Source organism: Jaculus jaculus, chromosome 16, assembly GCF_020740685.1.
Source record: "Jaculus jaculus isolate mJacJac1 chromosome 16, mJacJac1.mat.Y.cur, whole genome shotgun sequence".
Classification (NCBI taxonomy): Eukaryota; Metazoa; Chordata; class Mammalia; order Rodentia; family Dipodidae; genus Jaculus; species Jaculus jaculus.
In genome coordinates this window covers 50546362-50618450 of record NC_059117.1, presented here as the reverse complement: position 1 = coordinate 50618450, position 72089 = coordinate 50546362, and the positions used below count along the sequence as shown (strand labels likewise).

Genomic DNA, 72089 nt, shown 5'->3' with positions numbered 1-72089 from the left:
TCAATATTGTGAAAATGGCAATCTTACCAAAAGCAATCTACACATTTGATGAAATCCCCATGAAAATTCCAAAGACAGTCTTCACGGAAATAGAAAAAACAATCCAAAAATTCACTTGGAATCACAAAAAACCTTGAATATCTAAAGTAATACTGAGCCACAATAGTAAGGCTGGTGGTATCACCATACCTGATTTTAACCTATACTACAGAGCCATAGTAACAAAAAAAAAGCGTGGTACTGGCACAAAAGCAGACATGTAGATGAATGGAACCGAATAGAGGACCCAGATGTAAGTCCACGTAGCTATAGCCACCTGATATTCAATAAAAATGCCAAAAATATTTATTGGAGAAATGGCAGTCTCTTCAGCAAATGGTGTTGGGAAAACTGGATATATATCTGCAGAAAGATGAAAACAGATTCTTTTCTCTCTCTCTCCATGCACAAGAATTAAGTCCAAATGGACTAAAGACCTTAACATCAGACCTGAAACTCTGAATCCGATAGAGGAAAAAGTAGGGGAAACCCTTCAACATATTGGTCTTGGCAAAGATTTCTGAATACAACCCCAATTGCTCAGGCAATAAAACCACAGATTAACCACTAGGACCCATGAAATTACAAAGATTTTGCACTACAAAGGACACTGTGAATAAAGCAAAGAGGCAACCTACAGAATGGGAAAAAATCTTTGCCAGCTATATATCTGATAGAGGATTAACATCTAGGATATAAAGAACTCAAAAAGTTAAATAATAAAAAAATCAAACAAGCCAAACAAAAAATGGGCTATGGAGCTAAATAGAGAGTTCTCAAAGGAAGAAATATGAATGGCATATAAGCCTCTAAAAAAATGTTCTACATCACTAGTCATCAGGGAAATGCTGATTAAAATTACATTGAGATTCCATCTCACTCCTGTCAGATTGGCCACCATCATGAAAACAAATGATCATAAATTTTGGTGGGGTTGTGGAAAAAGAGGAACCCTTCTACACTGCTGGTGGGAATGCGATCTGGTCTAGCCATTGTGGAAATCAGTGTGGAGGTTACTAAAACAGTTAAAAATTGATCTACCATATGACCCATTTATAGCACTCCTAGGCATATATCCTAAGGATTCATCTCATTTCCTTAGAAGTACGTGCTCAACCATGTTTATTGCTGCTCAATTTATAATAGCTGGGAAATGGAACAGCCCTCAACTGATGAGTTGGCACATTTACACAATGGAGTTCTACTCAGCGGTAAAGAAAAATCAAGTTATGAAATTTGCAGAAAAATGGATGGATCTTGAAAGGATTATACTAAGTGAGGTAACCCAGGCCCAGAAAGCTAAGTGCCACATGTTCTCCCTCATATGTGGATCCTAGCTATAGATGATTGGGCTTCTGCATGTGAAGGAAAAACTCGTTAGCAGAGGCCAATAAATTAAAAAGGAGATATAAAGGGAAGAGAAAGGGAGTTAGGAGGGTACTTAATAGGTTGTATTGTATATATGTAAGTAGAATTATTGAGATGGGGAGGGGATATGATGGAGAATGGAATTTCAAAGTGGAAAGTGGGGTGGGGGAGGGTATTACCGTGGGATATTTTTATAATCATGGAAAATGTTAATAAAATTTGGGAAAAAATACAAATAAATAAATAAAAAGAATTTAAAAACAAAACAAAAAATTAATTTGGAGGAGATTAAAAGTATTTCTTTCTGGTTTAACAATTAAAGGTTCTTGTTTGCAAAGCCAGATACAGATATTGGGGCATATATTTGGAAATTGTTTGCAAAGACAAGTGGCCCTGGCATGCCCATTTCCTCTCTTTTCTATAAGACTTGTCTCCTTTTTCATTAGATCATAGCAATTTAGATCAGTTCCTCTAATCTTTTGGTATATTAAATATAGCTTAATTAACTTCAGAAACTGACTTATAGATTGATTTCAAAGTGCTTAATCTCCATATACATATAATATAAAGGCATCCTAGTTCTGATGTGCCTTAAATATATGAACTCTACTTTTTGTCAATATAAGACTTTTTCAGATATCATAATATTGTAATCTGGTTTATACAAATCCATGATGTTTGGCTATTGTGATGGTTACATTTGTGTCAACTTGCTCTGTTTAGTAATCCACAGATGTTCCTCAGAAGTGGGTCTCTGAGAAGAAAACTCAGTAGCTGAGGCCAGTAAGCTAGAAAGGAGATATAAAGGGAGTAGAAAGGGAGGGGGGGTGCTTAATAGGATGGCATTGTATGTTGTAAGTAGAAGTACATAATAATGGGGGGTGCAGACTAAGTGAGGTCAGAGGAAGAGATTGAGTAAAGGAAAGGGAGGGAGAGCTAATCAAAATCTAAGAGGATATAAATAAGTCATATGGAAACCTACTTTTTTGGGCAATGGAACACTAGGGTGCCATAGATTGTTACTAGAAAATTTTCAGTGCCAGGGATGGGATACCTTCCAGTGAGTTGTTGGCCAGGGAGGTCTCTGATACCCCCAAAACACTACAGGCCATTGCCAAAGCCCTTGGTTTCCTACTAGGAATAGATGGTAAGACTCTATTGCTCAACACTCCACATACTTGAGCTGCAAGGTAACTGAGAAATCCTGCTGGAGCTAAGCTGAAAACCTCCTCCTTGTAGACCAGCTGACAGAAGGCTGGAAAAAGCCACACTGTGTGCAGTTACATAGGAGAGAGAGAAATCACCAGTGAAGATACTCAACAGTAGACACTGCAAGCTTTATATTTGGCCAGCAAGGCCAAATGAGCCAACAGATACAATAGTGACATGTGTGTAATGGGGGAAACCAACTGCCCTCTAATTTGATTGTGTAAGACCCTCAAGGCGAGGACCCCACACTCTACTCAGGTACGGCGACACCCCAAATCACTCACGAGAAATGGTCTTGATGCAAACAGCAAGAGGATTTTATTCCAAGCGTGCTGGGGCCCACAATCGTACACCGCACAGGGGTAGAGGACTGCAGAGCCCCGAATGCAGGAATGGGACAGCTTTTATATGGTTTTTAGCAAAGCCTGTTCATTAAAACCAATCATTTCTTAGCATCAGGAGCCCACGCAATGCGGGCCTGTCGGTTAGTGCCACTCCATAGTTTCTAGACCAATCATTTTAAATTACCCAAGCCCGCACTCCGTGGACCAATCAGTTTCCTATAACCTCAGCAGTGAGCATTTCCGTGGGCTCCTGAATGGGGGTGACAAAGTGTAGTTAAGACAGGTTACTAGGGCTTTTCTTTTATGGTGCAAGCAGTTTACAGAAGCCAGATAAGCGGTTTAATCAGTTACTATTTCTCATCCTCAAGGGCCCATTTTACGCCCTTTCACCTAGTTTTATACCGAGAGCAGGCTCTGAAACAATAAGAAGGGTGACCTTTTATTTATTTCCTGGCAGAGTAGGGCCTCGAATTTGAGGTATGCAGGGCCCCTTAGGAGGCTGGAGCTAAAGCTCCTTTTGGAGTGTGATAGTATTTCTAGACTCCTGACTTCTTGGGCCTTTCAATTGGAGACGTGCTCCATGGGAGGGAGCACATCCCTGATACTAAAAACCTACAATAGGAGTAGTCATGAGCCCTAGGGGTGTAATGACTGTTGGTTTCTGACTAAATGTATATACTATGCTCCCCCAGCTGCCCAGTAAGCACTTCTCTTAATTTTCATATCCATATATTAATGCTACTCTCACTTGTGGTTAGAGAACCTTCTCTTTTCAGATAGCGATGACCTTGGGATGACTCAGAAGGCACCATGGTGCTGAGAAGAAATGACAGAGGAGTGCTCAGCACTGAAATATCTCTATCACACCTTCCAAGGCTCAGGGACCATTGTGGAAGAGGTGGTGGAAAGAATGTAAGAGCCAAAGGAAGGGTAGGACTCCTTACAACATGCTCCTCCAGACACAAAATGGCCTGGATATCCATGACCTCAGAGTGCCTGACACTACCTACATAAGACCATCATCATACGAGGAAAAGATGCTGACATCAAAATAAAAGGGCGGCTGATTGAGAGAAGGAGGAAATATGATGGAGAGTGGAGTTTCAAAGGAGAAAGTGGATGGAGGGAGGGAATTACCATGGGATATTGTTTACAATTATGGATATTGTCATTAAAAATTAATTTAAGAAAACTGGAAGCAAACTGTGCATAAGCAAGAAAGTAGAAGAAAGCATTGTATATTCATTAAGTGAAATACTATTCAATAACAATGAACACTTTCTAGAGGGTAAAAAATAAATACAACTAAAAAAATAAGTGGATCTCTGAAGTTGCTTCCAGGAAGGATTAACTAAAGGAGGAATTCTTCCCCCAGGGTGAGCCCTTCCCCCAGCGTGGGAGGCCCTTCTCAAAGGGGAGGCTTTATCAAAAGAAGTTCTGGGAAGAAAGGTATGGTCTCAAGACAATTTTATGTCATTAATACCAATAAGACATTAAACTAAGGGAAATATTGTTGTTATCTTGAGGCAGGCTGGCCTAGAAGTCAGGTCAGTTGCCTCCTCCTTTTAAGTACATTACAAATTTTTTTTTAATACCTGACAAATTATAGGTTACCATTTTAGAGAAAATTCTGTTGTTTTTAATAATGCTCTATGAAAGTTGAAGATGACCTAGAACATAAATTCAGTAATTATATTTATGATATCATGTAACAAGGTAAACACATTTTATTTTTACATAAAACTTCAGTTCTTTATAGGTGTAGTTAAATGTGACTTTTTTTCTTTCTTTCCACTTCTTGGTGTGCTGTTGCAGCTGGACAGGGCTTGTATACACCTTAGATCAGCCCTGCCTTATTCCTGGCACTCACCAGGGGCCCAGTCTAGTACAAGTAGAGGTAATGGCCAAGAAGACTGCCAGGAGGCCAAGGATTCTGACTCCCTGAAGGGTAAAGGGGGGCCTCCAGGACTGCCAGGAGGCCTCTGAAGAAGGCGGCCCACTGGGAGGCTGCTGAAGGAGGGGGACTGCTCAGGGGCCACTGGGAGAGGAGGTGGAGACATGGCAGCTGCATGGGCAGAGGTGCCATTGTCTGTCTGCCACCTGACTCTGACCCAAGCCCCTTTGGAGTGCTTGCAAAGCTGGCTTGTAGTTTTGCTGCTTAAAGGGAGTGAGGGGAAATTTCCTTTCTAAACTTTTTATTTCCTATCCAGATAAGCTATGTGGACCCACATGGATGCTCAGAAATCCAGAAATGACCTGGAGGACTTCTTCCCAAAAGAAGCCTGCCTCCCTCTGAGAGAGCTAATTCCCTTAACTTTCAGAAGAGCTCTTATTCCATGAATCACATACACACACACACACACACAACACACATACATATACATACATATATTAGTGGGAGGCAATGTTACCCATGACAGAGAAAGATTAGAAATGCCAAGGCCAGAGGGCAACATTCCCAAGGGCTGATTAGCACCTGGGAGATTCCCCAAAGCTCCAGGTGTGAGCCGGTCCTCAAGTTCAAGAGGCCAGCGACCTGCCCTACAGGCTTTTAAGAGGTCGATGTGTTACCTGTTTGTTTTTTTGTGTCAGAGAGAAATAGATAGAGTGTTTTTGCCAACACCCAACAGGCTGTCGGGGTCCAGGCCAAGGACAGCTGGCCTTCAGTCAATACTGAATAGTGGCCTCGGCCAAGAGACATCAATTGCCAGTTCATCATGTCTGGTCCTGTGCGATTGTGCGAACCAAAAATAAAGGAGGAGAAAGAGAAACCTGCCAGCCCTCAAAACATGGAGGCAAGGCCGCATGGGCCGATGTCTCCTAGTCCCTCTTGGAGAGCACTCACCCACCCTGCAAGAATTGAGGCTGAGGCTTTAGCAGTGGGCTTGGTGTCTCTTTTGGGTGTAACTGCCAGCACCTGTAAAGGAGGGGGTGAGAAAGGGAGGAAAGACTTCACCCAGAGGAGAGGCTCTTCTATCAGGTTCCTCCAGGTCACAATATAAGGAATTTCATCAGGGTGTCCACTCCTAGGGCGAAAAACAATTTTTTTCAACCTCAAGTATAGTATTTAGATAAAAGGTCCCCTCTGGTGGCCATCCTATATTGAAGGTAGGCCATTCAGAGGAACAAAATGTAATCCATCCGTCTTTTTTAACATTTACCCCATTGTTATGGGCAACTGCTTTGATGTCCTTCCAGTGCGCAGGCAGAGTCCTAAAGGGGAGGAAGGAATCTGTCCCATGTTATTGAGTCAGGGGAGGAATGTCTGTAGGATTAGGACAATGACAAGACACACAAGTATTACACAGACACACAGGGCCCCTCACCCCCCCCAAAAAAACCCCAGATGTGTGTGTTAGAGTCAGATTCAGATCCATGGTGGCCAGAAGAGTCTGAGTCCTTAGGGGATGGCTCAATAATGCCAAACACGGTATGGATAGGAGCAGGTCTCCCCAGCAGGTTTGCTCTGTCCTCAGGGACAGAGCCCCCACTCAGGGGCAGGACATCTCATGCCTCCTCCAGTTCTGTCCTTATGGCATGTCCACCAGGACTTATGACCTGATCAGAAAACAGATGTGGCTAGCCAACAGAGTGAAAGGAAAAAGAAAGCGCTCAAGTGGAAAACTTACCCGACCAGAAGGAGAAGAAACCTTCGGGGCCTCAGGTTCATTGTGGGGGGGCGTCTCTGGGTACCCCAGACAAGCCCCTAAGATGTTGTGCCAAGACCCCTGGTCACCCAGGAGTCACCCAGAGAACTGTCACAGAAGCTGAGACACTTGTATGTAAAAGCAGCAGGTTTCTTTATTGCAAGCCTAGGCCTGGTCTCCATCCACACAGTCTTGCACAGCAGTAGTGAGGAAGAGAGCCCCGACCCTCAGAGGCTTTGCAAAGGTGCTGGCTGATACCATATAAGCACTTTCCAGGGCAACTGACCAAAGGTCACAGGGTTATGGGCAAAGCCTAAGTCTTATCTAAGTCCAGGTATGCCATGCTTGAAGAGGGAGTGGCCTTACTTCCTGCCAATCTCAGGGTCCGAGATTTTGTCTGGGGGGTCCAGGTGCACTGCAACCCCCAAGAACAGGGGGATGATCCTGGTCCACTGCATCCCCCAAGAATGGGGAGAGGATCTCCATTGCCAGTCTGGTCCCTGAGATATGACAGGCGATTCAGGCTGCTGCATCATCTCCATAGCCTGGGGACTTTGTGTCAGACAGTTTAGGTTTGCTTTAATCCAGGGCCCTGCCTATGTCTGACAACAGTGGATTATTGGAATCTTAATCAGGTGGTGACTCCAATTGCTGCTGCTGTTCTCCAGATGTGGTTTCTTTACTTGAGCAGATTAACAGATCTCCTGGTACCTAGTGTGCAGCTATTGATCTTGCAAATGCCTTCTTCTCCATACCCGTCCATAAGGACCACCAGAAGCAATTTGCTTTCAGCTGGCAAGGTCAGAAGTACACCTTTACTGTTTTACCTCAAGGTTATATTAACTCTCCAGCCCTGTGTCATAGCTTAGTTCGCAGGGATCTTGATCACCTGTCCCACAGAGTGTCACGTTGGTTCATTATATCGATGACATTATGCTGATTGAATCAAACGAGTAGGAGGTGGCAGCCACTCTGGAGTTGCTGGTACAGCATATGCACATCAGGGGATGGGAAATAAATCCATCAAAAATTCAAGGACCTTCCACCTTGGTGAAATTTCTAGTTCAGTGGTGAGGGGCATGCAGGGATATTCCTTGTAAGGTGAAGGATAAATTATTGCATTTAGGACCTCCTACCACTAAGAAAGAAGCACAACATCTAGTGGGCCTATTTGGATTTTGGAATCAGTACATTCCTCACCTGGGTGTGTTACTCCATCCCATATACCAAGTGATGTGGAAAGCTACTGGTTTTCAGTGGGGCTTAGAACAAGAGAAGGCTCTTCAACAGGTCCAGGCTGCTCTGCCACTTGGGCCATATGATCCAGCAGATCTGATGATACTTGAGGTCAGTAGTGGACAGGGATGCCATTTGGAGCCTTTGGCAGGCCCCCATAGGTGAATGACAGCAGAGGCCCTTGGGATTCTGGAGTAAGGCCCTACTGTCATCTGCAGACGATTATTCTCCATTTGAGAGACAGCTCTTGACCTGCTATTGGGCCTCAGTAGAAACTGAATGCTTGAAAATGGGCCATCAAGTTACTATGCAACTCAAGCTGCCGATTATGAACTGGGTGTTATCTGACCCACCAGGCCATAAAGTTGGATATGCACAGCACCAGTCCATCATCAAGTGGAAATGGAATATCCAAGATTGGTCTCAAGCAGGCCTTTAAAGTACAAGTAAGTTACATGAGGAAGTTGCCCAAATGCCTATGGTTGCTACTTCTGTTACAATGCCTTCTGCCCCTAAGCATGCACCTATGGTATTATGGGGTATGCCCTATGATCAATTGACTGAAGAAGAGAAGACTAGGGCATAGTATACACATGGTTCAGCACGTTATGTGGGCACCTCCCAGAAGTGGACAGCTGCAGCATTATAGCCATTTTCTGGGACAACTCTGAAGGACTGCGATGAAGGGAAGTCTTCACAATGGGCAGAACTTCAGGCAGTGCACATGGTTATGCATTTTGCTTGGAAAGAAAAATGGCCAGATGTGCGGTTATACACTGATTCATGGGCTGTGGCCATGTTTGGCTGGATGGTCCAGGTCTTGGAAGGAGCACAGTTGGAAAATTGGTGAGAAGGGCATTTGGGGAAGGGGTATGTGGATAGAGCTATCTGAGTGGGCAAAGGATATAAAGATACTTGTGTCCCATGTTAATGCTCATCAGAAGGTGACCTCATCAGAGGATGACTTTAATAATCAAGTAGATAAGCTGACCCATTCTGTGGATAGTGGTCAACCTCTTTCCTCAGCCACCCCTGTCATTTCCCAATGGGCCCACGAACAAAGTGGCCATGGTGGCAGAGATGCAGGCTATGCATGGGCCCAACAACATGGACTTCCACTAAGGCTGACCTGGCTACAGCTGCTGCTGAGTGCCAAATCTGCCAGCAGCAGTGACCAACTCTGAGCTCCCAATATGATAGCATTCTTTGGGGTGACCAGCCAGCAAGTTGGTGTCAAGTTGACTACATTGGACCTTTTCCATCATGGAAAGGGCAGTGTTTTTTTTCTTACTGGAATAGACATTCTGGGTATGCACTTGTTTTTACTGCACATAGGCTTCTGCCAAAACTACCATCTGTGGGCTTACAGAATGCCTTACCCACTGTCATGGCATTCCACACAGCATATCTTCTGACCAAGAAACTCACTTCACAGCCACAGAAGTATGGTAGTGGGCTCATGATCATGGAATTCACTGGTCTTATCATGTGCCCATCACCTTGGAGCAGCTAGCTTGATAGAAGGGTGGAATGGCCTTTTAAAGAAAGAGCTACAGTGCCAACTAAATGGCTTGGAGAGCTGGGGGAGTATCCTCTAGCAGGCTGTATATGCTCTGAGTCAGTGTCCTATATATAGTGCTGTTTCTCCTATAGCCCAATTCATAGGTCCAGCAATCGAGGGGTGGAAATGGAAATGGTCCCACTTACCATCACCCCAAGTGACCCATTAGCCAAATTTTTGCTTCTGGTTCCCACATCCTTATGCTCTGCTGGCCTACAGGTCTTGGTTCCAGAGCGAGGAGTGCTTTTGCCAGGAGACATGAAGAACATTTCATTGAACTGAAAGCTAAGACTTTTCCCCTGGCCACTTTGGCATCCTGATACTCTTGAGTGCATAGGCTGAGAAAGGAGTTACAGTGTCAGCATGGGTGACTGATGCAGACTACCAGGGGGAAATTGGACTGCTCCTCCACAATGGAGGTAAGGAAGAGTGCCTGCATTTCAGGAGATCCTTCAGGGCATCTCTTGGTGTTATCATGCCCTGTTATCAAAGTTAATGGATGACTTTAACAACCCAACCAAGGCAATGTGATAAATGGCCCAGATCCTTCAGGAATGAAGGTATGGGTCACTCCTTCAGGTAAAGAACCAGGACCTGCTGAGTTGCTTGCTGAAGTTGGAGGAAATACAGAATGGGTAATAGAAGGTAGTTACAAATACAAATCAAACCTGGGTTATTAGGCTTTGCAGGCAAGTGCCATAACTGCTAAACCATCTCTCCAGCATAGATATAAAAGTGCCCCGCCCCCGATTTTGGGACTTGTGGGCATTGCTTTTTTGAGTGCTTGCTTCTTTACAAGTGCTCACATAAATATCTATAGGAGAGAAGAAACGTCTTGTGTCCATCACAAGCAAACCCCACTTTTATAAATCTTCTGTTTCATTTTAGTTAGAGAAGCCTGCAGGGCAGCTAGCAGATTCACAGCAGCAGCTAAAGAAAAACAAAACAATAAAAAGAAAAAAAAAATGCGATGGCGTGAGGTCCTGGTTCAGCAGTAAAAGGTTCTTTCTTGTAAAGTCTTATCAAAGTCTTATCACCTGGGCTTGATTCCCCACTATCCATGTAAAGCCAGATGCACAAAGTAGTGAGTGATTGGAGTTCATTTTCAATAGCAGGGGGCCCTGCCATTCATTATCATTACCTATATATTCATTATCTACCCCCCTGCTCTACCATTTCTCTCTCTTATAAATAAACAAGTAAGTACGCAAACAAATAAATAAAACAAATAAAAAAAGCAACAGGAAGAGTCAAATTAGCAAGGGAAAGTTTTGGTAAGACCAGAAGGGAGTGTGAGGACAGGGCCAGGATGAAAAATCCTACAAGTTATCTATAGTGACTATTCAGAAAGTATCTTTTTTTTTTTTTTGAGGTAGGGTCTCACTATAGCCCAGGCTGACCTGGAATTCACTATGTAGTCTCAGGGTGGCCTCGAAGTCACAGCAATCCTCCTACCTCTGCCTCCACAGTACTGTGATGAAAGGCATGCGTCTCCATGCTTGGTATCAGAAAATATCTTTTTTAAAGGACACATAGTGATCTAGAGATAAGAAAGCTGCACTACTCCTTTAATCCCAGCACTCAGAAGGCTGATGTGGGAGGATCTCCGTGACTTCGAGGCTAGCCTGGAGCTACAGAGTGGTACAGAGTGCTAGTCATGGTGATATTCCTACCTCTGCCTCCCAAGTGCTGCACAAGCGGCTGGAGTGCATGAGAGCCTGTTTTCCCAGCCTTCACCATATCACGTTTCAAACAGCAACCTCTAGATGGCGCCTCAGGACCGGGGAAAGCACCGGGACCACTGCCATCCTTCCTAAATCACATTTGGCTAACATCACTATGATCTGTTTCCCTCACCCCACTCTCGAAACCAAAGTGAAAAAGAAGTCAGGAACTCTCTCTCAACTTGGTCTGCCCACCTGCTGTCTGCTGCAGGTGGTGGTGGGAGTGGGGAACAGCGGGGAGGCAGGTCCTTAGTATCCAGGTCAGAATTCCAGGTCAGCCTAGGCTAGAGTGAAATCCTTCCTTAAAAAAATAACAAGTTGGGCATGGTTGCACACACCTTTAATCCCACCACTTGGGAGGCAGATGTAGGATCACCGAGAGTTCGAGGCCACCCTGTGAATACAGAGTGAATTCCAGGTCCTTAGTATCCGATTTTTTTTTTTTTTGTCCTGCTACTGACACTGTAAGACCCCCAAAACGAGGACCCCACGCTCTGCCCGGATATGGCGACACCCCAAATCACTCACGAGAAGCGGTCTTGATGCAAACTGCAAAAGGATTTTATTCCAAGCGCGCTGGGGCCCACAGTCGTACACTGCACAGGGGTAGAGGACTGCAGAGCCCCGAATGCAGGAACGGGACAGTTTTTATAGGGTTTCTAACAAAGCCTGTGCATTAGACCAATCATTTTTTTTAATATCAGGAGTCCGCAGGGTCAGTTTGTGCCACCCCATAGTTTCTAAGCCAATTAGTTTAATTTGTTCAAGCCCCTCGTGGACCAATCATTCTCTTATGACCTTGGTGGTCAGCATTTGCGCAGGTCCTTGGGTGGGAGTAGCAGAGTGTGGTATCAGTCTCCTATGACCTTGGTGGTCTGAGGCGGGCTGCTACAGCTTATGGTGCAGGCTACTAAGGCTCATAGTGTGGGCTATTAAGGCTTATGGTGCAGGCTATTTACAGAAACCAAATAAGTGGTTCACTTCATTACTCATTTCCCATCCTTGAGGGCTATCTCATGCCCTTTTTACCTAGTTTTATATTAGGAGCGGGCTCTGATATAATGAGAAAAGGGATTCTTTACTTGCTTCCAACAGAGAGTAAAGCCTGGAGTTTGAGGTATGCAGGGGACCGCTTAAGCTCCCTTTGGAGCGTGATAGTATTTCTGGGCTTCTGAATTCTCGGGCCTTTCAACACATGTATTGTCTTCAGCAGTAGGGTCTTACTATTAGTTCTGGTGAGGATCCAAGAGCTTTGGGAACAGCTGTATTATTTTGGGGCCCTCAGGAACCTCTATGACCAACAACTCACTGGGAGGGTATCTCACTCCTAGCAGTGGGGTTTTCCTGTAACAAACTATGGTTTGTATGAGCAATATTATTTACCCTAACGGGAAGTTTCTGCCCTAACCAGGACCCTCCTTTTTTTTTTCTTAATTATAATTTTTTTAATTAATTAACAAAGAGGTGTTTCCCTCTGCTATTTCGTAGCATCTTGTTGTTTTTTCTTTTTTCTCTCTCTCTTTTTGTTTTGTCGAGGTAGGTAGGTAGGGTCTCACTCTAGCCCAGGTTGACCTGGAATTCACTATGTAGTCTCAGGCTGGTCTCAAACTCACAGCGACCCTCCTACTGCTGCCTGCTGAGTGCTGGGATTAAAGGCGTGCACCACCACACCTTCCCCCTTTTGTTTTTCCTCCAAGCACAGAAATGCAAAGAGCGACACACACTGAGAGTTTGTGCATGTTAGGTCCTCCAGCCACTGCAAACAAACTCCAGATGTATGTGCCCCTTGTGCATGTGGCTTTACCTGGGTACTAGGGAATCAAACCTAGGTTGTTAGGCTTTGCAGGCAAGTGCCTTAACCACTGAGCAATCTGTCCATCCAGCCCAGCCTTCCTTTTTATGAGAGAGAGAATTGCAATGCCAGGGCCTCCCGCCCACCATAATTGAACTCCACATGCATGCGTCACCTTGTACCTCTGGTTTACATGGGATCTGGGGAGCACATGGGTCCTTAGGCTTTGCAGGCAAGCACCTTAACTTTTCTAAACCAACTCTCCACCCCCCCATTTTTTGTTTTTTTTTTTTGAGGTAGGGTTTCACTCTAGGCTGACCTGGAATTCATTCTGTATTCACAGGGTGGCCTCGAACTCTCGGTGATCCTACCTCTGCCTCCCAAGTGCTGGGATTAAAGGTGTGTGCAACCACGCCCAACTTGTTATTTTTTTAAGGAAGGATTTCACTCTAGCCTAGGCTGACCTGGAATTCTCTATGTAGTGGCAGGGTGGCCTTGAATTCACAGTAATGCTCCTATCTCAGGTTCCTGAATTCTAGGATTAAAGGCATGTACCACCACACACAGAAACTTAATTTTAAAAAAATTCTTAGACCAGAGTCTATGTAGCCCAGGCTGACCTTGAACTCACAGTCCTCCTCCTTCAGTCTGTGAACGCTGGGATTATAAACATGCAACATCATTCCCAGCCAACACCTTCCTTCTAAAGGCCTTGAATTAAGCTAAGAGCAAATCCTAACTTTGCTTTAATCTTTATAGGAGGTGACAATCTCAGGGACCAAAAGTAACTTCTCTAGAGTTACAAGTATAGTCCCCAATCTTCCTAACTGCAACTTGGAATTTATACCAGTTAATGCATTTTATCTTCTACAGAAATAGTTTAGAGGGGCTGGGGAGATGGCTTAGCCTTAAAAGTACTTGTTTGCAAAGCTAGCAGGCTGGCCCAGGCCCAAACCCTTTGTTTGCTTACTTACTCTCTCTCCGCCCTCACAAACAATAATAAAAAACTAGGCATGGTGGCACACACTTTTAATCCCAGGCAGACTAGGAGGGTCACCATGAGTTCAAGGACAAACTGGGCTAGAATGAGACTCAATCTCAAAAAATGTTACATGTAGATACATATATTTTTGTTTTGTTTTGAGGCAAGCCCAACAGACTGGTCTTTTTTTTTTTTTCTTTTAATGCAAGAGTAAGAGAGAGAATTGGTAAGCCAGGGCCTCTAGCTACTGAAGATGAACTCTATATGCATGCACCACCTTGAACATCTGAGTTCTGGAGAATTGAGCCCGGGTCTTTTGGCTTTGCAGGCAAGCCATCTCTCCAGCTTTTTTTGTTTGTTTGTTTTTTAAAGCAAGATCTCATTTTGGCTTAGGTTGCCTCACAGGAAACCCATTCTTATAGCCTAGTATGGCCTCAAACCCATGGCAATCTTCATACCTTAGCCTCCAGTGTGCTTGGATTAAATACATGTGTTAGCTATGGGCTGGAGAGATGGCTTAGCAGTTAAGCGCTTGCCTGTGAAGCCTAAGGACCCCGGTTCGAGGCTCGGTTCCCCAGGTCCCACGTTAGCCAGATGCACAAGGGGGCGTATGTGTCTGGAGTTCGTTTGCAGAGGCTGGAAGCCCTGTCGCGCCCATTCTCTCTCTCTCTTCCTCTATCTGTCTTTCTCTCTGTGTCTGTCACTCTCAAATAAATAAATAACAAATGAACAAAAAATATTTAAAAAATGTTTTAAAAAATACATGTGTTAGCTATAATGCCCAACTCGATTTATAATTTTATTTTTTTATTTTGGAGACACAATCTCATGTCCCTCAGGCAGGTTGTTCGGACAATGGCTCTCATCAGTTTCCTCATTTAGAAATTATGATTTTCTCTGAAATGTCCATAACAAATACAGCTACTGAGCTTTGGTTAAATTAACCTCACAGATTGATTGCTAGAGCTCTGAGTCTGCTGACCCTTCCGAATGCCTATCAGAAGAAATATCTGTTGAAATTTTGTCATACCACAACTGTGGTTCACAAATTCAAAATGCTCCTAAATTGGACTGCCTCATCAGACTTCAGGCTCAGAACATACAGCAACAACACTCTTTCTGATGGGTAGTTGTGTGCTTCTGTACATGCAGAAATGAGAGCCAGAATGGCTATTGTTAGATTTCAGAACTTGTGGTGGAAAATCTTTCCTTAAGAATGGCATCATTTGTGGACGTGTGGTTTCCCACAGTGTGGTGGTTTGATTCAGGTGTCCCCCATAAACTTAGGTGTTCTGAATGCTAGGTTCCCAGCTGATGGAGATTTGGGAATTAATGCCTCCTGGAGGGAGTGTATTGTTGAAGGCGGGCTTATAGGTGTTATAGCCAGTTTCCCCATGCCAGTGTTTGGCACACTCTCCTGTTGCTACTGTCCACCTTATGTTGGCCAGGGGCTGATGTCCACCCTCTGCTCATGCCATTGCTTTCCCCTGCCATCATGGAGCTTCCCCTCAAGCCTGTAAGCCAAAATAAACCTCTTCCCTAGAAGCTGCTCTTGGTTGGGTGATTTCTACCAGAAATGCGAACCGGACTGCAACAGTAAAGTGGTACCAGGAGGGGGTTGCTGCTAGACATCTGACTGTGTGACTTTGGCCTTTTGGAGCTGATTTTCAAGAGGAATGTGGGAGGATTTGAAACCTTGGCCTAAGAGATGCCTTGCAGTGCTGTAAGTTCAGCTTGATGGACTATTCTGGTCTGAGCTGCAAGACCTGAATGCAGTAAGAACTATGGACTGTGAAGTTTGGCTTATGAGGGTGAAAAGGAGCTTTGCTTGTACTGGGCTAGCAGTTTGTGTGAGAAGCTTGTGCTTATACCCATGTCCTGAGAAGTTGTGCAGGGTTGCTTTGCATAGAAATGAATTGGTGTGAGCAGAGGGATATGGCACAGAAAGAAAAATCTTTGTGTGAACTGTTGCCCATTCAGGTGCAACTAAAACTGATTACAACCCTTGAGACTGGGTCCTGTTCTTCAAAGTCTGCTTTATTCCCCCCACTTGAGTACTGAATTGGCACCCAACCTGGTCTCGTGGAGTATAAGAAATGCTGGAAAGAGGGTCATTGAGTTTGCAACAGTCATGTGTTTTAAGAATGGCCATGGGCAGCATGAAGCAGGTTTTGTTGGTTGCCAGCATGGAGACCCCATGGAGCCATGAGGATGAACCGTGGCTTGCAGTGGAGATGCCGGGACCACGAGATGGCTGCCAAGAACTGCCGGCCCTGATGAAGTTTTCCAAGACTGTGAGTAGCCTACCTGGAAGGGCAGAATTGGAATGCCAGAGACTTATTGCTGGTTAGAATTAACTGACTTGGAGATTTGTCACTGGTTAGAGTTGTTGGACTTGAAGTTAGTTTGATGTTTGCCCTGGTTGTTTTAAATCTTGTATTGGTTGAATGTTTCTTTGCTATGCCTAATGCCATCTTTTGCAGTGTGAACATTTATTCTGTGCCATCATGGGTTTTTTGAAGTTATTTTTTGGTATTATGTTTCAGTTAAAAGATCTTGGACTATGAGGATGTTTGAACATCATTGGGATTGATAAATCTATGGGACTTTTAAAGTTAGACTAAATGCATTGCATTTTACATCATGTATGGGTATCAGTTTATGGGGGCCAGGGGCGTTATGTGGTGGTTTGATTCAGGTGTCCCCCATAAACTTAGGTGTTCTGAATGCTCCAGCTGATGGAGATTTGGGAATTAATGCCTCCCAGAGGGAGTGTATTGTTGGGGGCAGGCTTGTAGGTGTAATAGCCAGTTTCCCCATGTCAGTGTTTGGCATGCTCTCCTGTTGCTATTGTCCACCTTATGTTGGCTAGGGGCTGATGTCCACCCTCTGCTCATGCCATCGCTTTCCCCTGCCATCATGGAGCTTCCCCTCGAGCCCATAAGACAAAATAAACCTCTTTTTCCCAGAAGCTGCTCTTGGTTGGGTGATTTCTACCAGCAATGCAAACTGGACTGCAACACACACATTTCCCTTGAAGTTCTTCTTTTCTAATTTTAGAGACAGAGAGAGGCAGAGACACAGAGAGAATTGGCACATCAGGGCCTCAGCTTCTGCACTCTTAATTCCAGATACTTGAACCACATGATGGGCATGTGCAACCTTGCGCTTGCCTCACCTTTGTGTGTCTGGCTTATGTGGGATCTGGAGAGTTGAACAAGGATCGTTAGGCTTCACAAGCAAGTGCCTTAACCACTATACCATCTATCTAGCCCAAACTCTTTTCTTTTTTTAACTTAGAGAAGAATATCAAAATGCCTTCAAGTTACACTGACAATGGAATAATAGTTGCAACTGCTGAAGACTTCATGCAGAACTTTAAGTCTTGTGGGATATCACAACTCAGTCACAGAAGAAAATCCTCCACTGCTTCATTCTAATGAGAATCTTGAGTCACAGTGAGGTAACTTTTCAGTAGTTTTCATTTTCTTTAAGGCAGGCAGAAGGAGAAATGGTTTTGTTTATTCATTAGTGACACAGAAGCAGTAAGCTCTTATAATTTATTATAATCACTACAAGTTGGCACTTCCAGTAGGTAGGTACTTCTGTCTTTACTGTGGACTATGCCCAGTATGGAGTAGTTATGTTCCCTATGAGGATATGGAAGCTTTACTATTATGTCAGCAGAGGTTTTACTAAGAAAAAAGTAGGAAGCCAGGTACAGGGATTTAATATTTAACTACTAAGTCTCCTCAGATGTAATTATAAAGTACTAGAGATCTAATCTATCATATACTTGAGTCTTCTGTGAGGTGGCCACTGCTTTGGTTCCAGAGTACATTTAAATGAAAGCTGTACTTAACTGTTCATCAAGTTTTCAGTAGAGCTAGCCAGTTTGGTCATCCACGGAAGCTACATGTGAGAGCTTTTATTCTGTATGTCTTGTGAAATATTGAATTACCGTTTAACTTTAGATACTGTTTTCACATTAACCCCTTTGGAGCTGGGTGTTGGGATTTCCCAACATTAAGTGTGAACACATTTCACAAAAGCTTTCAGCATGGATTTCCTGGGCATTCACACTTATTAGGAGTGTTGTGACTAAGTGAACTTGTGGCCGAAGACCAAGCTGTCAGGGACTGTGCACTTGCAGATCCTGGCATGTTATGCTGTGTAGTAGTGTATAAATTTAAAAATTAAACACATTGTATATTTCAATAGAGGGATTTTTTGTTGTCGTCTCTGGGTTCTGGGTGAGATCTCATGTGTAAAAGTGTTCAACGTTGCATTCAGACAAACTGACAAAAGAGAAAGAGGCCAACAGGTCAGTGGGAGAAATCAAAAACAGAATGTTCTCACTGAATTGTAGCCATCTCTGGACACGCAAAAAAGTTATCAGAAGATAAGACTTACCAAACTGATGAAGGCACGGCTCTTGACGCTGCAATGCGCTCTGAAGGACAGAAGCAATCCAGCAGGTCATGGTGCATACAGGAACTTCCAGGGTCATCACATCAACTCAGTGTAGTCACCTCAATGTTCACAATCATCAGACACTTCTGGGGTACCATATGCCCTTGCACCAAATGTGTTTCAAAATAATTACTTTTCATCTGCTCGTAAAACCTTAGATAGAGGTAATCTCCATTGAGTTAAGAAAAAAATTCTTTGAGTCTGAATAAAAAAGTAGGTTGTTAAGGATTTTTTCTGTTTCTTAAAAGTGAATTAATTTATATTTCACTCTCTAAAGTTTCTAACCCATTCTGAAATGTTTCCTTCCTCTTGTTTATATCATGACCTGTAAGCATCTGAAAATTTAAGTTAGATGTTTATAAATAGTGATGGTTTTTTCTTTAATGTCAAATGATATAAACTACTTTTGCTGAAATATCACCTATTTTGATTAAAGTTTTTTTTTTTTTTTTTTGGATAGGCCAGGCATAGTAGCACAAATCTTTAATCTCAGCACTTGGGAGGCAGAGATAGGAGGAGGATTGTTGTGAGTTTGAGGCTATCCTGGGACTACATAGCAAATTCCAGGTTACCCTAGGCTAGAGCATGACCCTTCAAAAAAACAAAAACACCAAGCATTTGTATAGTGTTTTTATACAGTTAATATAAGCCAGTGATGTAATATTTACAGGATTTTTTGGCTCAGTACCTCAAGATGTACCTGATAATGTAACTGCATTCTAAATAACAGGTACATAAAACTCATTATTAAGTAGTATTTTTTAACCTTTACCCATGTAAAAATATGTCTCACTTAAAATTATGGTCAACTTTTTGAGATAAATAATTTCTGCAATCCATTAGGTAAGCAAATAAAAATAAAAGGGGGGGAGGAATTTCTTTCATGGAAAGCATCTTAATAGCACCAGGTCATGGGTTTCAAGCTCTTATCTAACCCTGCCTATTAATGCAAGCATGAACATTTTGAAAAAGATGTTTTAGAGAATAATTTTCATAGAATCCTACATTGAAATTGGGTTATATTAGTAAAAACCAAACTAGACACGTTAATAGTATTTTTTACAGAACAAAATACATGAATTCAGTTCAATTAATGAGCTACATATTAAGTTTGGAAGAACATTAAGAGGTCAGGAACTCAACTGCACAGTATTTTTTTAAAAGTTTTGTTTATTTTTATTTATTTATTTGCGAGCAACACAGAAAGACACACAGAGAGAATGAGCACATTTGTGCCTTCAGCCACTGCAAACGAACTCTAGATGCATGTGCTACCTTGTGCATCTGGCTTATGTGGGTACTGGGGAATCAAACCTTGAACTGGGTCTTTAGGCTTTATAGGCAAGCGCTTAACCACTAAGCCATCTCTTCAGCCCTGTATAGTATTTTGATAAGACACCCAACCATAGCAGGAGGAAAATAACTTAACCAGGGCCCAACTCCAGGGTCTGGGTTCCCAGCGTGAACTTGTGCGGGCAGGCCTGGTGGTGTGGAGAGGTGGTTTATATCCACAATGAGCTGCTGACCAGAGAGACCTAGTAGATCTCCCAAAACAAACAAGACAGACTTCTGTCAGGGCACTTCATTACCCACCAGAGGTTAATGGTAAGACCCTACTGCTGAGAATACCATACACTATCGGCATGGATCATGGAGAGACCTGGTTAAAATACAGAAGAGAGCCAGTCTCCAGACAATTAGTCCATCTAGTAGGGCTGGAAGGTGCTACATGAGCTACTGGGGGAAAGTGGCCAACATCTGTCCAAGCAACTCAAAGTCTAAGTGACTCAGAAGCAAACAACCCGACATGATGCTCACACACATGCCATGGCACACAGCCATGGTGGGTAACCAATTGCTCTTGGATTGGCTAACAGATCCACTCAGTGGAAAGGAAACCATATCTGGAACTAGGAAACAAGTCAGAATCATACCCAGATAACGATTTTGCTTTCCACTGTCAAGCTCCCACTAATCATGGGTTATAAGAGGGTCTATACCCTTTTAATTCTCTCTAAATTAATAATGGTTATGCCATTTAACTGGTGCTGACTTCATTCTCCATTGGAGAATCTGCTTCTCTTTTTCAGACAGGAACTGGACCTGAGGAGAGAAACAACCTAGTGCACTCCATCCCTGGCCCCAGCTGAAACCACAGAGAACTGGGGCAATGAGCAAGATTGCTGCTTTCTCAGTGAACCTTCACAAGGGTGAAGGAGATAGATGCTGAAGACACTCAACACCTACCAAACCAGAGATCCAGAGTCTCCTAAGAGGCCATCACTGAAGTAGACTTAAAATGCACCCAACATGGCTCAGGGAATTTTACGAAAGAGGGGGCACAAAGATTGTTAGAGCCACAAGTTGGGACATTTTGCACAGAGATATTGTCTCTCCCCCATAACTGACTGCTGCCCCCATAATACATGACCCACAATTCCCATGGGATTGACCTGCATCCCCAATGAGGAAGGCCTCTTCAGAAAAGGGACAGGGAGGAGGGAAATGATGGTACCAACATGTGTGACTTACATACTAAATATATCCATATCTAATAAAAGTATATTTAAAAAATTAACAAAAACCTTTTAAAAATCTTTTTTTAAAAAAATATCCATTTATTATATTAAAAGTAGAGCATGTTTAGTACACAATGTGCAATTATTCAGTGGGTGCTTGAAAAATTTAGACCTGAGCAATGAGTACATTTAAAGTAGAGAACTAAAATTGTCTTCTTGGTTTGCTGCTAAAGGTATGAGATTAGTTTCCAACTCCTTTTGCTTCTGCAGAAGACCCTGAAATCAAAGTGGCATTTTAGTAAAGCTCTACAGCCAACTTGGACATTATTCCTACTATATCCTTCCCTTACTCCATAACTGTAATTGGGAAAAGTTATGTATTAAGTTCATAATCTAGTTCTTACTTGTCATGTTTTAAGCTTGCTCTTTCTTTTCTAGCAATTGTTGTAATGAACCTTTTCATTATCAACTGAGTATGTTCGAAGCTACACTATTAAATCACTGCAACTCTGGAACGGGGTTAGACTGCTTCTGTTCCCAGGTACCCTGAACACAGTAAGAGAGGTGTTCATGTCTGCTTTTCTCTGGGCTTGCCTATGGCCCCTTTCATAAGTAACGAAGGTTGTATCATGCAGCTCAAGCAAGCTATATGCAACCAGAGATGGAATTTAACAGAGCCTTGCTTAGTATGCTAGATGTCAGTTCTCACCTGTCTCAGTTCTGAAAGCCCCTTAAGAATTGCTTGCTGTCGATCCCTGTTTTTCACCAGACTGGGATTAAGAAGTGGATCCTTGGGCTGGTCAGAGCCAGGCAGCTGTCGTTCTTTGTCACAATCTGAAGGCCAAGTACAGATACATTTCCAATTAGTATGCAGATTCAAACAAACTCCTGCCTTAGTAGGAAAACCTTTTGAGATAATTTCTAGCATCTTTATGGGTTGGAGGTTCATGATGATGAATTTTATTTTATTTTTAATTGACAGAGAAAGAGGGAGAGAGAGCAAGCATCAGGGCCTCCAGCTAATGAACTGCAGACACATGTGCCACCTTGTGCATCTGTCTTACATAGGTACTGGAGAATTGAACCTGGGTCCTTAGGCTTTGCAGGCAAGCACCTTAACTGCTAAGCCATCTCTCCAGCCCCCATGATGATGAATTTTTACAGATTAGGCAGTTCACTTACCATGTGAATTTTGGTATTGAGAAGCCTGGGTTGAAGGTCTAGACAAAGGTGCGTCTGGATCAAGGTAATAGATTTCATTTGTCCGAACATAAGGAATAAAATGAGAAGGCTCAGATACCCTATTTGATAGTTCTAGTGGAGCATTTTCTGAGGTCTCTCGTTCGTGGCCACTATCTTTTAGTGGTATGTGTGATGAAATAGTCTGAGTTTGTTGGGTTCTGTTGTTTAATGCTGGAACCAGTAATTGAAACCTATTTTTAAAGAAGTGCAAAAACAGAAGCTTTAGTAAGATATTGTGTATTTCAGGCATATCTACTCTTTGTATCACCTTTAGAGATACTGTATGTGGAATAGCCTGAGATCTATAACTTTTCATGCAACAGGCCAGAGAAAGGGATTCATTTGAAGTTTTACTAATACTTGCTAAGGATATATTTACTACAGTCCAAGGAAGAAAATTTCAATTAGATTCTAAAGATGAATGCTGATGCATCAAGCCTCATGTTTCACCAAAATGTCTTCAACTTGCTCCCAGAGTCACACTTGAAGACAACTGTAAACTAGCTGGCTCATGCACAAGAGCACAGAATAACCAAACACCTGAAGTCACACAGACTTTGAGCAGGTGTTTTGTTTTCCTTGTCTCATACAGAATGCATTAGCAGCGATGGAAACAAGCTACATACCTTTCTTTACTGGAAGAGGGAATTTTCAGGGCTTCTTCTTCCTAAAAGATGGACATATGAACTCAGACACACATCCTCAGACACTTCTAATGGTTCTCTTCTGAGAATAACAGATACTGGATAATGGAATGGATCATTCCAGGTCCAGATGAATAGCACCTATTTCTACATGGGCTCAAGCATTCACTAGTATAAAGTTCTTTGAAAAAGGTCAAGCAGCAAACATTTTCTGGCTTTTTGGGCCAGAAAGTTTCTGATACAGCTACTCAACTCTGATGCTATTTAGCATAAAGGCAATCACAGACAGCTTGTAGAACAAACACGACTGTCCTGCTGACCACTAACATAAACTGAAGCAATCTATTCAGACAAAGATGTGAAGTATGTTTTGAATTCAGAAACAGCAATCCACGCTTAGAAAGTAGACAAAGGAGCCTCACCTCTTTGATTCGGTGTCCCCTGGACTCTGACTCTGGTTCCTCATGGGAGGAAGTGACAGCTTCTGCAGAAAAGCCTCTCTTTTCAGAGAGGTTTTCACGGTGATTTCTCTCCACCAAATGAAGCAGTTCCATCTGTCTTCTCATCTTTTTTTCTTCTCTCTGCTTCTGAAGCTGTTTAGGATACTTTTCTGATGCAGGAACATACCTTTTGAGGGGCCTGTTTATATTCCAAGCAGGTTTTTTGGGACTGTCCTTACTGAGCTTTGTGTGTGTCTCTGTTCGTAAGCACGGACTATACTGGTCATTACACCAGCTGTTTTCTTTCTCTAAGTGGACACCTTTATCCACACTTACTTCTTGCTTGTCCTTCTTTGCACAAAACTGTGCATAAAACTCCACAGGGACCTCAGGAGAGGCATTTACGGTGGCCCTCTCTGTTCCTGGTCCACAGGGTGACCATGCACTGGTGAACATGCCGGAACATAAGTCATCTAAATAAAATGTTCAAATGATTAATGTTTTTAAATTATGGTAAGATTATAGAATTAAAATTTCCACTTTAATCATTTTCACTCAAGATGTTAAATGAGTGTTAGTTACCAGGCACACTAAGACTTTAATTTTAAAAATGACATTATAAAGATTCATTAGCCAGGTGTGGTCATGATGTGTTCCTGTAGTCCCAGAGCTGGGGAAGTGGACACAAGAATTCCCGAAGCTCTCTGGCAAGCTAAGCCAGTCTACGGAATTAGTGAGCACTAGGTTCACTGAGACCCCATCTTCAAAGAGATGGAGATCAACTGAGGAGACCTGATGCCAAAATCTGTCCAAATGTGCCCATATACATACAAACATGCATGCACATGTTCCATACATGTGCGCATATGCGCACATACACACACACCCAAAGATCTCTATATTTGCTTAAAAAAAAAAAAAAACCAACCCTAATTTCAGTGATGGGGATAGAGCTGTCACTAGGTTTGTTCCTCAGCACTGTAGACTGGGCATGCACGGTAGCACAAACCTACAATCCCAGCACTTAGGGGGCAGAGGCATGAGGATCAGAAGTTCAGAGTCCCTCTTCTTGTCACTACTCTCTTGACCCAGAAAACTCCACAAAATCATGCAAATCAAGGGGTTCAAATCTTCATGTTCACGTTAAGAACACCTGCCAAACTGCCCAGGCCATAAAGGGTATGCATATCCGAAAAGCCACCAAGTGTCTAAAAGATGTCACTTTAAAGAAGTGGTGTGTGCCATTCGGAATTGGTAGGTGTGCCCAGGCTAAACAGCGAGGCTGGACACAGGGTCAGTGGCCCAAAGAGTGTTGAGTTTCTGCTGCACATGTTTAAGAATGCAGAGAGCAATGCTGAACGTAAGGGTTTAGATGTGGATTCTCTGATCCAAAAAACAAAGCACCCAAAATGTGCCACCGTATGTGCACAGCTCATGGTTGGATTCATCCGTACATGAGCTCTGCCACATTGAGATGACCCCCCAAATAGGAACAGATTGCTCCTGGGCCTCAACAGGAGGTTGCACAGAAGAAAAAAATAACCCAGAAAAAACTGAAGAAGCAAAAACTTACAGCATGGGAATAAATTGAGCATAAAAATAAATGGAAATGAAACTAAAAAAGGGGCTAGAGAGATGGCTCAGCACTTAAGGCGTTTGATTCACTAGCACCCGCATAAAGCTAGATGGCATATGCATCTGGAGTTCACCTGAAGTGAATGGATGACTTGGAATGACCATTCCCTCCTTCCCTCTTCTCTATCTGCTTGAAAATAAATAAATTAATTAAAAAAAAAAAGTAACCTAGGTATGGTGGCGCACACCTTTAATGTCAGCACTTGGGAGGCATGGTAGGAGGATTGATGAGAGTTTGAGGCTACTCTGAGACTACATAAGGAATTCCAGGTCAGCCTGGGCTAGAGCAAGACCCTACCTTTAAAAACAAACAATAACAACCAAAATTTAATTTAAAAATTCAGAATCAGCAGAGTGCGTAGCGGAAGGGTGCTGAAGCCCATAAAAACTCAGAGTCATCCCTGGCTAAAAATCAAGTTTGAGGATAGCCTGGACTACATAAGACATCTCAAAAAGTAAAACCCTCACATTTCTTTTAAGTTTTAAATCTGAAATGGAACTCATGTTGATTTGAGTGAAATTTTAAGGAATACCTGTTTGCACACCAGCGTCCTTCTTGGGAAAGCTTGCAGAACTGCTGCATTCATCTGTGTTATCACCACCTTCATCAAAGTCATACCGTGAGTTGTCAACTACCAATGAGAAACATGTTCTCTTAAAGTGCTACTTAAGGAATACTTACACAACCTAGGGTTAGTGGGGTAGGAATATAGCTCAGACATAGAGTATTTCCCCAGCAAACAAAGGCCCTGGGTTTGATCCCTGGCACTGAGAAATGAAAGAAAAGGGGGGAAAGTAGGTAGAGCAATACCTAAATACAAAACTTTCTAGCTTAATCACCATAAACACCACATTAAAAAAAAAAGTGAAGGTTGGGTATGGTGGCACATGCCTTTAATCCCAGCACTCGGGAAGCAGAGGTAGGAGGATCACCATGAGTTCAAGGCCACCCTGAGACTACATAGTGAATTCCAGGTCAGCCTGAGCTAGAGTGAGACCCTACCTCAAACAAACAAACAAACAAACAAAGCATGTAAGTGACATACTCCTCCAGACACAAAATGGTCTGGATATCCATGACCTCACAGTGCCTGACATTGTCTACACAAAACCATAATAGGAGGAAAAGATCATGACATCAAAATAAAAGACTGATTGAGAGGGGGAGGGGATATGATGGAGAGTAGAGTTTCAAAGTGGGGGGAGCGCAGGAATCACCATGGGATATTGTTTACACCTATGGAAGTTGTCAATTTTTTAAAAAAAAAGCATGTAAGTGAAATTCTGGCTGATCCCTTACTACTGAGGTTCTTAATCAGCCTGGAGGTATCATGTCCTTTTCGGGTCAGCTCTCGAATCCTGTGCTCTTGCTTCAGTCTCTGTGCCAGTTCCTGTGCTCTCTGCACAGTGTGGAGCAGCTCGTTTGTCTTAAGGGTCATGGTTTCCTGCAAGCACATGAGAGACACAAACTCATTACATACAGCTGCCAAGCTCCACTGGTGAGACACTTTCTCAAAACCCCTCAGAGGCAGGCACTAATCTAGATAGGAGAAATAAGAGCAGTCAGCAGGCAAACTTCCTGCCCCACAGCTTTTGATTCTAGCATGCTTTTCTTTTCTTTTTTAATTTGCTAAGTGCTTTATTAAATGAAGGTCCTAATGGATGACTCCTTGGGGCCTTCCAGACAGCCTTTCCTACAAGTAGAGATTCTGAATCCAGAGGTTGCTTGGTTTAGCTGCTTCCATGACATTGCCTCTTAAACATTTCCAAACATTAGGAGTAAAGATTTTTGTCCTGCTGTGGGCCACCATGTTCATGAAAATGCTTTCTTTAACTCAGTCTTTGCACATCCTTCCACCCACCCATGTACAATAGGGCAGAAGCAAGTTTTGACCAGTTAGGCTCGGGTTCACAGCAGGGGCTCCTAGTTCAGGCTTTTGCTCTTGACCTGGGGGTGGGGAGCAGGCAAGGAGAATATCCTTTACTGGAGTAACAATAGTCAGGGTCTTTTTAACCCCAGCTGTGTAGGGGAGCCTACTCAGGTGTGAATGTGTCTTGAGACAGTGTAAGTCAGACAAACAAATATCAAATCTGCAAGTAAGAAAATAGGAGAGTTTCAGAGTTTATGTCGTTGAGGTGAGTATGTGGAAAACAAGAGAGAAGAGCAGGCACAGCCTGGAGTTCACACAGAGTGCAGAGGGAGGGGCCGCCTGTGTTCATGCTTAAAGAGCGGACCCCCAGCCTCAGCTGACATGTACAAAGGCACTTTTCTGATCACAAAAAAGACAGAGTTAACATCAATAAGGACAGCAAAAAGGCTCCCACAGAACACAAAACATTTCTTCTGGGCTACTATTCACCCACCAGGTTGGGGTCTTCAAGACTGGGAGTGGTACCAGAGTATGGAAAATAAGTGGAGTGAGACAAAAGAATTGGGGAAAGGAGCACATAGATGTGAAACCCACACTGTTTTTGCCCTTGATAGCACCTGGAGTCTCTAGCAGGCCCTTGGCACCACAGACCCTTGAGACTTCCAGGTCCCATGAAGAGAAACAGTGGAAGGATCGAGGCTGGCTCTCACTGGTCCTGCAAGTGGCTACAGAGTTCCCTCCGACCCTGCTCTCCAGCCCAGCTACGTGTCTTGAGGCGGAAAGTCCTCAGCTCATCCTTGAAGGCCTCGTGGTTCATGGGTCGGTAGTCCTGGGGCTCACAGAAGCTCGGGAGCTGTGGGAAGAACTCCTCGTAGCCACCTTTGAGGATATACATCTCAGGGTAATACAGGCTAGGATAGTCGTTAGCTGCACGGTCTCTTTCCCTGATGAACTGGCACATGCGGGGTCCACGCTCCGATGAGAATTCACAGTGGAAAATGAGGATGATTCTCTTGTCTAGGTGTCTGCAGCAGGAAGGTCTCAGCATCCTGTTCCAGGGGCAAGTTCATAGCAGTCTTGATGTGTCCACCTTCATACTCATAGCAGTATCTGCAGTCCACAATCACAAACTTCTCCATGATGTTGCTAAACTTGCCCATCAACAGGGCCACCATGGTTTCTGGTGAGATGTACTTAAGGTCTTGGTGTTTGCCATCCAGTTTTCAGGAGGAAAGCCTTGGAGTAATCCCCAATCAGTCCACGGTGGTCACTATCCAGGATGCTCCCAATCTCTTCATGACACAGGGACTTTGAGCGGAGAATATGGGCTTTAGGCTCCTCTGGCTGCTGTTGCTCTTCCAGGGGGGTCACACTCCTCCTTTGCTTGCTCTGGACAGGCATGTCCCTGTCCTGGGGCCTCTCTAGCCTCTTGAAGACTGGCCGGATCACGCTGCAGGGCATTGATGGAGAGCGGAAGAGCCGCTGGCACTTGCTGAACATGATGAGATCCTGTTCTTCCTTCTTATCCAGAGTCTTAACCAGTGGAGCACTAATGAGGCTTTCCATGCTCAGGGGGACCACATCATCCTCCTTTAAATCACTTTCCAGGATGTCAACAAATCCATCATCTTCCTCAGCAGCCCCCTCAGCAGGGGTCAGGGAAAAGCAGGACTGGGATGCAGGGCTCACCGCCTCTACTTCCATCTTCTGCTCAGCAGAGACACACATCAAATCAGGGGCTGAGTTTGGCCTCTGGGTAAAAGCCTCCCTGCAGCTGGCCCACTCTGACAGAGCTTGGCCAGAGCTGGAGTGAGTAGGCTTCCATGGCATTTTGAAAGCAAATCTATCTCTTTGTCTTCCCCAGGACTGCTGACTATTTTGCTGTGCACCTCATTCTTCCTCCAGCTGTTTAGTGCTCACGAGTTGGTGATGTTCTGTAGCACAGGGCTGTGGCTCAGCAGTCTTACTGGCAAGGACTGGAAGCATCTTATTGGAAACTGCTCATTTTGAATGACCTGGCTGGCTGCCTTAATAGCCTGTTCAAACATGTGCTCGGCCATCTGTGGGTCCATAGGACGGGGGGGTATCCATGCAGAGACCTACATCAGAAGATTCCGAGGACTCAGACAAAAGGGAGGATTCAGATGAGTGCCTGGACAGAGATAGGCATCCCAACCGGTTCCAGAAGAGCAGGCTACCGACCAGACTCTTTGGGGTCTCCCTGCCCAGCCCAGCGAGGTTATGCATGGTCTGGGTGAAGGTGCTGACCGGGGACCTAAGAAGGCCATCGGACTCCAAGCCGAGGCCTGGGAGATGGCGCGGGCAGCGGGACCTCCATTGAGGAGGGGCACGGGGCAGAGGCTGCAGCAGGAAGGGAGAGCTGGGGCGAGGGGGAGGGATGGAGGAAGGGAGGAAGAGCCGCAGGCTCCCCGACCAAAGCTTTAGCATGCTTTTCTATAGCTGTATTAAACTGCTCAAACATGGCCCTCGAAACCACTGCAACCCCCTTGTCTGAATCACTGAACAGAGCAGCTTTGCTACTCAAGCAGATACTAAGTTGCTGAAAAGGCTGCTACTGGCCTGGGGAGATGGTTCAGTGGGGAAAGAAGCTTGATTATAGAGACTGCCAGTGCAGTCTCGGCACCCACATAAAGCCAGTTGCAAACAGTGTGCAAGAATGTGGCTTTCATTGGGCGTGGCGGTGCATGCCTTTATCCCAGCACTCAGGAGGCATCACCAAGTAGGATCACCAAGAGTTTGAGGCCACCCTGAGACTACACAGTGAAATCCAGGTCAGCCTGGGCTAGAGTGAGACCCTACCTCGAGAAACAAACAAACCAACAGAATATGATTTTCATTTACAGCCACAAGAGACCCTGGTGTACATCTCACACACATGCAAATAAAATAAATTTTTAAAAAAATTTATTTAGGGGCCTGGAGAGATGGCTTAGTGGTTAAGGCGCTTGCCCACAACACTGAAGGCCCCCAGTTCAATTTCTCAGTACCCACGTAAGCCAGATGCACATGGTGGCACATGCATCTGGAGTTCATTTGCAGTGGCTAAAGGCCCTGAAGCACCCATTCTCTCTATTTGCCTCCACCCATCTCTCAAATAAATTAATTAATTAAATTAGGACTGGAGAGATGACTCAGCAGTTAAGGTACTTGCCTGCAAAGCCTTGCAAATATGGTTCGATTCCCCAGAATCTACATGAAGCCAGATGCACAAAGTAGCACATGTGCCTAGTAGAGTTCATTTGCGGTGGCTAGAGACCCTAGTGTGCCAATTCTCTCTCTCTCTCAAATAGATAAAATAGAGATGGGCATGATGGCGCATGCCTTTAATCCCAGCACTCAGGAGGCAGAGGTAAAGGATCGCCATGAGTTTGAGGCCACCCTGAGATGACATAGTGAATTCCAGGTTAGCCTGGGGTAGAGCGAGACTCTACCTAGAAAAAAAAGAAAAAAACCAATCTTTCAAATAGATAAAATACTTTTTTAATAGGAAAGAAAGACAGAAAAGGCTATTATTGAACATAAGGAAATCTCTAACATAGCTGAAAGTCCTGTCAACCCCAGACACTCACTGTGGACAGGAGAAGCCTCTCATTTTTTAACCTAGAGGTAGTACAGTAAGCTGCACATGCCCCTGGTGTCAACAGGATCACAAACCTGATCAGCAGAAAGACATCTCAGAGCAATCATGTGAAGACAAGACCTTTGCAAGGGTCTCCCTTCCATTCCTATTTCAAAGCTGTAAGGAGAAAGGCTCTCCCATACAGGTTCACAATTTTAAAAACATGCAAATGCTCGTGTATTGTTACTCTAACATGCTTAAAGCCAAAACATAAACACAGACCTCCTTCTGCTTCTGCCGGAGAACATCTTCTTCATACTGCCTCTGCATCTCCTCTCGCTCCCGGGCCAAGCGCCTCTCCTCCTCTTGCTCCTCCTTCCTTCTCTGCTCCTCTTCCAGCTGCTTCTTCCTGCGCTTCTCTTCCACCTGAGCAGTGATGGCTTTCTAGCCAGAAAAATCCACACATGTCACTGTCAGGCAACATCCACAGAGCACTGATTTGGGTGATGACAAGTGTCATGTACACAAGTGACATTCAAATGTCAGATATGCACTCCCATCTTGCCTTTGTGTGGCCAAGCTCTACATGCTTTTCAACCCCAAGAGGCCATTAAAAGACTGATGAAAAGCCAGGTGTGGTGGTGCACACCTTTAATCCCTGGCCAAGTTAGGAGGACTGCTGTGAGTTTGAGGCCAGCCTGAAACTGCATGGTGAATTCCAGGTCAGCTTGGGCTAGAGAGAAATGCTGCACACACATACAAACAATTCAGACAATTAAGTCCCCTTAATATTGGACTAAGGGCTGGAGAGATGGCTTAGCACTTAATGCACTTGCCTGCAAAGCCAAAGGACCCAGGTTTGATCCACCAGCACTCACATAAAGCCAGATGAACAAGGTGGCACATACACCTGGAGCTCACATGCAGTAGCTATAGACCCTGGCATGTGTGCACACATGTGTGCGCTGTCTCTCTCTCTCTCTCTCTGCCTCAAGTAAGTTAAGTAAAAAATATTTTAAAAAAATATTAGACAAAGATTAGGGGTATCAATCTTAGCCTATGACCTACTAGATTTCTTCTTCTTTTGTTTTCCCAAGGTAGGGTCTTACTCTAGCCCAGGCTAACCTGCAATTCAATAAAGCAGTCTCAGGGTGACCTTGAACTGAGGGCAATGCTCCTGCATCCTAAGTGATGAGATTAAAGGTGTGTGCCCCAGACAGAAAGGAAGTGGGTGCACTAGGTCTTCTGGTCACTGCAAACAAACACCAGATGCATGTGCCATTTTGTGCATCTGCCTCTACATGGATGCTGGAGAACTGAACTTGGGCTAACAGGCTTTGCAAGTAACGGCTCTTATCAACTGAGCTCTCTCTCCAGCCCTGCTACTAGATTTCTTAATCATAATTCTATTTTAATCTCCTATACTGTTTGCTTTCAAAGCCTAAACAGAACTCTGGTACAATGAAATCATAACCAATACCAACTCAGTGATACTACAAATTCAAATATACAATGCACATGTTAAATATTACAGGACAGAAGGTTTTACTATGTGATGTGATCTTCTCAGTGCATTTCTTTCTTTCTTTTTTTTTTTTTTTTTTTGAGGTGAAGTCTCACTCTAGCCCAGGCTGATCTGGAATTCACTATGTAGTCTGAGGGTGGGCTTGAGCTCACGGTGATCCTCCTACCTCTGCCTACCAAGTGCTGGGATTAAAGGTGTGTGCCACTATGCCTGGCTTCTCAGTACATTTGTAACAAAACCAGTTGAGTTAGTGATTGAATTTGTCAAAGGATAAAACTGGACCTGTGTGGGCAACTTTATATCAAACTTAATTTTGGGCTGGAGAGATGGCTCAGTGGTTAAGGCACTTGCCTGCAAAGTCTAACGACCTGGGTTCTATTCCCCAGTACCCACATAAAGCCAAATGCACAAGATGGTGCATGCATCTGAGGTTCATTTGCAGCTGTTAGAGGCCCTGGTGCTCCCATTCTCTATCTGCCTTTCTCTCTCTCTCTCTCTCAAATAAATAAAATATTTTTTAAAAAAATGTTTACTTTCACATAAAGCAAATCTTAACAAATTCAGGAAAATTGAAATAATTCCTTGCATTCTATCGGACCACAAAGGAATTAAACTACAAATCAGTAGCAAGAAAGGCTATAGAGCATACACAAAATCATGGAAACTAAACAATACACTACTAAATGATGAGTGGGTCAATGACGAAATCAAAAAGGAAATCAAAAAATTTATAGAGTCAAATGATAATGAGAACAAAACATACCAAAATCTCTGGGACACAATGAAGGCAGTTCTAAGAGGTAAATTTATAGCCTTAAGTGCCTATATTAAGAAATTAGAAAGGTCGCAAGTAAACGACCTAATGCTTCGCCTTAAAGCCTTGGAAAAAGAAGAACAAGGCAAACCAAAAATTAGTAGACGGGAAGAAATAATAAAGATTAGGGCAGAAATTAATGAAATAGAAACAAAAAGAACAATCCAAAGAATTAATGAAACAAAGAGTTGGTTCTTTGAAAGGATAAACAAGATTGATAAACCCTTAGCAAATCTGACAAAAAGAAAGAGAGAAGAGACACAAATTAATAAAATCAGAGATGAACAAGGCAACATCACAACAGATTCCAGAGAAATTCAAAAAATCATAGGGACATACTACAAAAGCATATACTCCACAAAGTATGAAAATCTGAAAGAAATGGATGATTTCCTTGATCTATATGACCTACCTAAATTAAATCAAAATGAGATTAATCACTTAAATAGACCTATAACAAACATGGAGATCCGAACAGTTATCAATAATCTCCCAACTAAAAAAAGCCCAGGCCCGGATGGATTCACTGCTGAATTTTACCAGACTTTTAAGGAAGAGCTAACACCATTGCTTCTTAAGCTTTTCCAGGAAATAGAAAAAGAAGGAATTCTACCAAACTCCTTCTATGAGGCCAGCATCACCCTGATACCAAAACCAGGCAAAGATAGAACAAAAAAAGAAAATTATAGACCAATCTCCCTCATGAACATAGATGCAAAAATTCTCAACAAAATATTGGCAAACAGAATACAAGAGTATATCAAAAAGATCATTCACCCTGACCAAGTAGGCTTTATCCCAGAGGATATTCAATAAAAATGCCAAAAATACTCATTGGAGAAGAGACAGCCTCTTCAGCAAATGGTGTTTTGAAAACTGGATAAATATCTGCAGAAGGATGAAAATAGATTCTTCTCTCGCGCCATGCACAAGAATTAAGTCCAAATGGATTAAAGACCTTAACATCAGACCGGAAACTTTGAAACTGCTAGAGGAAAAAGTAGGAGAAACCCTTCAACATATTGGTCTTGGCAAAGACTTTCTGAATACAACCCCAATTGCTCAGGCAATAAAACCACAGATTAACCACTGGGACCTAATGAAATTACAAAGATTTTGCACCGCAAAGGACACAGTGAAAAAAGCAAAGAGGCAATCTACAGAATGGGAAAAAATCTTCGCCAGCTATATATCTGATAGAGGATTAATATCTAGGATATACAAAGAACTCAAAAAGTTAAATAATAAGGAATCAAACAAGCCAATCAAAAAATGGGCTATGGAGCTAAATAGAGAGTTCTCAAAGGAAGAAATACAAATGGCATATAAGCATCTAAAAAAATTTTCTACATCAAAAGTCATTAGGGAAATGCAGATTAAAACTACACTGAGATACCATCTCACTCCTGTCAGATTGGCCACCATCATGAAAACAAATGATCATAAATGTTGGCGGGGATGTGGAAAAACAGGAACCCTTCTGCACTGCTGGTGGGAATGCAATCTGGTCCAGCCATTGTGGAAAACAGTGTGGAGGTTCCTAAAACAGCTAGAGATTGATTTACCATATGACCCAGCTATAGCGCTCCTAGGCATATATCCAAAGGACTCATCTCATTTCCTTAGAAGTACATGCTCAACCATGTTTATTGCTGCTCAATTTATAATAGCTGGGAAATGGAACCAGCCTAGATGTCCCTCAACAGATGAGTGGATAATGAAGATGTGGTACATTTATACAATGGAGTTCTACTCAGCGGTAAAGAAAAATGAAGTTATGAAATTTGCAGAAAAATGGATGGACCTGGAAAGTATTATACTAAGTCAGGTAACCCAGGCCCAGAAAGCCAAGCGCCACATGTTCTCTCTCATATGTGGATCCTAGCTACAGATGACTGGGCTTCTGCGTGAGAATGAAAATACTTAGTAGCAGAGGCCAGTAAGTTGAAAAGGAGACATAAAGGGTGGAGAAAGGAAGGGAGGAGGATACTTAATAGGTTGATATTGTATATATGTAATTACAATGATTGTAATGGGGAGGTAATATGATGGAGAATGGAAGTTCAAACGGGAAAGTGTGGGGGTGGGGAGGGAGGGAATTACCATGGGATATATTTTATAATCATGAAAAATGTTAATAAAAATTAAAAAAATTAAAAAAAAATGTTTACTTTCCAGCTGGGTGTCTCCTGGCACAAGCATGTAATCTCAGTACTTGGGAGGCAGAGGCAGAAGCATCTGAAGTTCAAAGCCGGTTCTGAGTACAGAGTGAACTGGAAACTAACTAGGGTACATGAGAACTTACCTCAAAACAACAACAAAAAACTATTAATAAATAAATAAAAAGCCAGGTATGGTAGCACATGCCATTTTAATTCCAGCACTTGAGAGGCAGAAGTAGGAGGATCACTATGAGTTTGAGGCTACTCTGAGACTGTCCAGGTCAGTCCGGGTTAGAATGAGACTCTACCTCGGAAAACCAAAAGAAAAAAATAAAATAGAAAATTTTTCTTAGGTATATGTGGGTGGGTCATGCCATTACTTCTCAAGGCTAAGGGCCATGTAATACCTGATGTTCTAATTGCTTCTGTCGGCGTCTGTCCCGTTCCTCAATCTGTGCTGGGTCCAAGAGTGCAGTCATAGAACGGAGAAAGCTGGCAAGACACACACATGAGCTGTTCAAAACCTCCAAAGGCAGGAGTAACAGGCTAATAATTTCTATTTCAAAGAGAAATGCCAAAAAATGTGGACATATTAACTAACAGTTCTTAAAATATATTTTCTTTAAAAAGCAATAAACACTTAAGAAATGTACTCACTTTGTTTTCTGACTGTTTGCCACAGCCACGCCAGGTTTTGCAACATGCTCTTCTACTGACAGCTGAACCTGGCTTGCAGGTATGGACGTGCAAGTATTGCTGCCACTGGCCGGCTCCTGAGTGTCAGGAGACACACAGATGTACTCGGGGTGTTTGCAGGATAGCGGAGAGGACAGCTGAGACTGGGAACCCAGCTGACTCCTTAGCGGATCTGAATGCATTGCCCATCTGTTGTGCTCTTCACCCTGATAATAACAAACAATGATGGCTAAGAATTCTTCCAGGAACTCCCAATAAAATCCTAAATAACAAGTGTGGTATCTAAGAGTCACCATTGGGGCTACAGATATGGCTCAGCAGTCAAGGCACCTGCCTGCAAAGCCCAATGACTAGGGTTCGATTCTCCAGTACCCACGTAAAGCCAGATGCATGAAGTGGCACATGCGTCTGGAGTTCGTTTACAGTGGTTGGAGGCCCTGGTGCGCCAATTCACTCGCTCGCTGTCTGTATGTCTCTGCTTGCAAATAAACAAAATTAAAAAAAAAAAAATACAAGTCACCACTGAATACAGTAAGCACTGTAAAGAGTAATATAATTATACCTTTTTTTTTTTTCCTTGAGGTAGGGTCTCACTTTAGCTCAGGCTGACCTGGAATTTACTTTGGAGTCTCAGGGAGGTCTTGAACTCACGGTGATCCTCCTCCTACTGCTTCCCGAGTGCTGGGATTAAAGGTGTGTGCCACCATGCCTGGCTCCTCTAATTATACTTTTTGGATTCCTTATGTATTTAGATAACTAGCTTGACAACAATAGGAAACTCAAAAGAAACTAGGAAATTTCTATCAAGTTCAAAGAAGCAACACAAACCACAATAAAATATTCAATGTAAACAGGTTCTCATGGGTAAACCGAAATTTGAATACTCTGGTCGTTTCAGAATACTTGTAAGTTTATATGCATTAAGGCTTGAGTTTTTAAAAATAATTTATTTATTATTTACTTATTTATTTGAGAGGAAGAGGCAGAGAGATGACGAGGTGAGAGAGTGAGAGAGAGAGAGAGAGAGAGAGAGAGAAAGAAAATGGGCACTCCAGGGTCTCTAGCCACTGCAAACAAATCCCAGACACATGAGCCACCTTGTTCATCTGGGTTACGTGGGTACTGAGGAATCAAACGTAGGTCCTTAGGCTTCAGAGGCAAGTACCTTAATTGCTAAGCTATCTCTGCAGCTCAAGGTTTGGTTTTATTTTATTACTTCATAGCCACAATGCCTCCCTGGTTACCTTTGGATGCCTAAGGTTTTCCTCTGCTCTCTTTTGCTGGTTCTCTTCTACTTGCTTACTAAAATCTTCCATCCATTTTCTCTGCTGCTCTTGCTTTGCAGAGCTGCTCGGGTCCAGCAGGCTTGCTTCCTAAACAGTCACCAAAGCAACTGAAGGTCAGTCCTACCAAAGTGACAGTAAGGAGATTACAATTATTTGTACAGGGAGAAGCCACAGTGTGAAAAGATTTGACCAGACTAAGTAGATACATTATCACTCTCAGAATCCTATTCTGAACATATATACTAGTGGAGGGATGTAAGCTAGAGCTAGCTGTTAAAGAAAATGCTTCACTCAATAATCCACTTAAGAATGTGTGTAAGGGGGGATGGCTCCACAGATAAAGCACTTGCTCAGTAAGTGAGAGAACCACGTAAGGCTGGATGCTGTAGCATGGGGATCTGACCCCAGCATGCCTATGGTGAGATGGGAGGAAGGCAGAATTTGCAAAGCTTGAGGGCCAGCTAGTCTGGTTAACACGAGCCAAGTCTCAAACAAGGTAGAAAGGTCTCAGCTGTCCCTGAAATCCAGGCCTATGATAAGCTTCCCTTGTCTTAGCTCGGACATGGACAGCCCCCCCCACCCAATACCACATGAACTCTTTTTCTTTAAAAGATTTATTTATAAGAGACAGACAGGAGAGAGAATGGGCACACCAGGGCCTCTAGCAACTGCAAATGAACTCCAGATGCATGCACTACCTTGTACATCTAGCTTACATGGGACCTGGGGAATCATACCTGGATCCTTAGGCTTTGCAGGCATGCACCTTAACTGCTAAGCCATCTCTCCAGCACATGAATTTTCTTTTTTTTAAAAAATATTTTATATATTTATTTGTTAAGAGAAAGACAAGATTTATTAAGACAAACAGAATGGGCACACCAGGGTCTCTAGCCACTGCAAAAGAACTCCAGACATATGCCTCACCTTGTATATCTGACTTACATGGGCACTGAGGAATTGAATCTGGGTCCTTAGGCTTCACAGACAAGCACCTTGACCCCAAAGCCTCTCTCCAGCCCCCACATGGCAGGAGCTCTCTGTGCTTTCTCCTTCCTTCTCTTAATCTAGTAAGGCCTCTCTAAACTTAAAAAAAAAAGGTAGAAAACAAATTAACACCCAAGACTGCACTCAAAAATCCACATGAGGGTGAGAAGAGGAAGAGAAGAAGAAGAGGGGAAGAAAGAGAGAAAGAAACAAAAGACAGGAGAGCAGGGCTGGAGGGATGGCTAAGGCGTTTGCCTGCAAAGCCAAAGAACCCAGGTTTGATTCCCTAGGAACCACATTAGCCAGATGCACAAGGGCATATGTGTCTGAAGTTTGTTTGCAGTGGCTGGAGGCCCTTGTGTGCCCATTCTCTCTTTGTCTCTCTCTAGTTCTCTCTGCTTGCAAATTAAAAAAAAAAAAGATAGGAGAGCAAAGAAAGAAAACAAAAAGAGGGCTGGGGAGATGGCTCTGCAATTAAAGGTTGTTGCTTACTTAAACAAAATCAAGGAAACTAAACAATACACTACTAAATGATGAATGGGTCAATGAAGAAATCAAGAAGGAAATCAAAAGATTTATGAGATTTATAGAGTCAAACGATAATGAAAATACAACATATCAAAGTCTCTGGGACACAATGAAGGCAGTTCTAAGAGGTAAATTTATAGCCTTAAGTGCCTGAGAAATTAGAAAGGTCACAAGTAAACGACCTAATGCTTCACCTTAAAGCCTTGGAAAAAGAAGAACAAGGCAAACCAAAAATCAGTAGGTGGGAAGAAATAATAAAGATTAGGGCAGAAATTAATGAAATAGAAACAAACAAACAAACAAATCCAAAGAATTAATGAAACAAAGAGCTGGTTCTTTGAAAGGATACACAAGATTGACAAACCCTTAGCAAATCTGACCAAAAGAAAGAGAGAAGAGACACAAATTAATAAAATCAGAGATGAAAAAGGTAACATCACAACAGATTCCAGAGAAATTCAAAAAAACACAGGGACATACTATAAAAGCATATACTCCACAAAGTATGAAAATCTGAAAGAAACGGATGCTTTCCTTGATTTATATGACGTACATAAATTAAATCAAAATGAGATTAATCACTTAAATAGACGTATAAAAAACATGGAGATCCGAACAGTTATCAATAATCTCCCAACTAAAAAAAACCCAGGCCCAGATGGACTCACTGCTGAATTTTACCAGACCTTTAAGGAAGAGCTAACACCATTGCTTCTTAAGCTTTTCCAGGAAATAGAAAAAGAAGGAATCCTACCAAACTCCTTCTATGAGGCCAGCATCACCCCGATACCAAACCCAGGCAAAGATACAACAAAAAAAGAAAATTACAGACCAATCTCCCTCATGAACATAGATGCAAAAATTCTCAACAAAATACTGGCAAACAGAATACAAGAATATATCAAAAAGATCATTCACCCTGACCAAGTAGGCTTTATACCAGAGATGCAGGGATGGTTCAGTATACGCAAATCTATAAATGCAATACATTATATAAACGGGTTGAAGGGAATAGAAGGAACATATCTCAATATAATAAAAGCTATTTATGACAAGCCTACAGCCAACATATTACTAAGTGGGGAAAAACTGGAAGCTTTTCCACTAAAATCAGGAACAAGACAAGGCTGTCCACTGTCCCCACTTTTATTTAATATAGTTTTGGAAGTCTTACCCATAGCAATAAGGCAAGAGACACTCATAAAAGGGATACAAATTGGAAAGGAAAAAATCAAGTTATCATTATTTGCAGATGACATGATTCTATACAGAAAGGACCCTAAAAACTCTACTAGCAAACTGTTAGAGCTGATCAAAATCTACAGCCTTGTAGCAGGATACAAAATAAATACACAGAAATCAGTAGCCTTCATATATGCTAACAACAAACACAGAGGATGAAATCAGAGAATCGTTCCCATTCACAATTGCATCAAAAAAAATAAAGTACCTTGGAATAAACCTAACAAAGGAAGTAAAGGATCTCTACAATGAGAACTTTAAAACACTCAAGTGAGAAATTGCAGAAGACACTAGAAAGTGGAGAAACATCCCCTGTTCCTGGATTGGAAGAATCAATATTGTGAAAATGGCAATCTTACCAAAAGCAATCTACACATTTAATGCAATTCCTATCAAAATTCCAAAAGCATTCTTCATGGAAATAGAAAAAGCAATCCAAAAATTCATTTGGAATCACAAAAAACCTCGAATATCTAAAATAATACTGAGCAGCAAAAATAAGGCTGGTGGTATCACCATACCTGATTTTAACCTATACTACAGAGCCATAGTAACAAAAACAGCGTGGTACTGGCACAAAAACAGACATATAGATCAGTGGAACAGAATAGAGGACCCAGATGTAAGCCCAAGTAGCTATAGCCACCTGATATTCGATAAAAATGCCCAAAATACTCATTGGAGAAAAGACAGCCTCTTCAGCAAATGGTGTTGGGAAAACTGGATATCTATCTGCAAAAGGATGAAAATAGATTCTTCTCTCTCGCCATGTACAAGAATTAAGTCCAAATGGATTAAAGACCTTAACATCAGACCTGAAACTCTGAAACTGCTAGAGGAAAAAGTAGGGGAAACCCTCCAACATATTGGTCTTGGCAAAGATTTCTGAATACAACCCCAATTGCTCAAGCAATAAAACCACAGATTAATCACTGGGACCTCATGAAATTACAAAGATTTTGCACTGCAAAGGACACAGTGAAAAAAGGAAAGAGGCTACCTACAAAATGGGAAAAAATCTTCACCAGCTATATATCTGATAGAGGATTAATATCTAGGATATACAAAGAACTCAAAAAGTTAAATAATAAGGAATCAAACAAGCCAATCAAAACATGGGCTATGGAACTGAATAAAGCATTCTCAAAGGAAGAAATACAAATGGCATATAAGCATCTAAAAAAATTTTCTACATCAAAAGTCATTAGGGAAATGCAGATTAAAACTACACTGAGATTCCATCTCACTCCTGTCAGATTGGCCACTATCATGAAAACAAATGATCATAAATGTTGGCGGGGATGTGGAAAAAGAGGAACCCTTCTACACTGCTGGTGGGAATGCAATCTGGTTCAGCCATTGTGGAAATCAGTGTGAAGGTTCCTAAAACATCTAAAGATTGATCTACCATATGACCTAGCTATAGCACTCCTAGGCATATATCCAAAGGAATCATCTCATTTCCTTAGAAGAACTCCACCATGTTTATTGCTGCTCAATTTGTAATAGCTGGGAAATGGAAGCAGCTGAGATGCCCCTCAACTGATGAGTGGATAATGAAGATGTAGCACATTTATACAACGGAGTTCTACTCAGTGGTAAAGAAAAATGAAGTTATGAAATTTGCAGAGAAATGGATGGACCAGGAAAGGATTATACTAAGTGAGGTAACCCAGGCCCAGAAAGCGAAGCGCCACATGTTCTCTCTCATATCTGGATCCTAGCTACAGATGACTGGGCTTCTGCGTGAGAATGAAAATACTTAGTAGCAGAGGCTAATAAGTTAAAAAGGAGACATAAAGGGAAGAGAAAGGAAGGGAGGAGGGTACTTAATAGGTTGATATTGTATATATGTAAGTACAATGACTGTGATGGAGAGGAGAATGGAATTTCAAAGGGGAAAGTGTAGGGGGGAGGGAGGGAATTAACATGAGATTTTTTTGTTTAAAATTTTTTATTTGAGAGCGACAGACACAGAGAGAAAGACAGATAGAGGGAGAGAGAATGGGTGCGCCAGGGCTTCCAGCCTGCAAACTCCAGACGCGTGCGCCCCCTTGTGCATCTGGCTAACGTGGGACCTGGGGAACCGAGCCTCGAACCAGGGTCCTTAGGCTTCACAGGCAAGCGCGTAACCGCTAAGCCATCTCTCCAGCCCAGCATGGGCTTTTTTTTTATAATCATGGAAAATGCTAATAAAAAGTTAAAAAACTAAAAATAAAAAATAAGTAAAAAAAAATAAAGGTTGTTGCTCACAATGCCTGAAGGCCTAGGTTCAATCCCCCAGTCCCCATGTAAAGCCAAATGCACAAAATGGTGATGTGTCAAGAGTCACACCCATTAATTGTCTATATAAATAAAAAATTTTATTTGTGTATTTAATAGAATGAATCATATATAGAGAGAATGGGGGCACCAGGGTCGCTAGCCGCTGCCAACAAACTCCAGACACATGTACCACCTTTTGCATCTGGTTTTACATTGGTACTAGGGAACTGAACCTGGGTCCTTAAGACTTTGCAGGCAAGTGCCTTAACTGCCAAGCCATCTCTCCAGCCCCAGAAATATTTTTAAGTAAATTTTATAGTATGAGTACTATTTCACATTTTAAGATTTGTTATTAAGGGCTATGGAAATGGCTTGGTGGATTAAGTACTTGTGGTACAACTGTGAATTCCTGAATTCAGATCTACAGACGCACATAAAACTTGAAAGCTGGGACACGTTTCTGCTAAGCCAGTGTCCCTGTAGCAAGAAGGGAGGTGGAGACAGGAGAACTTTGTGGATGATGTCAAGGAAGCAGTGCTTCCAAACCAGGTACAAAGCAAGAACCAGACAGAAAGGGGTCTTCTGACCAAACACATGAACACACACACACACATTTTTAATCCACGTGCATACACTTTTTTTTTTTTTTTAATTTCTTTTTTAAAGTTACAATGAATGGGGCTGGTGAGATGGCATGGAAGTTAAGGCTAAGGTTCAATTCAGATTCGACTCCCCAGGACCCACATAAGCCAGATGCATGGGGTGGCACAAATACCAGGCGTTTTTTTGTAGTGGTGAGGGGCCCTGGTGTGCCCATTCTCTCACTGTCTGCCTCTTTCTCTCTCTCTCAAATAAATTTAGAAAAATGTTTAAATGCACTTAATGCCAGGTATGGTGGTGTATTCCTTTTAATCCCAGCACTTGGGAGGCAGAGGTAGGAGGATCACCAGGAGTTTGAGGCCAACCTGAGACTTCAGAGTGAATTCCAGCTCAGCTAAGCTAAATTGAGACCCTACTTCAAAAAAAAAAAAAGCAAGTTAAGATGTCTTATGCTAAGATATGTTAACGCATAAGCAAAATTGCAGAATTCTCTTACCCTAGAATGGTCAGGAATTTGAAATTTTTCCAATACTATTTTGTCATTTTCAGGTTTTTTCCGATGACTATTCCACTTTTCAGAAGCTTCTTTTTCTTTCTTCTTTAAAGCAACCTGTTCATCTGTAAATAATGTCTTTTTAAAACAACATACAACAACTGTAAAAAAGAATCATGTAAACAGATCATGACCTTAAGAGAGGAGGGATCACAGCACAGTTTAAACACAGCTGTCTTGATGGAGGAGCTGCCTCAGGAGCTAGAGGGTCTCTCAGGGATGTGGTAGACAAGAAATGGATAGAAGAATGATTTTTATTACAATTATCAGGAATATGTGATGATTTTTTTTCCAAATAACATGTTAATTATTTTCAAGTTCTACTTTCTTATGTCCTTCATTATCACTAATACTGAAAAACTAGAAATCTATACCCTAGGGCCAACTTCAAGCTCAACCTAACTGGCTATATCTGACCATTAAAATTAAGTCTTGGGCAGGAGAGATGGCTTAGTAGCTAAGACGCTTGCCTGCAAATCTAAAGGACCAGGTTCAGTACCCCAGGACCCATGTAAGCCATATGCACAAGGTAGCGCATGCATCTGGAATTCCTTTGCAGTGGCTGTAGGCCCTGTTGCACACATTCTCTCTCTCAAATCAGCCTGGGCTAGAGCAAGACCCTACCTCAGGGGAGGAAAAAAAGTCTTGGAGGGCTGCAGAGATGGCTCAATAGTTGAGACGCGTGCCTGCAAAGCCTAAGGACCCAGTTTTAATTTCCCAGTACCCACGTAAAGTCACATATACATGGTGGTGCATGTGTCTGGAGTTCTTTTGCAGTGGCTTGCAGGCCCTGGCACACCCATATTCTCTATCTGTCTCTTTCTCTCAATAAATATTCTTTAAAAAATTAAATTAAAAAACATTTAAATTAAGTCTTGAATTATTAATTCACCATAGAATTTCATTAAAATTAATGAACACACAACTTCAAGAAAGATATCCTTTGATAAGAGTGTCAAGTCAAGGACTTGGAGACATGGCTTAACATTTTCATGTTCATGTTCGACTCTCCAAGTCCTACATAAGCCAGGTGCACAAAGTGACACAAGCAACACAAGGCTGCACGTGCAGCATGCATCTGGAGTTCAAATGCAATGACTGGAGGTCCTGATGCGCCAATTCTCTCGTGTGCACGTATGTGTTCTCACATTTTTAAAAAGAAAGGCCAGTCTGTTAGGCTTGCCTTAAAAAAGGGGGGGGGGAGGAGTATCAAGTAAAAAGGAAAATAAATTGTTTAAAACAATAATTAAAGCATAAAATGGTTGGGCATAGTGGCCCATACCTTTATTCCTAGCACTTGGGAGGCAGGTTTGAGTTCAAAGGCCAGCCTGGAAGTACAGAGTGAGTTCCAGATCAACCTGGGCTGGAGTGAGACCAAAAAAAAAGCAGTCATTAATTTCCAAGAAGTTCCATCTTCTTTTAGGAATATTTTTGGAACTGGAGAGACAGCATAAGCTGTGAAGGTGCTTGCCAGAAAAGCCAAAATACCCAGGTTCTATTCCCCAGTACCCATGTAAAGCCAGATTGCACAAGATGACACATGCATATGGTGTTTATTTGCAGTGACTGGAGGCCCTGGCATGCCTATTTTCTCTCAAATAAATTAAAAAAAATAAATTTATTCATTGTGTGTATGCATGTATGTGTATGCATAACCGGAGTTTTCTGCCACTGTACACTAACACTTGACATACATGCCGCTTTTTGTGTCTAGCATTACTTGGTTGCTGGGTAATGAATCATGGCCAGAAGCTTTACAACCAAGTGCCTTAAATGACGAGCCATCTACTCAACTCAGACATACAGTGTAATGTTTTTGTAAGTGAAGTATGCTGAAAGAACCTACTTAGCTGAATGAAATTTGATATAAACACACAGCAGATCCCTAAGCCTTCTTTGAGTGTTACCACACATTTCATTTCTGTTATGACTTCCATTATCAATGCAGTCTTTTTTTTTTAAAAAAATTATTTATTTATTTGGGGGCCGGAGAGAGACGGGGGGGGGGGGCAGATAAGAGAATGGGCATGCCAGGGCCTCCAGCCACTGCAAATCAACTTCAGACACATGTGCCCTCTTGTGCACCTGGCTTACGTGGGCCCTGGGGAATCGAACCTGGGTCCTTTGGCTTTGTAGGCAAGCATCTTAACCACTAAGTCATTTCTCCAGCTCCCTCAATGCAGTCTTTATTTCTGATGTTTCTTTTTTCCTAAACCACTCTCATATCACAGTAAGTATGTCACAGGGTATCCTAGCTGAGTGGAAGTAAAGTCCATCTCATCCATGCCTTTAGTATGACTATTCTTAAAAAGTACAATTATTAAGTAATACATTTCTAAATTATGATGCCTAGGTCAAGTTTAAGAAATAATGGTCGTGGGCTGGAGAGATGGCTTAGCGGTTAAGTGCTTGCCTGTGAAGCCTAAGGATCCTGGTTTGAGGCTTGATTTCCCAGGACCCATGTTAGCCAGATGCACAAGGGGGTACATGCGTCTGGGGTTCATTTGCAGTGGCTGGAAGCCCTGGCGTGCCCATTCTCTCTCTCTCTCTCTCTCTCTCTCTCTCTCTCTCTGTTGCTCTCAAATAAATAAAAATAAATTAAAAAAAAAAGAAAAAAGAAATAATGTTTGTGCTGGACAGACGGCTTAGCAGTTAAGGTGCTGGCCTGTGAGGCCTAAGGACCCAGGCTCAATTCCCCAGGGCCCATGTAAGCCAGATGCATGCATCTGGAGTTCATTTGCAGTGGCTGGAGGCTCAGGTGTGGTCATTTTCTATTTGACTCTCTCTCTCTCTAATAAATAAATACAATTAATTTATTTTTTAAAAGAAGATAACCCTAGAACTGAGGAGGCAGAACCAAGATGGCTGAGTTTAGGGTCAGCCTGAAACTATACAATGGTCACACAGATCAGCTTGGGTTACAGAGAGACCCTACCTCAAAAACAAACAAACAACCACAAAAAAAAAAAGAATGGTGTTTCTTACAAAAAAAATTTCATGACTCAATATGGTTCTTGGTATCATTAGATATTCTTTTTTTCCCCCATAGGTAGAGTCTTGCTCTATCCAGGCTGAGCTGGAATTTACTCTGGAGTCTCAGGGTGGCCTTAAACACACAGCGATCCTCCTACCTCTGCCTCCAGAGAGCTTGGATTAATAGCATGCACCACAGGGCTGGAAGGATGGCTCAGCAGTTAAGGCATTTGCTTGCAAAGCCCAAGTATCCAGGTTCAATTCCCCAGGACCCACGTTAGCCAGATGCACAAGGGGATGCACATGTCTGGAGTTCATTTGCAGTGGATGGAGGACCTGGCATGCCCATTTTCTCTCTTTCTCTGTCAAATAAACAAACAAATAAAAATACTAAAAAAATAAAAGCATGCACCACCATGCCTAGCTCTGACTTTTAAAAAAATTGCTAAGCACGGTGGCACATGACATTAATCCCAGAACTTGGGAGGCAGACGTAGGAGAATCACCATGAGTTCAAGGCCACTCTGAAACTACAGAGTGGATTCTAGGTCAATCTGGCCTAGAGCAAAACCCTACCTTGGGAAAAAAAAAAATTGAAGCTGGCCTGGAAAGATGGCTTAGCAGTTAAGGCACTTCCCTGTGAAGCCTAAGGATCTAGGTTCACTTCTCCAGTACATATGTAAGCCAGATGCACAAGATAGTACATGGCATTTATTTGCAGTGGCTGAAAGTCCTGGCCATACCCATCATTCTCTGTCTGCCACTCTCTCTCTAAAATAAATAATTAAAGTATATAAAAAAACCAACCCTGAAGCTCCCCAGAACCACACATATACAAAAAAAGCTGAATTTACTTTATTAACCATCCTTACAGCCCAGGTGTGACAGAATGGAGAGATAGCTCAGCAGTTAAAAGTGCTTGCAGGATTGGAGGGATGGCTCAGTGGTTAAGGCACTTGCCCACAAAGCCTAAGGACCCAGGTTCGGTTCCTCAGAACCCAAGTAAAACCAGATGCACAAAGTAGTGCATACATTCTGGAGTTCGTTCGCAATGGCTAGTGGTCCTGGCATGCACATTCACTCTCTATCTGACTCTTTTCTTTTTCTCTCTCTCTCAAATAAAATATATAGCACTTGCCACTTAAGCATGAGAATCTCTTTGGTCTAGGACCATGGAGTCCGCAAAATCCTAGCTGTGGTCACACACTTTAACTTTAGTCCACAGAAGTGGAGACCAGACCTGATAATCACTGGAGCTGACTGCCAAGTACTCTGGGTTGAGAAAGACACTATCTCAAGAGAATATGGGTGAAGTGATACAAACACCACCAACATTCTCTTCTGGCCTCCACACACATGGGAATAGGACACATACATTTGTACATGTATGTGCATATCACATCTCATACCACATTCCTCTCTCTCTCTCTCATGCACGCACACACACACACACAGAATTCCACAGGGGGTCTGGGGAGATGGCTCAATGCTTAAAGGTGCTTGCAAAGTATGATGCCCCAGATTTGACTCCCCAGTACACAAAAGCCAGATGCATAGAGTGGTGGCTTATGCACCTGGAGTTCATTTGCACCAAGAAGAATCTGGATGCACCCATACTTTCTCTAATAAATAATTTTTTAAAGCCATGTATTTCTTTTCTTAAAATATTTTTATTTATGAGCAAAGAGCTAGAAGAGAGGCAGAGAATGGACATACCAGGGCCTTCAGCTGCTGCAAAGGAACTCCAGATGCACGGTGTACCTAGCTTTAGATAGGTACTGGGGAACTGAACCTGGGTCCTTAGACTTTGCAGGCAAGCACCTTAACCGCTGAGCAACCCCTCCAGCCCTGAACTCATGAATCTCTATAACAGAAAAGCACAGATGAGGCAATTTCACGCGTACCGACTTGAGCTACAGAGGCACAGGCAGGCCAGTGGCATGGTGCCTCAGGTGCACAGCACACAGCATGGAATGGAGTGACAGCTTCAAATGCTGAGAAACTTGATGTTTGCAGAGAACCACAGCACACGTAAAGTGTTGCTAATCTACAAACCGATACAGTTCATCTCTATCCTCACTGAATGCTCCATAGCCAAATGAAAATGAAAGGTAAGTTTACCTAGATCTTTTCTCCACTGGGCTCTTCTTGCTTCCAACAAACTTCTATGGCGTTCCCTCTCCCCCAGCGTGCTGAATATGTCAGCTGGTTTCCACTCATTCTCGCTAAGGTAAAACAGACAAAGGCAACAGCAACCTCAGAAACCCTGTCTCTTCGTCTCTGTGTAACTCACTGTGTAAATATTAAATATGGTCTTACATAGCCAAGTCTTCCATGTGCAAGCAAAGGTGCCCCTGAAACACAGGCATGAGGTACATACATGGCAGTTTTCTGTTCAAGCTGTTTAGAGGCCTCTCGATTTTTATTGAACACGTGCTGCTTATCCTCTGGGACAGATGAAACAGCCTCAGGTCTTTGCAGCAATCCCATAATACTCTCATCCTTTGGCTGCATAAGAATAGTGTTTAAATGTAAAGGATCTTGACCTATGAAATGAAATATATGGTTTAAAATTAACACTACATCAATCATATCTACTATAATACCTTACCCTAGCACATTCCTATATAGTTGGGAAAAAAAGGACAGGTCAGGCGTGGTGACACATGTCTTTAATTCCAGCATTTGGGAGGCAGAGGTAGATGGATTGCTATGAGTTCAAGGCCACCCTGAGAATACATAGTGAATTCCAAGTCATACTGGGCTAGAGTGAGACCTTACCTCGAAAAACCAAAGAACATGTCATGGTGGGTCACACCTATAAATCCCAACATTCAGGAGGTTAGGGCAGGAGGATTGTCATGGGTTTGAGGACAGCCTGGAATACATACCAAGTTCCAGGCAAGCATAGGCTGCACAGTGAGATGCTGTCTCACAAAACAAAAACAAAAGTAAACAAGTCTTTTACATTACCTAACTTCTAACAATAATCTCTGAGGTGGCTATCTATCAATATATATATATAGAGAAAGAAACTATAGGTGTGTGATGCATGTCTTTAATCCCAGCACTCAGAAGGTAGACAACAGGACCAGGAGTTCAAGGTCAGTCTAGGCTACATGAGACCTTATCTCAAAAACAGAGAAACTGAGGCCCAGAACTTACATGGCTTGCTCATGGCCACAGGTATACAAGTTCCTATATCCAAGAAAGAAAATAAACAAGCAAAAGCAAAAACAGGCTAGGGCTCAGGCTCAGTTGTTAACACCTGCCTGGCATGTGTAAAGCCATATGTGGTCCCTGGCATGTTTTTAGAGGTCTAATAAACTGTTCCTTTTTGGTCTCTGAGCAGTAACTTTAGCCTTTAAGACAAAATTAAGCTGCTCTTTTATTTACAGAGCCAGATTCCATTGTGAGCATCTTGGGCAAGCACAGAGGTTACCTGGCTCCAACTACTTGTGTCCTCTCCACACAGACTGTCCAGTTTACTTTATTTGACTGTTACCTAATAATTTTGGGGGCGGGGGGTTTGAGGTAGGGTCTCACTCTAGCCCAGGCTGACCTGGAACTCACTCTTGGCGATCCTCCCACCTCTGCCTAATAAAATTTTAATATTTCTAGTACATTCACAAGTCCTAAGCTCAAAACTAAAACCAAGAGGGTTAACACAATACCCTGATGCAAACCATGAAACAAGGAGCCCGCAATATTCTATTTCTTCTATAAGTGAATCTATGCTTTATGTTAGTTAAAAACAGTACATGGGCTGTGTATAGTGGCGCACACTTTTAACCCCAGCACTCGCAAGGCAGAAGTAGGAGGACTGCTGAGAGTTTGAGGTCACCCTGAGACTATATAGTGAATTCCAGGTCAGCCTGGGCTAGAGCAAGATACTACCTTGAAAAACAAACAAACAACAACAAAACAGTACAAGGACTGGAGAGATGGCTCAGTGTTTAAGCAAAGCCAAACAACCCAAATATGATTCCCCAGGACCCACATAAAGCCAGATGTATAACGTGACGTGGCATCTGGAGTAAGCTCCAGTGGCTAGAAGTCCTGGTGCTCCAGTTTTTTCTCTCTGCTTGCAAATTAAAAAATTATTTATTTATTTATTTTTTATTTGAGAACGACAGACACAGAGAGAAAGACAGATAGAGGGAGAGAGAATGGGCGCGCCAGGGCTTCCAGACTCTGCAAACGAACTCCAGATGCGTGCGTCCCCTTGTGCATCTGGCTAACGTGGGACCTGGGGAACCGAGACTCGAACCGGGGTCCTTAGGCTTCACAGGCAAGCGCTTAACTGCTAAGCCATCTCTCCAGCCCCAAAAAATATTTATTAAAAACAACAAACAGGCCTGGAGAGATGACTTAGTGGTTAAAGTGCTTGCTTGCAAAGCCTAAAGACCCAGGTAAAATTCCTCAGGACCCATGTAAAGCAAGATGCACAGGGTGGTGCATGAGTCTGGAGTTCATTTACAGTGGCTAGAGGCCCTGGAGCACCCATTCTCTCTCTTATCTGCCTCTCTCTAATAAATAAATAAATAAATAAATAAAAACACAGTGTAGCCAGCCAGGTGTGGTGGTGCACCACCTTTAATCCCAGCACTTGAGAGGCAAAGGTACGAGGATCACTGTGAGTTCGGGGCCAGCCTAGAACTACATAGCAAATTCCAGGTCAGCCCAGGCTAGAGTGAGACCCTACCTCACAAGGCCAAAATAAAATAAATCAAAATAAAAACAGTAGAGCCAACTTGAGCATAGAGGGAAGGACAGGAAGAACAAATATGGGGCCAGGATATTACTGCCTTCCAGCAACTTAAGCCATGTCTTCATGGTAAGGTTCTCTTCAGTTTCATTTCAAGCACCAGAGGCTTTGTATCTTTTTAAATGTTTTATGTAATTTTTTTCTATTTTTGATACGATTTCCTTATATAGACAAGGCATGCCTGAGATTTGCAGCAATCCTGCTGCTTCAGCCTCTAGAGTGTAGAATTACAACACCACATCCAGCTTATGTATTTTTATATAAAATTATTCTAAGCCAGGCATGGTGCTGTACACCTTTTATTTCTAGCATTAAGGAGGCAGAAATAGGAGGATCACTGAGAGTTCACAGCCAGCCTGAGACTACATAGTAAATTCCAGGTCACCCCTGGTTAGAGCAAGACACTACCTCAAAAATCAAAAAACAAAACAACAACAAAAAGGATTTTTACTAGGGGCTGGAGAGATGGCTCAGCAGTTAAGGCACTGCCTGCAGTCTAACAACCCAGGTTTGACTCCCAAGTATTCCATGTAAAGCCAAATGCACAAAGTGGCACATGCATCCGGAGTTCATTTGTAGCAGCTAGAGGCCCTGGCATGCCCATTCTGTCTGTCTCTCTTTGCTCTCTCTCTGCTTACAAATAAATAAAGTAATGAAAAAAGAAATCATACTTGTTTCCTCCCCCTTTTCCTGCTGGGTAATAGGTCCACTTCCTTGGTTTATAGCCATCCAGATCTGCTGTAGTTGGGCCTGTGTGAGACAAGCCATGCTGCTAGCCACACTTTCATGTGGCATCCGTTCGTCACACACACACATGTGCGTGGAGGGTCTAGTCTGGGCACTAGAAGCTGCAAGTGAGGAAGTCGCCATCGGGGTGCGAGGACAATCTTCACCGGCACATTGCTCACAGAAACTCTCGCAGGGCGAAAACGTCCCCCTACTTTCTTCACAGTTAGTTTCTGAACCAACTGTCTTCTTTGGCGCAAGGTTTTCACTTCTGATACAAGTGTTTCGAGTTGGTTTTAGAACACGGCCAGTCTGTTTCATTTTTAAAGGGTATTTTACAATCTTGGCCTTACTTCCCATCTGTGAAAACACCAGAAGTTCATTAACAATCCATAGACAACAACAACAAAAAAATTCATGCTCCCCCCGCCCCCTTTGAGACTGGCTCTTACTATATAGCCTAGAGTGGCCTTGACAGCCTTGCTTCTAGAAATAACTGAGTTTTCTTGCCGTTTACCTCTCAATAAGAGAACAAATACAACCAAGTATGGGGGCTAGCGAGATGGCTCAGTGGTTAAAGGCACTTGTTTGCAATGCCTGAAGACTTGGGTTTGATCCCAGAGTACAAACATAAAGCCAGATGCACAAGATGTGGCACATGCATCTGGAGTTCACTTACAGTGGTTAGAGGCCCTGGTGTGCAATTAAGTCTCTCTCTTAAATATTAAAAAAAAAATTTCAAAATAAATGAGGGGGCTAGAGAAATGGCTCAGGGGTTAAGGGTTATGCCTACAAAGCCTAATGACCCAGGTTCAATTCCCCAGTACTCACATAAAGCCAGATGCACAGAGTGGCATATGCATCTGGAGTTTGTTTGCAGCAGATAATGGCCTTGGCATGCCCATTTTCTCCCTCCTCTCTGCTTGCAAATAAATAATTTTTAAAAATTAAAAAGTACTGGAGAGATAGCAGGTAAGGCATTTGTCTCCAAAGCTTGAGGACCCGGGTTCAATTCCCCAGTCTACATAAGCCAGATGGACTAAAAGGCACATTCATCTGGAGTTTGTTTACAGTGGCTAAAGGCTCTGGCATGTCCTTTATCTTTCTCTCTCTCCCTCTCTCTGTCTCTATCTGCCTCTTTCTCTGTCAAATAAATAAAAATAAATTTTAAGAAAGGAATGCTATATATTGCAGTCAGGTTTGCACCGCTAGTAGAAATTACCCAACCAAGAGTAGCTTGTGGAAAAAAAGAGGTTTATTTTGGCTTTATTAGGCTCAAGGGGGAAGCTTCATGATGGCAGGGGAAAATGATGACATAAGCAAAGGGTGAACATCACTCCCCGGCCGACATAAGGTGGCCAATAGCAACAGGACAGTGTGCCAAACACTGGCAAGGGGAAACTGGCTTTAATACCCATAAGCCTACCCCAACAATATACTGCCTCCATTAGGCATTAATTCCTAAATCTCTAACAGCTGGGAGCCTAGCATTCAGAACACTTAAGTTCATAGGGGACACCTGAATCAAACCACTACACTGTACCAATAGTGGAACTTTACAGCTACTCTAATCTTACTGAATACAAATCTACTAACTGGAATTCTAATTATCTAGGATTAATTTGGCATATTCCAGTTACATCAGAAATAATGAACAGAAGCAAGAGTCTTCTAAAATATCTAATTAAAAAGAAAAGCAATAATCTGGCAGGTGACCAATGTACACTTAGTTCAACCCTGAATAATCTTTATACTTCAAGGCAGAAAGACAAAGAAGGGACCACCCAAACACCAACTGTCAAATGAAAATTCAAACATGTTCAGGTTACTGAACAAGAAGAGACAATCTAACCCAAATCATTTCCCCAGAGTTTGCTGGATGAGATCAATTCTAAGTGAGCAAATGAAGCCTTCATCATAAACATTGGTATATAGTATGGTGCTCTTTTACCTATTTAAAAATATTTTATTCACATATTTATTTGAGAAAGAGAGAAAGAAGGGCATAACAGGGCATCTAGCCATTGCGAATGAACTCCAGACACATATACCCTGCTTTACATGGGTGCTGGGGAACTGAACTTGGGTATTTAGGCTTTTCAGGTAAGCGCCTTGTGGAGCCATCTCTCCAGTCCCTCTTAAACCATTATTATTATTATTATTATTATTATTATTATTATTATTATTATTATTTTTTGAGGTAAATCCAACAGACTGACTTTTTTTTTTAATGCAAGACAGGGAGGAAGAAAGAGAGAATTGGCATGCCGGGGCCTGAAGCCACTGCAATCGAATTCCAGACATTGTGCACATGTCCAACCTTTTAAGTTTGCATCATTTTGTGTGTCTGGCTTACATGGGACCTGGAGACTCAAACATGGGCCCTTATGTTTCACAGGCAAGCACCTTAACTGCTAAGCCATCACTCCAGCCCTGAAAAAAAAAAAACATTTCTATAAAAAGACCAACTTCAAGAGAGCAATTTTTTACCATCATCAAACCCTTAAGAACACTGACATTTCCCAGTAATTATGTTTAAAAACCACTAAAAAGTACATTTTACATCTGAAAACAGGTAGGGTTAGAAAAAAATATGTGGCTTACCTTCACAGGCATTTTTGATTTATGCTCTATGAAAGAAAAAAAATTACTAACTTACTAACCACAAACACATTAAGGCACTCACACACACACAAAAAAGTTTTAATTAGTACTGTTTAAGATGTTAGGACAGGAGGAGGGAGGGAATTACCATGGGATTTTTTTCTTATAATCATGGAAAATGCTAATAAAATTTTTTTTAAAAAAAGATGTTAGGACAGAAATCCCCGGAGCATTAACCTTAAATCTTGCCCAAATGCTTCAACTTTCACGATGAGGTCATTCAAGTATTTATTTCCAATTTTTTTTGGGGGGTGGTGGTGAGGTTACAGGGTAGGGTCTCACTCTACCCAGGCTGACCTAGAATTCACTATGCAGTCTCAGAGTGGCCTCAAGCTCACAGAGATCTTCTACCTCTGCATCCTGAGTGCTGAGATAACCACCACCCATGGCTCCAACTCATTTTGGTTTATCTTAGTTCTCTTCCCCCATAGAGCTAGGAAAAGATGGAGAGTGGGGCATGGCAGGCAAATAATTTTAAGACTACTAAAGTATTCTGTGTTTAAAAACCAATGCTGCCAGGTGTGGTGGCATACACCTTTAATCCTAGCACTTGGGAGACAGAGGTAGGAGGATCCCTGAGTTTGAGGCTAGCCTGAGCCTATACTATATAGTGAATTCCAGGTAAGCCTGGGCTAAACGGAGACTCTACCTCAAAGAAAAAAAAAAAAAACACTGAAAAAAACTAAAGATACAGATAATTTTACCAAATGTGGTTATACTATAGTTTAATTTTCTCACACATCTTATTTACATGCAAAATATATAATTACCTAAAGTTTACCTGTACCATTCAACAGGAAATAATATATTCAAATATCTCCATTACCAGCAAAAATTCAGTAAAGTGGGGCATGGTGGTACCTTTAATCCCAGCAAATTCGGAGGCAAAAGTAGGAGGATTGTTGTGAGTTCAAGGCCACCCTAAGACTTCATAGTGAATTCCAAGTCACCCTGAGCTACAGTGAAAACCTACCTCGAAGAAAAACAAAACAAAAAATAAAGAAAAAGAAAAATTCTGTTAATATACTTTTTTTTGTTTGTTTTTTTGTTTTGTTTTTTGTTTAGCATCTTACTCTAGCTCAGGCTAACCTGGAATTCACTATGGAGTCTCAGGGTGGCCTCGAATTCATAGCAGTCCTCCTACCTCTGGCTCCTGAGTGCTGGGATTAAAGGTGTGCGTCACCACATCTGGCTAAATACTGTACATTTTAGCTAGGTATGGTGGCACACATCTTAAACTCAGCACTCAGGAGGCAGAGGTAGGAGGATCACTGTAAGTTTGAGGGCACCCTGAGACTCCATAGTGAATTTAAAAAATATATAATACACATACACACACACACACACACACACACACACTGTAGATTTTATATAGGGACTTAAGCATAACATTTTTAATTTCTAATAATCCTGCATACCATATGGAGACAATATTAGCCTGGTTCTTCCATCCATTGATTCAGTTTCCAGCTTCAAACCATCTCTGCAATACCAAAGAAAGCTGTCTTATGAGAGGAACTTATTTTTTTAAATATTTTATTTTTATTTATTTATTTTACAGAGAAAGGGGGAGAGAGAGAGATAGAGAGGGAGAAAATATGAGTGCGCCAGGGCCTCCAACCACTGAAAATGATCTCCAAATGTGTGCGCCCCCTTGTGTATCTGGCTAACCTGGGTCCTTTGGCTTTGTAGGCAAACATCTTAACCACTAAGCCATCCCTCCAGCCTGAGGAACTTATTTTTTAAACATGTCTTTAAATGTTTTATTTTTATTTGTTTACTTTGAGAGGGAGAGAGAGAGGCAAATAGAGAGAATGGGTGTGCTAGGGCCTCCAGTCACTGAAAACCTTGTGCATCTAGCTAACATGGGTCCTGGGGAATCAAACCTGTGTCCTTCGGCTATGCAGGCAAGCGCCTTAACCACTAAGTCATCTGTCTAGCCTAAAGGGAACATTTTAAATATTCATTTTTATGTATTTATTTGAGAGAGAGAAAGAGGCAGAGAAAGACAGAGGATGGGCACAGTAGGGCCTCCAGCTGCTGCAAATGAACTCCAGACACATGCGCCACCTTGTGCATCTAGCTACATTAGTTCTGCGAAATTGAACCTGGGTCCTTTGCTTTGCAGGCAAGTGCCTTAACTGCTAAGCCATCTCTCCAGGCTGCAACATTTCAAATAACCAGAAAAATCTACCTGAACTTGAAAGCAATTTAAGCCCTTAAATGTACATAAGAATCATGTGCATATTAAAGCAAACTTTGGTTTTCAAATAGGGGTCTCCTGGAACCTAGTCTTTAAAAATAGTTTTCAATATAGAAGAAAATTAAGAAGACTACAATAAGTTTTCTTGAAATTTCAGTAATTCAAGCATTTCTTATCTTTAACCCGAAACTCGATGTTTGTTATTGGGAGGCAACAAATGAATCCAGTCTCCATGTCACTCTTTAACTTGCAGCTCCAGAACAGGAATAAAATGCTGTTACCATACTCCAAAGCAGGTAAAGGACCAGGACATTTACAATGACCTTTATCAGTTCTACAAAGATGTCATGACTAAGACATTCTGGAGAGTGCCAGAGCACCCAAACATGACTGCACCAATGTCACCAAGGTTACTCACTGATTTAGCATGGAGTTTCACTTTAGCTTGAATATTTAAAAATATTTCTAGGGGCCTGAGGAGATGGCTCAGTGGCTAAAGGGGCCTGCTTGCAGAGCTTCACAATCCAGGTTAATTCCCCAGTACCCATGTAAAACCAGGTGCACAAAGTGGTACATGCATCTGGAGTTTCTGTGCAGTGGCAGAAGACCCTGATGTGTCCACTCTAATTCTGATATTTTCTCTCTCTTTCCCTTGATCTCTTATAAATAGACACATATTTTAAAAATACTTTTATTCTTTATTTGCAAGCAAAGAGGGAAGAGAAATGGGCATACTAGGGCCTCCTGCTACTGCAAACAACTCCAGATGCATGTGCCACTCTGCCTATCAGGGTATCCAGATAGCAACACCCTTACCCTCTATACTCAGCCCTATTTTGAATTTTTCAAGTAACATATATGCATATTTAGTGACTCTTTTGTTACTAATGCAACCATAAATGTACAATAAATTCTGGCTACTGTGATACTTCCTTCATCTGTGCATGTCAAACACAACAGAACGTGAATAATTTGTTAAGGTCCTAAACAAAAGCTACACTGAAACCCAAAGCAATATTCCATACATGTCACTGTTTTATTAGGAGTGGGGGGGAGGGATCTATCAATACAGTGAGAAGGACTGGAGGAGAGCCAAAGTGAAATTCAAGAGGTGTAATGACAGGTCAGGCATGGGGCCACACGCGTTTAATTCCAGCACTTGGAAGGCAGAGGTAGGAGGATCACTGTGAGTTCAAGGGCAGCCTAAGACTACAAAGTGACTTCCAAGTCAGCCTGGACTACAGCGACAGCCTATCTCAAAAACAAAAAAAATATATATGTATATGTATGTATGTATATACGTATATGCTGGGCATGGTGGCACACACCTTTAATTCCAGCACCCGGGAAGGCAGAGTAGGAGGATCACTATGAGTTTGAGACCACTCTGAGACTACATAGTGAATTACAGTCAGCCTGAGCTAGAGTGAGACGCTACCTCGAAAAACCAAAAACCAAGGCTGAACTGACTATTAGAACTCCTGTGATCTTGGAGAGACAAAAATGTTGTAGAACCAGAACCAAGTTACCTTGGACTACCTTGGCCCTTAATGCCAGGTACTGGCCCACCTCATTGTCTGACGAAACATCCTTGTGACTACCTAATGATCAAGTGAAACCTTTTTGGAATGTACTAACAGACTTCCATGTCATTAGATAACGTTTGAAGCCACTAGCCCCTTTTTGTTACCAACAATGTATTAGAAAGATGCTTTGGTTTATGACTAGCTTTGGTCTATAGCTATAAAAACTTCATGAAGTTTGGGATGGAGAGATGGCTCACCAGTTAAATGTGCCTGCTTGCAAAACCTCAAGGCTCAGGTTCAACTTCCCAGTACCCACAAAGTGGTGCATATATGTGGAATTCCTTTGCAGTACCAAGAGGGCTTGGCACACCCATTCATCCCACCCACCACCAGCTTGCAAATAAATACAGTATTAAAAAGAAACACCTGGGAGTGGTGGCATACGCCTTTAATCCCAGCATTCCGAAGGCAGAGGTAGGAGGATGGCGGTGCGTTCGAGGCCACCCTGAGACTATATAGTGAATTCCTGGTCAGCCTGAGCTAGAGTGAGACCCTACCTCAAAAAGCAAACAAACAAAAAAGAAACCTTCATAAGGGGCTGGAGAGATGACTTAGCGGTAAAGGCGCTTGCCTGCAAAGCCAAAGGACCCAGGTTGGATTCCACAGGACCCAGGTAAACCAGATGCACAAGGTGGCACATGCGTCTGGAGTTCCTTTGCAGCGTCTAGAGGCCTTGCTGCATCCATTCTCTGTCTCTCTCTCTCAGCCTGTCTCTGTCAAAAAAATAAAGTAAAATTAAATTAAATTTAAAAAAAACAACTGCATGAAATTGTTAATTACGTTGGGCTAACCTGAATCTGTGTTCCTAGGCCATAGGCACTCCTATTTGACTCCAGAATAAACCATCCCTTACCTATGCCCACGCCTTGAAGTGGATTGGAGCGTGCGCGCACAGGAAAGAGATGGGGGGAGAGGAGGGAAGGGAGGAGGGTAAGAGGGAGAGAGAGAGAGAAAAGAAGAGGGGAGAAAGAGAGGAAGAGAGAGAGTAGGGAGGGAAAGGGAGCACCTGCATGGAACCTGCCCGATACCCGCTCTGACCTCCCTGTCAGCGCCAGGGGCAAGGAACGGCGTTTTTCTGGAAGCCCCTAGACGGACCATAACTACCGCCGTAGGCGGCACGGGTCGGGTCTGGGCTGGAGCGCAGACCAGTGGGGACCAATCTCCAGCCCAGCCCCGGAAGGGAACCCGGGCCAGCCTGGGCCTCCCCTTCCTCCCGCCCAGCTCGGGGACGTAGGGTCCAGCGGGGGGAGCAGGGAGAACGCGAGGCCGGAAGTCCACCGACCCGCGCACGTCCCCGTCCACGCGGCCGCACCCCTCCGGCCACCGTGCCCGCCAGCTCACCCGAGATTCATGGTTGTCGGCCGCCCACAGGGCAGCACAGCTGCGCTCCGACGCTTGTGTACTTCGGTTGCCGCCGCCGCGCAACAAGAGCTACGCTGATTGGACAGTGGGCGCCGACACGTAGGAGGACAGACCAATCAGAACCAAGCATGTTGGCAGGGGCGCTGGATCCCCCAGAGCGGGCCGCGAGGCCCTCCCCCGTGGGAATCTTAAGTAGATGAAGGTTTTAAAAATGGGGAGAGCAATCGCTTCTCGGCCTTTTGGCTAAGATCAAGTGTAGTATCTGTTCTTATCAGTTTAAAAATGGGGAGAGCTATTTCTCTCTCTCCTTGCAAATAAATAAATTAAAAAAAAAAAAAAAAACAGGGCGAGGGGCTGGAGAGATAGCTTAGCGGTTAAGAGCTTGCCTGTGAAGCCTAAGGACATGGGTTGGAGGACTCGGGTTGGATTCCCCTGGACCCACGCAAGCCAGATGCATAAGGGGGCTCTGTGGCCCCCATTCTCTCTCTCTCTGTGTTGCTCTCAAATAAATTAAAAAACATTTTAAAAAACAGAGGAGTTGGGTGTGGTGGTGAAAGGCCCAAGAATTTAGAAGCTAAGAAATACTATCATGCTCCAAGGGGAGCTTAAGCGGGCTCCGTGCATACTTCAAACTCCAGGCTTTACTCTCTGTTGGAAGCAAGTAAAGAATCCCTCTTCTCATTATAACAGAACCCGTTCCTAATATAAAACTAGGTGAAAGGGCATGAGATAGCCCTCAAGGATGGGGAATGAGTAATGAAGTAAACCACTTATTGGATTTCTGTAAATAGTGTTACACTATAAGCCTTAATAGCCCACACTGTAAGCCTTAGTAGCTCGCACCATAAGCTGTAGCAGCCTGCCTCAGACCACCAAGGTCATAGGAGGCTGATACCACACTCTGCTACCCCCACCTAAGGAATTGCGCAGAGGCTGACCTCCAAGGTCATAGGAGACTGGTACCACACTCTGCTACTCCCACCCAAGGACCTGCGCAAATGCCGACCACCAAGGTCATAAGAAAATGGCCCACGAGGGGCTTGAACAAATTAAACTAATTGGCTTAGAAATTATGGGGTGGCACAAACTGACTGGCCAACACCTTGCGGGCTCCTAATATTAGAAAATGATTGGTCTAATGCACAGGCTTTGTTAGAAACCCTATAAAAACTGTCCTGTTCCTGCATTCGGGGCTCTGCAGTGCTCTACCCCTGTGAGGTGTACGACTGCGGGCCCCAACGCGCTTGGAATAAAATCCTCTTGCAGTTTGCATCAAGACCGCTTCTCGTGAGTGATTTGGGGTGTTGCCTTATCCGGGCAGAGCGTGGGGGCCCCCTGCGGGGTTTTTTCCCCACAGTGGCGCACACCTTTAATTCCAGCACTCAGGAGGCAGAGGTAGGAGGAACTCCCTGAGTTGGAGGCCACCCGGAGACTACATAGTGAATTCCAGGACAGCTGGTCTAGAGCTGTTGGGACACCTCCTCACGGAGGGACTCCAACTCTCAGGAATCAAGCGAGACCCCAAAGACCCACTGACGCTTCTCGATGCAATGTAGCAAGAGGTGTTTATTGAAGTGCCGGTGCACCAGGGCTCCACACAGGAGGGGGTGAAGAGCCCAGAATAGCAACTTTGTAGGGTTTTATATAGGGAAAAACCGCAAAGTTGGGGAGGGGGTCTTGCTCAAGGGACTTTCCATATAGAGTGGATTTTGATTGGTGGAGTCCATCTGGTGTTGCTTGCCTAGGCCAGAAGTTGCTTGCCTAGGCTAAAAGTGACCACAGGCAAGACGGTGGCTTCCTGAGTTCCAGTAAACTGAGACAGGGTTCGGGAACTAGGCAGTTGAGCAAGGTTTAAGAATAGCAACAAGTCAGCTAGATTGTCAGGGCGGGGGGCTACCCAGAGAGTGTCATCTTAAAATGGTTGTCCTTTAGTCAATTTGTGGCAAGCAAGCAAGCAACGTTACAGAAGCTAAGAGGGCAGGTTAGCATGGCAGCGAGGCTTTTAATTCCTTGGCCTTACATTCCCCCCTTTTTCTCTTGGGCATAATTCCAATCATGGAATTTTAGATTTCTGAATCTCCTACTAGCTGATATCGCTGACGGAGAACCAGCAGTTGGACTGTGTTAATTCTCTCCCTGATGAATGTTACCAGGCAGTTTAAAATGTAGGGCCCAAAGGTTAGGACGAGGAGGAGGATGAGGAGTGGTCCTAATAGGGTGGATATCAGAGTCGTCAACCAGGGGGACTTATTAAACCATGACTCAAACCATCCCTGGCTTTGTTTCGTTTCCCAATTTTTGGCATCTAGTCTCTCTCTGAGTTTTTTACAAAGTCCCCCTTCCTTAAGGAACAGTAAATCCAGACCTCTTTTTTTTTTTTAAGTTTTTATTTATTTATTTGAGAGCGACAGACACAGAGAGAAGGACAGAGGGAGGGAGAGAGAGAGAATGGGTGCGCCAGGGCTACCAGCCTCTGCAAACGAACTCCAGACGTGTGCGCCCCCTTGTGCATCTGGCTAACGTGGGACCTGGGGAACCGAGCCTCGAACCGGGGTCCTTAGGCTTCACAGGCAAGCGCTTAACCGCTAAGCCATCTCTCCAGCCCAATCCAGACCTCTTTTATTCTGTAAGACTACCTCTGATAAGGAGGTTAGTGACTCTTCTAATTTGGAGATTGAATCTTCTAGGGCCCGTATGTCCTGAGCTATATAGTACCTTGTAAGTCTGCCAATTTTGAATCTTGGGTAGCTAGGGCAGTAATACCTGTTCCAAATCCAGCAGCAGTTCCGAGGCCTAGTAGGACTGCTAGGGTGAGGGAAACTGGTTCTCTCCGGAGTCTAGTCTGCCCCTGTATGGAATCTAGGAAGTCGGAGTGTGGGTGATAAATGAGTCTAGGGAGGAGCTACACTAGGATACAATAGTCCTTGGCCTGGTTCATGACAGAGAGGGATATTATAGCGGTCAGGCCAGTACCGCAGGCCCACCATGCTCCCTGTGGGGGCTTTAGGTACCCTATATAAGATTTAGGAACATGAATAGAATTACAGAGATGAGCCTGAGAAGGTGGCACTGTGCCTATGCAGAGTCCTTTCCCTGACACTGCAGCTAATGTTAGTCTAGGGGCAAGTCGATATTGACCTATGTCAGTGGTAACAGTTAAGTTTGCGTAAGGAAGGGCCCAGGCGATGGCTTCATAGTAAGGGGGTTACCAGTCTTTTCCAGTTTTCGTGTTGTGGTCTCCGGTGGAGCTGGCTTGACGTGCGACGCATGAATCCAAGCTGCGATTCCATTAACCTTTATAGCTGTGGGTGTTGTCAGCAACACGATGAAGGGTCCCTTCCAACGCGGTTCCCAAACTGGTAGAACGGTGGCATCTCACATAATCAGAGTCCCCCACCTGGTACCGGTGAGGTGTTGGTTCCTTGGCTGGAGAACAGGCCTCCTTTATCTGTGGCCACAATTCAGATTGAAGAAGGTGTAAGGCCTGCAACCTGGCATTAGGATCAGAGTTAGGAATGGTGTCTGGATGTTTGGGTGTCAGTAATTGACTTAAGGGGGTGGGGACCCCAAATAAAATCTCAAAAGGGGTGAGGTTAAACTTGTAGGGAGTGTTCCGGACTCTAAAGAGAGCCCAAGGTAGGAGCATCGTCCAGTCAGTATGGCCAGTCTCCAAGGACAATTTAGTTATGGTCTCTTTTAAGGTTCTATTTATTCTTTCTACTTGTCCTGAACTTTGGGGTCTATATGCACAATGTAATTTCCAATTGATCCCCAATATTCTGGCCACCTCCTGACTTACCTGGGCAACAAAGGCAGGGCCGTTATCTGACCCTATCACCTGTGGTATCCCATACCTGGGGATGACTTCTTCCAAAAGCTTCTTGGTTACCATTGTAGCAGTTTCTTTCTTGGTAGGGTAGGCCTCCACCCAACCTGAAAAGGTGTCTATGAAAACTAAGAGATATTTATTTCCATAGCGGGCAGGCTTCATCTCAGTGAAATCAGTTTCCCAAAATAGGCCTGGGTGGTCCCTATGGAGTCGTTGCTCTGAACCCATTTGAGCAGTCTGTGTATTTACTTTTTGACAGGGAACACATTGTTTAGTAAGATTTTCAGCCATTTCTCTCAGCCCAATAATATGATAATTGGTTTTAGCAAGAGTGGTTATTAATTTCTTAGTCCCAAAATGAGTTAACCTATGTAGCTTTTGTAGGATTTGTTCCGCCTGTTTCCTGGGCAGAATCTGTTTCCCTTCCTCGGTTTCCCATCTTTGGGAGTCTGGATTGAAGTGCTTCTGAGTTTTAGCCATGGCCTTAAAGTCCTGTTCCGTATAATCTGAAGGCTGAGACCCTGAAGAATTAATTTCTTTTTCAATCAAGGGGAATAAGTAAGTTCCCTGGGCTGCCTTTTTAGCTTCCTCATCTGCCATTCTGTTTCCCTGTGCTACAGGGGAACTTTCTTTTTGGTGTCCTGGGCAGTGAACTATGGCTAGTTTAGCAGGCCGGTGTACGGCATCCAGCAAATCTAGGATTTCTTGTTTATTTTTACTTTCCTTTCCTGCGGAGGTTAATAGTCCCCTCTGCTGGTAAATGGCCCCATGGACATGAGCTGTAGCAAAGGCATACCGGCTATCGGTGTAAATGGTGGCCTTTTTTCCTTCAGCCAGGTTTAGAGCTTGAGTCAGAGCTATTAGTTATGCTTTTTGAGCCGATGTTCCCTCTGGTAATTTATTGGCCCATATCACCCTGTCTCCATCCACTACTGCAGCCCCAGCCATCCGCTTACCTTCAAGGAGGTAGCTGCTGCCATCCGTGAACCAGGTTACCTTAGCGTCCAGTAGTGGCTGGTCCGTCAAGTCGGATCGCACCTCTGCGGCTTCAGCCAGAACATCCCCACAACTGTGGATCACTGTGGGGTCTGGGTCTGGCCAGAGGGTGGCGGGATTTAGTTGAGTGGGGGCTGCAAATCTGACTCTGTCAGAGTTGAGGAGGAGACTCTGATAGTGGGTGATCCTGGCATTGGAGAGCCATCTGCCGGGCGGTTGGCAAACAATGCTTTCCAGAGCATGTGAAGCAATTATGGTGACAGTCTGTCCCAAGGTTAGTTTGTCAGCATCCTTCAGGAGCAATGCCACTGCAGCAATGATTTTAAGACAGGGAGGCCAACCGGCTGCTACTGGGTCCAACTTTTTGGACAAATATGCTATTGGCCTTCTCCAGGGTCTGAGTCTCTGAGTAAGGACTCCTTTAGCTATTCCCTTCTGTTCATGTACAAACAAGTAGAATGGCTTGGTGGTGTCAGGAAGGGAGAGAGCAGGCGCCTTGAGAAGGGCATGTTTGATGTTATCAAAAGCCTATTGTTCTTCCCCCCATTGAAAAGGGGCATTTGCCTTGGTCAAGGGGTAGAGGGGGCAGCCAGAGCTGCAAATCCAGGTATCCATAGCCGGCAGAAACCAGCAGAGCCCAGGAATTCCCTCACCTGTTTGGCAGATTTAGGTGTCGGGATCTGCTCTACAGCCTTTTTGCGGGCCTCTGTCAGCCATCTCCGCCCCCCCCCCAATGAGTACCCCAAATAAGTCACTTGCCTTTTGTAGATCTGGGCTTTCTTGGCGGAGGCTCGGTACCCCAAGCGGGCCAGTTCCTTCAGCAGGGCAATTGTACCTTTCTCGCAGTCTTCTTGGTCATTAGCAGCCAGAAGGAGATCATCCACGTACTGGAGAAGAGTCACCTGGGGGTTGGAGGCCCGGAAAGGGGCCAAGTCCCGGTGGAGGGCTTCATCAAAGAGAGTAGGTGAATTCTTGAAGCCTTGTGGCAGTCTAGTCCAAGTTAGTTGTCCAGAGATCCCAGAGCAGGGATCTTTTCATTCAAAAGCAAAGAAAGGTTGACTTTTTTCATGTAGTGGCAAACAGAAAAAAGCATCTTTTAAGTCAACAACAGTATACCAGTCCCTATCCGGGGGAAGGGAGCTCAAGAGGTTGTAGGGGTTGGGCACAGTGGGATGGAGGTCTTCAATTCTCCTGTTGATTTCCCTTAAGTCCTGGATGGGACGGTAATCATTAGTATTTGGCTTCCGTACTGGCAACAAAGGGGTATTCCAAGGAGAGTGGCATTGTTTTAGAACCCCCAATTTTAAGAGTCTCTTTATGTGGGGTTTTATTCCTTCCCTGGCTTCAGGTTTCCCCTCCACCTTGAGAGTTACCCTAGGCTCAGGGAGGGGGTTCGAGCCCCGTCTCCCCTAGTCATCGTTCTCCAAGTTGAGTATCCTTTTGGGCTTTCTGTTGGGGCAATCTTTGATCCAATGCCCTTTTTCCTTATAATGGGCACATCGGTCCTTTTCGAGAGGTGCCCTGTTGCCCGGGAATGGTCCTTGTCTAGTTATCCTCTGTCTAATAACTTCCTTATCATCTTTAACTAGGGCGGCCAGAATTCTAGTCATATTTTTCTCATGTCTCTTATCCCTTTTAGTTTCTCTTTCCTCCTGTTCTTTTGTTTTTCTCTGTTCTTTCTCTTTCTCAGTTTCTCTTTTATTGTATATTTTTTCTGCCTCTTTTATTATGTCTGACAGGGTATACCTCCTTAGGCCATCTAACCTCTGTAAGTTTCTCCTGATGTCTGGTGCAGACTGATCCACAAAACTCATTAATATTGATGCCCTTTGTTCCTCTGCCATTGGGTCGAATGGCGTATATCTACGATATGCCTCCATGAGGTGCTCGAGGAACGTGGAGGGGAGCTCAGTGGGTCCCTGTAGAACCTCTCTTCCCTTGGCCAAATTGGTGGGGCGTCTTGCAGCCCCTTGGAGACCAGCCACCAGAGCCTGGCGATAGACACGGAGATGCTCCCTACCATCAGGGGTATTGAAGTCCCATCATCTCCAGTGGACTCATGACATGGGAGCACAGGCCAAAATATTGACACTTTTTACTCCAATGATTTCAATTGGCTTTGGCTTCTACATAGGTGATTAACACACTCAGAAAGGAAGTCACACCAGCTTGGATATACATACATATAGAGCATATTTAATTACTGAAATAGACTTAACTAAAGAATGGCACAGGGCTTCTAAAATCATTTTGTCCTAACTTTCAAATTTTTGTTGTACTGTGGTAATATAAGCCATATATGTGAGGTATAGAAAATAGGCATATCTCATATTTTAAATATCTAACATTTATAAGTATAGGCAGAACCTGTTATCAGTCTTGAAAACAGTACCAGTTGATTTATAAACTTAATTCATTTAATCTAGAAAACAAGTAAGACAGTATAAGGTCTTAGCACCTGTGTGAAAACATCTTTGATTAGTTCAGATACCTGTGTGGGTACAAATTACCCAGAGAACATTGTAAACAGAACCATGGAGCTTGAATTTTTTTTTCTTTTTTTTTTCTTTTTCTTTTTCTTTTTCTTTTTCTTTTTCTTTTTTTTTTTTTTCAGATGAGGACCATCATTTGAGCATGAGACTGTGCCCTAAAGTAGGGAATATGTCTTAAGGGTTAATTTTGTTATAAGCACTGGACTTAAAATGTCAAAATTGAGACAGTATCTTTACATACAACAGAGTAGAATCTGGTCTTTTCTGAGCCCAAACAGCTAGCTAAATATTAATATAACCCTTGATAAATCTTGAAAGAAAAAAAAAACATTATTTGACAACCAATGATTTTGGCTTAAACTTGATAGTTATTGATTTCATGTACCACAGAAATTTTTATTAACATAAAACAATTTTATGTGTTTTACCCATGACTTAAATTTGATAAAGCTCAAGCAAATTATCCCAACATACTTCAGCCTGAAAATTTTCTTCTTTTTCAGATCCGCACACCTTTATCTACATACTTAAACATTCTGATCTAAGTACCAATCAAAAGGCATTTTTAACAAGCAGTCTATGTCCCAACATTGAAATATTACTTCCCAGTTTCTTTCTTTTTGGGGCATTCATGAACCCAACATCCTCTTTTCTTGCAATACGTACATTGATCCTTCTCAAGGGGCTTCCTAAAGCCCTCAGCTTCCTTTTTTCTTGTTTGCTTGTTGCCCATTTATTTTCTCTCTCTTCTGTTTCCTTTTTTAATTTTTACAGACAAGTCATGAGCCCTACTTCTAATTTCAGAGAAATGAGATACTGTCAGAGTCAGGGGGGTCGTCACAGTCTGTCCCATAATTAGAAACAAGAGTCCACAAACAAACACAAAATAAATACTGACAAAAAGAAACCAAAAACCGTGACGCCTCCGATGCGTCCAGAACAGAAAACCAAATGCAGTTTCAGATGGAAGATGCCTCTGTGGTTTCTCCTGATGGAGAAATACACAATCTTCCTTTACCAGATAGGAGACTGTCAGCCACCCTGACTCTCCTCAGATCCCGGGGCGTTTCCCAAGATTGCAGCCTGTGGTCCTGCCAACCACCATTGTCAGGTCCTCACAGTCCCGAACAACAGCTGCCCAAACCGAAACTAAAACAGATCAGAACAACAGAAATCACAGAAATCATTCAGACAAACACTCAGACAAGCAGCGCAGCAGACATTTACATTGTTCATCTCTACTGATAAACTATGAGCCCTCTCCTTAACGTCAGTCCAGTGAGTCAAAGTCAGGTCTAAGGGACTGGAAATGGTTTGTCCCATTGTGTTACGTGTAGAAAAATGATAGAAGAGTAAGGAAACAATGAACAATAAACAGACCAGGGTCAGAAAACAGTGACCAATTTTTGTCTGCCACAAAAATGAAAATGACTCTGATGGCCTAGATCTGGATCCAGAGAACACTTTTGAACAGATGTGGACTCGATCAGAGTCTACCAGATAGGAAGTCACCAAGCGTCCTTGGCCTTCCTGACGTCCTGAGGCATCCCTCAGGGCTGCAGGCTGTGGCATACAAATGCACGTCTGCTGTCCACTGTGTATGGCCCTCACGGTACCATTACACACCTGCAAACCGAAAGTGTCTTTCCAGAATCCAGGGAAGAACAGGCAAACAGAAAAACAGACAGACAAATATACAAACTAATAGACAAAGGCGCCTTCTTACCTCCAAGACCACGAATGTGAGTCTGGGGCCTGCTTAAATCCCGGACGAACCCCCAAATGTTGGGACACCTCCTCACAGAGGGACTCCAACTCTCAGGAATCAAGCGAGACCCCAAAGACTGACACTGACGCTTCTCGATGCAATGTAGCAAGAGGTGTTTATTGAAGTGCCGGTGCACCAGGGCTCCACACAGGAGGGGGTGAAGAGCCCAGAATAGCAACTTTGTAGGGTTTATATAGGGAAAAACCACAAAGTTGGGGAGGGGGTCTTGCTCAAGGGACTTTCCATATAGAGTGGATTTTGATTGGTGGAGTCCATCTGGTGTTGCTTGCCTAGGCCAGAAGTTGCTTGCCTAGGCTAAAAGTGACCACAGGCAGGACGGTGGCTTCCTGAGTTCCAGTAAACTGAGACAGGGTTCGGGAACTAGGCAGTTGAGCAAGGTTTAAGAATAGCAACAAGTCAGCTAGATTGTCAGGGCGGGGGGCTACCCAGAGAGTGTCATCTTAAAATGGTTGTTATTTAGTCAATTTGTGGCAAGCAAGCAAGCAATGTTACAGAAGCTAAGAAGGCAGGTTAGCATGGCAATGAGGCTTTTAATTCCTTGGCCTTACAGAGTGGGGCCCTATATCGGGGTGGGAGGGCGGGATAAGAAGGCGGGAGGAGAGGCTGGGGAGCTAAAGGCTCTTGCTTGCAAAGCCTGCTGGGCAGAGTTCCGTTCCTCTAGTAACCACGTAAAGCCAGACACCAAAAGTGATGCATGTGTTTTGTGTTCGTTTGCAGTGACAAGAGACCCTGGAATGCCTAGAATCACATGCAAAACGTAAATACGAATATAAGGTAGCAAAAGTAAAAAGAATACATTTTTATTTTTTTGAAGCCCAGCTGGTTTTGAATTCATGGCAATTCTCCTACCTTTGCCCCCTGCTTGCAGGGATTAAAGGCATGGGCCATCACGACTCATCCTTCAATGTTTTAAGTTGCATTTTCTACACTACATTTTTATATTTGAAAGAGATTTTTGTTGTTTTTGTTTTTTAACAAAAAGGTTGAGGGACTGAGGACACCTAGTGGTTCTTACCGCTTCCTATGACCGACCTCATCAAGCCTGACATTGTAGCTCTTATCATTTGTTTGTTCATTTATTTATTTAGTTTCAATTTTTAAAAATTTACTTGAGAGAGAAAGAGGTAGGATCTCACTTTATAACCCAGGCTGACTTGGAAGTCATTCTGTAATCACAGGCTGGCCTGGAATTCTCAGCTATCCTCCTGAGTGCTGGGATCAGAGACATGTGCCACCAGCCTTATTGTAGCTCTCTCTATATATTAGAGAGACACATAGAATGAATACGCCAGGACCTCTACCCATGGCAACGAACTCCAGACACATGTGCCCCTTTGTGCATCTGGCTTTATGTGGGTACTAGGAAATTGAACCTGAGTCTTTTGGCTTTAAATGCAATTACCTTAACCACTGAACCATCTCTCCAGCCCTGTAGCTCTTTTTAAACACAGCATCACAGTGCTCAAAATATGTAGGCATTATGTGCCCACCATGAATTGAAGCCCTTATAACATAGAACATCTAGGGCTCACAACATTAGAGAGATTAAATGACTAGCTCAAGGTCACTGACCACTGAACAATTTAACACCAGAGCCCATTGGTTGTGTGAAACCTTTTCCCTGAGGAGACACAAACACACATCTATTCACTGGAGATAAGACGCAGATGACCAACCCAAGTAGGATTATATCAAAACCAGTTTTGCGAGGCTGGAGAGATGGGTCAGTGGTTAAGGTGCTTCCTGCAAAGCCTAAGGACCGAGGTTCAATTCCCCAGTACCCACGTAAAGCCAGATGCATAAAGTGATACATGCATCTGGAGTTTGTTTGCAGTGGCTGGAGGCCCTGGTGCACCCATTCTTTCTCTTTCTCTTTCTCTTTCTCTTTCTCTTTCTCTTTCTCTTTCTCTTTCTCTTTCTCTTTCTCTTTCTCTTTCTCTTTCTCTTTCTCTTTCTCTTTCTCACTTTCAAATATAAATAGAGATAACTTTTTAAAAATTTAACAAATACAGCTTTTTCAAAGAAGAAAGTAGCTGGAGAGGTGTCTCATCAGTTAAGAGCATTTATTGTGCAAGCATGAAGGCATGAGGAGGCCTGAGAGACCCAAGGCCCACATAAACATCTTGACATGACCACATGCATTTGTAAACCCAGTGGCTAATGGAGCAGAGACCCAATTGACCCAGCATGTGAAAAACCAGTATGCTCCAGAACCAGTGAGAGACTATAGCTCTAGTAAGATAGGCAGAAGAGAAATGGAGCCACACACCCCCTCACACACACAAGGCTAAAAGAACTTAAACCAACACGTCTTTTCTTCCAACAAGTTTATACATTTTTATTTATGTGGGGTTGGGGGCATGCACATGTGGGAACATAAGAAGACAACCTTAAGGTGCCTGCACTGCAGGAAATGGACTTCAGATTCTCTTGGCTCTACCCCCTTGTCATTCCCATTGTCGCAGGCATGTTGGACCAGACCCCTGTGTCACTTTGTGCCTAGGTTTGCATGGATGTTGGAGCACCATCTCCCCAGCCCCTTAGGAGAACTGGGAGGTAGAGTGGTGTGAATTTTAAAGTGTTACTTTTGTTTCTAACTTTTATTACTTTGTATATGTGTGTGTGTGTGTATTATTTATTTGCTTATTTTGAGAGAGAGAGAGAAAATGGGCATGCCAGCGCCTCCAACTGCTGGAAATGAGCTCCAGATGCATGCTCCACCTTGTGCATCTGGCTTACTTGGGTCCTGGGGAACCAAAGCTGGGTTGTTAGGCTTTGCAGGCAATCACCTTATCTAGTGGGCCATTTCTCAAGCCCAATAAATTTTTGTTTTGTTTTGTTTTTCAAGGTAGGGTCTCATTCTAGCACAGGCTGACCTGAAATTCACTATGTAATCTCAGAATGGCCTCGAACTCACAGTGATCCTCCTACCTCTTAAATGCTAAGATTAAAGGCATGTGCTGCCATACTCTGCTTAGCCCAGTAAGTTTGTGTTATATGCAAAAGCTACAATAGAATAATGACTGCTCATATGTCTTCCAACTAGATTTGACAGTAGCTGTCTTCCTCTATTTGCCCACAGCCCATGGGATGGTGCAGTCCATATTCAAAGCAAGGCTTTTCTGCTGTATTAGTTCTTTCTGGAAGTACTCTCACAGACAAACCAAGAGGTTTATTTTACTAGTTTCCTAAACATTTCTCAATCCAATCAAGTTCACAATCAAAACTTCCTGTCACACTATTCATGCCCCCCCCCCAACAAGCCTTTTTTTTTTTTTTTTTTTTGTTAGGTAAGGTCTCACTCTAGCCTAATGTGGCCTGTAACTCACTCTGTAATAAAGTGATCTTTTTCTACCTCTGCTTCCTGAGTGCTGGGATTGAAAGGAGTACACACAAACACACACCTTTTTTGAAGGTTACTATTAGCAAATAAATTACAGAAATGATACTACTCCCCTAAATGTAACAGCATGACTCTGGAAGAAGAAGGGAGATTTTTGGAGATTTAACCCAGGGTCTTATGCATGCTAATAGGGAATTTTTTTTAATCTTGTGGTATTCTAGCTTTTATTATTATTATTATTTGAAACAAGGTCTCTGGTAGTTCAGGCTAGCCTCAAACTCTCTAGGTAGCCAAGGATGACCTTGAGCTTATGATCCTCTTGTTATCACCTCCTTTAAAATTATATTCATTTATTAATTTACGTGTGTGTGTGTGTGTGTGTGTGTGTGTACAC

General features: G+C 43.1%; 1 protein-coding gene and 2 pseudogenes across 7 annotated transcripts; 1 reads left to right on the top strand and 2 right to left on the bottom strand.

Annotated features, from left to right (window-relative positions):
* Window positions 1–20978: 20978 nt before the first annotated feature.
* Ccdc66 (coiled-coil domain containing 66) lies at window positions 20979–59292 on the bottom strand. Of its 7 annotated transcripts, none has more exons than XM_004652625.2 (18): window positions 59226–59292; window positions 55514–55578; window positions 54036–54061; window positions 51377–51791; window positions 48318–48483; window positions 48059–48162; window positions 42908–43029; window positions 36748–36876; window positions 35465–35709; window positions 35215–35299; window positions 30589–30750; window positions 26156–26300; window positions 25389–25487; window positions 23203–23693; window positions 22763–22803; window positions 22077–22327; window positions 21604–21728; window positions 20979–21170 (listed from the first exon to the last, which is right to left on the bottom strand). In XM_004652625.2, exons 1-18 carry the CDS (start codon window positions 59234–59236, stop codon window positions 21084–21086), a joined length of 2769 nt encoding a protein of 922 aa, XP_004652682.1. In that variant the 5' UTR covers window positions 59237–59292; the 3' UTR covers window positions 20979–21083. The 7 variants fall into 7 exon arrangements, with proteins under 7 accessions (XP_004652682.1, XP_044991960.1, XP_044991961.1 ...); XM_045136025.1 differs by having other exon boundaries at window positions 25389–25457; XM_045136026.1 differs by lacking the exon at window positions 59226–59292 and adding an exon at window positions 58456–58516.
* LOC105943668 lies at window positions 27433–28821 on the bottom strand (annotated as a pseudogene).
* A 177-nt stretch (window positions 59293–59469) lies between the features above and the next one.
* On the top strand, window positions 59470–59585 carry LOC123455472 (annotated as a pseudogene).
* The last annotated feature ends 12504 nt before the right edge of the window (window positions 59586–72089 follow it).

Coding starts and splice junctions, on each gene's coding strand:
- Ccdc66 (XM_004652625.2), bottom strand. Junction 36,877..42,907: donor AAATTCCTGACCATTCTAGG/GTAAGAGAATTC, acceptor GTGACTGTTTAG/GAAGCAAGCCTGCTGGACCC. Junction 30,751..35,214: donor AGAAGCAATTAGAACATCAG/GTATTACATGGC, acceptor TTTTCTGGCTAG/AAAGCCATCACTGCTCAGGT.